Source organism: Neltuma alba, unplaced genomic scaffold (genome assembly GCF_004799145.2).
Source record: "Neltuma alba isolate B1F8T4 unplaced genomic scaffold, ASM479914v2 tig00001204_pilon, whole genome shotgun sequence".
In the NCBI taxonomy this organism is placed as follows: domain Eukaryota; kingdom Viridiplantae; phylum Streptophyta; class Magnoliopsida; order Fabales; family Fabaceae; genus Neltuma; species Neltuma alba.
This window is the reverse complement of record NW_021632376.1, coordinates 10,743-82,831: the sequence shown is the minus strand read 5'-3', so window position 1 is coordinate 82,831 and position 72,089 is coordinate 10,743. Positions and strand designations below refer to the sequence as shown.

General features: G+C 30.0%; 3 protein-coding genes across 3 annotated transcripts; all 3 read right to left on the bottom strand.

Moving 5' to 3' along the window:
- Positions 1–39,578: 39,578 nt before the first annotated feature.
- LOC114753115 (probable inositol transporter 2) lies at positions 39,579–42,085 on the bottom strand. Its single transcript, XM_028941782.1, has 6 exons — positions 41,953–42,085; positions 41,588–41,658; positions 41,019–41,354; positions 40,814–40,921; positions 40,124–40,723; positions 39,579–40,049 (listed from the first exon to the last, which is right to left on the bottom strand). The coding sequence occupies exons 1-6, from the start codon at positions 42,083–42,085 to the stop codon at positions 39,579–39,581; spliced, it is 1,719 nt and encodes a 572-aa protein (XP_028797615.1).
- Positions 42,086–44,308: 2,223 nt separating this feature from the next.
- On the bottom strand, positions 44,309–46,093 carry LOC114753105 (chalcone synthase-like). The gene is made up of 2 exons (XM_028941775.1): positions 45,919–46,093; positions 44,309–45,309 (listed from the first exon to the last, which is right to left on the bottom strand). Exons 1-2 carry the CDS (start codon positions 46,091–46,093, stop codon positions 44,309–44,311), a joined length of 1,176 nt encoding a protein of 391 aa, XP_028797608.1.
- Positions 46,094–51,789: 5,696 nt separating this feature from the next.
- On the bottom strand, positions 51,790–58,681 carry LOC114753097 (subtilisin-like protease Glyma18g48580). The gene is made up of 11 exons (XM_028941764.1): positions 58,592–58,681; positions 58,363–58,472; positions 58,183–58,280; positions 57,850–58,014; positions 57,357–57,483; positions 53,622–54,171; positions 53,357–53,451; positions 52,980–53,246; positions 52,749–52,863; positions 52,446–52,659; positions 51,790–52,349 (listed from the first exon to the last, which is right to left on the bottom strand). Exons 1-11 carry the CDS (start codon positions 58,679–58,681, stop codon positions 51,790–51,792), a joined length of 2,391 nt encoding a protein of 796 aa, XP_028797597.1.
- Between the last annotated feature and the right edge of the window lie 13,408 nt (positions 58,682–72,089).

Here is a 72,089-nt window from a genome sequence, read left to right as displayed (position 1 = left end):
TTAAAAAATCAAAAAAATTTATTAAGCTAGTTATTTGTAACAAATATGTGTTGACTTTTCTAAACTGACATATTTCATAATATGCATTAGAACAATCAATAAGAATATTTAAAAAGAAAAATTACAAATTTAAGAAACAAAATAAATTAAAATCTTATATTTAATATTAAATTTATTTTTGATTAGCTCTTGTTAACTTAGTTAATAGATGTAATCTTTGCAATCGGAGGAAGTAAAGTGATTAGTTCAAATAATTGAAAAAGATGATTTGGTCAAATAGTGGAATAATATGCGTGGTGATTCATGAAAAAGAAAGGTGTTTTGAAACACCTCATAGTGAGACGCGAAAGGTCGCTTTGTTTCTGATCCATCTTCGCCGTTTCGAACTCGTGTCTTAACTGGAGACTGTGATTCGCCAACCATTAAGCCGGGAGTTCGAGCGGCGTCGGGGGGTTACCTCTAAGTTACTTACACAAACACACACACACACACAAACGAATTACTTATTTTTCTTTTTCCTCCTCTCATAAGTTACGACCAAATTTTGCTGCACGTCAGTTAACACAACGGGCATTTGTGCATTCTTCTCCCTTTCTTATTTTCTTTTTCTTATGATACTTTTAAAATACTCATCAGATTATTTTTAATGTAGAAGCTATTAAGAGCCTGTTTGGTTCAGCGTTTGCTGGCCTAAACATGGTTTAAAATAGAGAGAAGCCTGATTCAAAATGAAAGTATTGTTTGGAAGAACTTACATTGTATTGGGTCTATGAAAAAATAAACTATCTCACTGTGCGTTCAGAATAAGGCAGAGAAGGGAGCTGATTTTTCAAATATGAAAAGCTTGTTACTGTTTTGAGGTGTTAGAAATTTTTTTATTCCCTCTTTCTCTCCCTTTTGGCAATTATTTTCCCCTGAGTTCTTCACTTGTTTTCTTTATACAGAGCAGTCACCCATGAGCCGCGAGTCCTCATGCCATTGTGACCATATTGACCCTTACTCTGAAGCCTCTTTGAAGATTTTCAAGCATTCAGAAAATGACAAAATGTGACATAAAACTGAAAAACAAGTTGGTATATTCATGGAGTACTTAAGGTAGTATTCGAAATATTTAAAATATTTTTTTATCTCAATTTTTTTTATTTAAAATTTTTTTTATGATTTCTTTAAAATTTTAAAATTTAATTCACTCATTAAATTTGACTTCTTCATATTAAATTATTTTAATTTCATTGTATTATGTGAAATGATTTCTTTTTATCATGTTTTATTATTGATTAAAACTCATATCCATTTTGATCATTTTATAATCAAACTACTTTTACTCAACCATAATCCAAACAACCTTTTACTAATCTTACTTTTGTAAACTATCTTTTCTGAACTCCAATCCAAACACAATTTAGCTTATCCAATTTAGCTTTTACTCAATTTCATTTTTTCATAAGCTACTTTTTTAATAAGCTACTTTTCCAATCGCTGATCTAAACAAACCCTAAATGTAGATAGATTAATAAAGCCAGTTAGATTACTTCTGAAAAATATGACATAGTCTCTTTAAAATACATCTATGTATCTTTAAATTTCATATTTAAAATCAAAACTAACTTCCTAATTGACTCATATATTTAGAACAGAATGAGTATTGTAAAAACATATGAACAAAAGGTAAAATTGCGTCTAAAATATTAGAAATGAATTTCTCTAAATTGTTATATTACAATAAAACAGGACCCTATAGCATTTAGAGTTGAAGTGGATTTAATGTTCAATGGCATATGCTTTTAAATATTTTGCAATTAATTTTAAATATTGAATGGGGCCGAGGTGCAAATAAAATGCTATATGAATGAAAATGTAAATAAATCATATAGGTATTTGATACTTTTTCAGTCCTTAATATATGATCTAATTGTTGAGTTGATTTTTGTTCTAAATATAAGATCTATTTCTCATGTTTATTAATTTTTTCTAAATCATCCTTATAAATACTCCCTCAACCATAATTAAGTAGAAGAGGAAGGGACGATATTAAAAAAGATCATTAGGGTATTTTAGGAAAAACATATCATATTTCTTATAATTAACTAACTTATCTAATTTTTTTAATTTAATCAAATTAGTTAAATAAGTCTAATAAATACGAGAGGAGTATGTTTTATTCGCTCAGAATTTGTATAAAAAGAGAGGTGCTTTGGAACACCTCGTTGTGTTGGAGACAGAGAACAAGCAGGCAGCATCTGAGGATGCCTGGCTCGAACGCACGACTCCAAGTCAAGAAAATTTGACTTGACCAGCAAGCCATGAGTTCGAGGGCGTCGCTCGTTTTAATTTTATTTATCTAACAACTTTTGCTTGCCTTTTTTCCATCTACCTAAAAGCACAGATATTAGCAACTTAATACTACAAACAGAATCAAACATGACCTCCTACTTAGAAAGAAGTTAGGAAGTGCATGAAATCAACTGAGAATTGAAGTATTGCTGCGGACACTTTTTTTTCATAGTTAAGCATGATATTACTTCACTGGTTCTAAATATAAAATTTATTTTGTACTATAAAATGGGTCTTATATTTAGAATCAGAAGAATATCATGCTATAATACTAGGCTTTGGTTTGCTTTTGCTTCTTGAATTTGCTTTCTTGCACTATAATTGGATGAGGAGTACAAGATTTCAAGACAGGAAAGACATTTTATTTTCCTATATCACATGAACTGAACATATAATTTGCAAAATCTCCACTTCAATAAAAAAAAATTTTTAGCACAGGGAAATTTAAAAAACACATAAGAGTGGCTTTAAAAAAAAGCAAAAAAAAAAACACATGAGAGTGGAAAATGAGAGGTATTTTGAAATACCTCATGAATTTGTGATAATAATAATAATAATAATCACTTCCTCCGGTCCTTCTCAATGCCAGTTCGAACACACGACTTATTAGCTAAAGAGTGAAACACCCCAACCAACAAGCCGCAAGTCGAAAGGCGAAACCTCCCTCCTAAGTCTTTGCTAGTTATCAAAGGCCCGTCTCTCTTTATTTGTTGTTTAGTTTTTGCAATTAGTTGAATATACTTTCATACCAATTTGCAATTAATAACGTATTAAGTAATTGTTTATGCACCTTAATTAAATAGAATTGGGTCAAAGTTAAATAGAACATAATGAGTTGAAACAAATAAAAATATTTGTTCTATAATTGTGATTATAATTAAAACATTATAATTAGTCTTCTAAACATACTCAATTCATTTTGTCCTTAGCTTTTGTTCCAGCTCGAGAGTTGCTTAACAGTGCCTAGCTATTTTTAAAATACTAAAAAGTGTAATTGTGTGTGTATACTATATATTGCTACAATTATATATAACTTGTTTTATAATACTACTTACGGTTCTTAATATAAGTTTATTTGACTTTATTTTGGTCTTAATTATAAGACCCCAATCCACTTGGTTTCCTATATTTATGCCTTTTTCAAGGTAGTCCTTTTAATAATGATAATTCTAGCCAATACACTTGAATAGTAAGGATATTTAGGAAAAACAATACATATTTATTGTAAATAACTAATTTAACTTATTTTCTAAATCTTCTCAAATTAGTCAACTAGCTATTATAATTAAAACCGGAAGTAGTATTATGACTAATTTAGAGTTTGTGAAAATGAGGGGCGTTTTGAAACACCTCGTATTATTAGAGATTCCAAGGCCAACAAGTTCTGAGTAATTATTTCAATGAGCAAACGAAGGTTTGGTTTCAAACTTGTTAACATTCATCTTCCTGGGTAACGGGAAAACAAAGGGGAAAAACAATTTTAAAAATGAAGATATTGCTTTTGTTAAGTGTTTTTAATATACTTTATCTATGATCTCATAGATATGTTTTTCCCCAATAATATGGGACGTGGGGGAGATCATAAATTAAAATTTTCATGAAAAATTACTCATCTTTTTAACATTTAATACTTGTTAATATGTGCAGAGAAATATTGAATGAAAAGCAAAATCTTACGTAGCTTAATAAAAATATACTTCTCTAATCCTTAATATAAGATGTAATTTACTAATTTGAGTATATTAAAAATATTGGTTAAATTAGTTAATATAATATGTTTTTTTAAAATGCCCTAACTATTTTCCTTAATTCTCTCTCTCACCCTCCTACTTGATTATTATCGGGAGAATATTAATAGCGTTAATTTGAAAAAAAAATTAATAAACACGTGAAATAAGTCTTATATATAAGACCAATATTAACTCTCTAATTAATTCATATATTAAAGACCAGAAGACTATTAAGTTAAAAATGTTTAAGATTTAAAACGAATTAATTGCTTTTATATGCAAACACGCGCATGTAGACAATTTGCGAGTAATTAGGCCACCTAAAACTAATATGGTGACTCAAAGTTCAGATTTTCATTTAAGAGATGTTCACATTTAGTACTGAACAGTGCCTTGAACACGATAGATTGCAATAAGAGAATACGTATGCTTAAACAAAAAATAGCTCACATGGAAAAAAAAAAAAAGTTAAAAAAAAACAAACAAAATACAATATCATATATGAGGAGATTTTAAAAATGACCCCACAAAGAGTAAATTTTTTAATCACAATTTATAAAATATGAGTATGCGACGGGCGGTGGTTATATTGACCATCTCCGTGATTAGTGGCTGTGAAAAAGAGAGGTATTTTGCAATACCTCATTACTGCTGAATGATTGTTGTTGTGTGTGTGATTGCTTGCTGCCGGGTTCGAACTCGTGGTTGAAGGGTGAAAGCAAAATGCATGAACCACCACGCCATGAGTTCGATAGGCGACGCGCGGGGCAATTATAACTATATTGATTTCTTTTCTTCTGTAGGCCCCCTTACAAACATCAACCAATTCATTGATCCGTTTCTTTTATATCATAGGAAAACTGAATTTTTAACCCCCAACATTTAACATCAATTTGCAGTTGAGTCCTCATATTTTCAAAATTTTTAATCAATTAGTCCCCATAAATTTTCGTAGTCATCAATCCATACCATGGACATGCCACATCATCAGCCTACTTTAGCGAATTAAAATTTGTAGCCTTAGAAGATCGATTATGTATTCTCCAAGTTTGAATCGAACTTGGAATATTTAGCCCAAACATTGCCATAATTTTATTCTCTCTCTGTTTTGTGGGTTGCCTTCTTAGATCTGTTGTTGTCATCTTTTAAATGTTGAGATATTACCTCCGGTATTAATTATAAGACTTTATTTCTAAACTATAAATGAAGTTTTATAATCAGGTTTGAAGGTAGTATAGTTTATTGAGTATGGAAAAGGCAAGTTGGCCCTGTATTGACAGGCTTGGATTGGCATGGACGTGGGCTTTTTCAGCCCATCTTGCTGGACCCGTAGCCCATGAGTTGTCCTCATTAGCAGACCTATGCAGAGGGGATATAAGTTACTATATACCCATAGGAGGTTAGAGTCTAATACAAGAAGTTAATCTTGCAACATAATAAACCAATATTTGAATCCAGGTGTTCATATTTGATGCCCAATAATGCTTTAAACATAATTGCTTCCAATAAAAAGATGCCTATACCTTAAAAAAAAAAACAGCATCGAGTCTAGTAGAAGGTTAATCGCTCATAATTTCACAAATCAATGTTTGAGTATCCATTGAAAAATATACCCGTATTTAATATTCAATAGTACTTTAAATATGATTAATTTTAATAAAAGAATGCATGTGTCTAACGAAAAAAAATTTTGATATCAAAAAAAGGTAAAAGAAAATTCTGTGTAGAGTCTTTAAAAGTTTTTTTTTTTTTTAATCAGAACTTTAAGAGTTAGATTTTACAATTTTTTTTTTCCTTCAGAAGAGTAGTATTTCGAATTCTGACTTGATGGGGGCAACAAAAATGCCATCACGATCAAGCCAAGACCTCAAAGGACATGGGATGAGAATTTTTAGTATACAAAAATAATGTTTAATGTATAATTTGCTACGTATCACAAATTTAAAATTGGCCTTCTAAAATCATATTTAAATATAATAATCAATTATAACATGGTGGTGAAACTACATAAAATAAATTCATTTTCATAAGTTTTAGAATTTCGCAAATATTGAGCGCAAAATTATGGGAAAACTTATAACAATAATAATACAAGTAATATGAATTTCTCTATATCAATGTATTATAATAAAGCAGGATCCTTTTTCATATAAAATTAATGTAAATTGATTGTTCATTCCCACACGCTTTCAAAATATTTTGCAATTGGTTTTCAATAGTATCTGGATAATATGCTACACGCATATATACTCCCTCCGGTTTTTAATTTGCACTATAAAACAAACCTTATATTAAGAATTGGAGAAATATATTACAAACGTATAGATAACATATATAAAAACAAACTATACCCTATGGTTCTAAATATAAAAATTATAAGCTAATTGACATATATTAAGAAATTAGTTATTTGTAAAAAAAAAAATGGATTGATTTTTCTATAATACTCCATTTAATTATTTGTATTGGAAACTACTTCAATACATGTATAATAAATAGGAATAGTTTAACAAGAAATTATAAATTTTGAATATAAAGTGAATTAAAGTTTTATATTTAATTACAGCTAAAGTATATATTTGGTTCTTTAGTTTTTACAAGATTTCAATTTAGTCCTTTAACTTTAAAAAACATACGTTTGGTCTTTTAACCCTAAAATCATTTAATGATGATTTTTTGTAACAATCATGGATGTTTTGAAAGTTAAATTTAATATGTTAATATTTAAAAATATTTTATCAACATTTAAGATCTTAATTTCATTATTTTTTAAAAAAATTTAGGGTTAAAAGATTAAAAGTATACTTTTTAAAATTAAAAAACCACGTTAAAACCTTATACAAAATTAAAAGACTAAGTATATAATTTAACCTTTAATTACAAAACAAACTTTTTAACTAAATTCTTTTTTTTTTTTTGGGCCAAACAACTAAATTCTATATTTAGAATAAGACGAAGTGATAAATATTGTAAGACAATTTGTTTTGATGCAATTCACTTAGAATTTGCAAAAGGAGAGGTGTTTTAAAGCACCTCATTGGGTGATGAATCATCATCATCATTCAGAGTGATCGCTTTGCGTTGCATGCTGAATCGAACCCAAGCCTTGCAAGTCGAAGCCAACATGCTCCGACCAACAAGCCAAAAGTTCGATTAGCGCAACGAGAGCCTTTTCTTCTTTATATATATAAAGAAGGCTAGTTTATACCAGTTTGCTTCGGAAAAATCCTATAAAAGACGCTAGACAATATTACTAGATTGAGATTGTTTCTAACGTTTTTCCAGGTTTTGACTCAATAACAATATATTTTTGTATAAATTATCAATTTGAGATTTAATAATTTCCAGGTTTCTTTTATAAACCATATGTCTTTTCATACCACATGATGGGTGAAAAAGTAAGACAAGATAATTAGAAAATACAAACTGAAGAGGAGGGATTTTTTTGTTCGAATTGTTTTTAAGTTTATGCAGGTTAGAGTCATCGATCAGTTGAACATATTTTTCTTAATATTAAGTTGTAATTAATAATTATTTGTGTGCCTACTTTAATCAAGGAATTGTATGTTGTGGTTGGCTCATGACAAATAATTTGATATCATTAATTAAGTAGAAAAAAAGAGAGAAACCCACAGAAAATGAGAGGTATTTGGAAATACCTCATAGAAATTATCACAGAAAATAAGTTGTAATTAATAATTATTTGTGTGCCTACTTTAATTAAAGAGGTGTTTGGATTCTTTTTCAAACCACGATTTTGAAGAGAAAACCATCTAAACACTATATGTTTTCTCAAAATTACTTCTGAATTTAAAACTATAGTTTGAAGAGTAGCCAAACATCATAATTTTTTGCAAAATCACTTTTGATTTGAAAACCATGGTTTAAAACCATGATTTCTTGATAAAGTGAATTTTTGTTTTGTTTTTGAAAGTATAAAACTATAGTTTGGGATATAAAAATATATACACATATCAATTACTACTTTTCATTCTTAATATATGAGTTGAATAACTAATTTATCAATATTAAGAAAACTAATTAAATTATTTATTCATAATAAATAGGTATTATATTCTCTAAAATATTTGTTAATAATGTGCATTAGGATTACTAATTAATGAAATCTTTAAAATGGATCAGTGTCTTATATTCAAAATCAAATTGAAAACCCAATTAGCTCTTATACTAAGAATCTCAGATAATATTAATTAATTATATTTTTTTATATCATTTATTATTACAAACAAAAATATAAATTAAAATCTATCTTTTATCTAATTATCATATTAATTTACATCTTTCTTAGTAATTTGCATATGAAAACAAAGATTCTAATAACAACCATTTTAACATTATGACTTTATCACAGAAACTATTTTTCAAATTATAGTTTGATTATCATCTAAAAAACTTAATTATTTGCAAAACTACAAAAAAAAAATTGCTGTAAATGAATTGTATGTTGTGGTTGGCTCATGACAAATAATTTGATATCATTAATTAAGTAGGAAAAAAAAAGAGAGAAACCCACAAAAAATGAGAGGTATTTGGAAATACCTCATAGAAATCATCAATCTTTCTTCTTCTTTGCCTTTCCTGCCGGTTCGATCCCGCAACGCTTTGGTTAGGAGCAAATAATCACCCCCACCAAAACGCCGAAGGCGATCCTGGCGGGCGAGTGTCCTGCTTTCTTTGTTAACTTTTTTCATCTTGTTTTAGATAGACAGGGCAAATCGAATTAGTTGATCCTTTTTTCCTGACTCATGAATTAATTTTTTTGACCAGTGACCAATCAATTAATTGGCCCCCGTCTCCTTGTTTATTCTCATAGGAAAAACGCATGTTTGACCCCAATAATTATCATCGATTTTTGCTCCACTTCATATGATTCCAAAATTTTTAATCCCTTACACGTGCCACGTATCTCAGCTCTAACTCTTGTTTCACAACGCCCCATATTACTAGCTCTAATCCTTGATATAAAATTTAATTGAATAATTTGAAAAAATTAAGAGAATTAGTTAAATTAGTTATTTGTAATAAATAAGTATTATCTTTCATAAAATATTCTTATTAATCATATCTATTAATTAAAACTACTATTTGATGAAACTTTTAACATGTGTAACTATTAAAAGGATTGCTTTAAAAAAATAATGAATATGAAATATAATGTGGGTTGGGATCTTATATCTATAATCAAATTAAAAGTCAAATAAGCTCTTATTTTAAAAACTAAAGATAGTATTAGATATTATGGGGATAATCATGCTGAATCAAACTCATGACCAACAAAGTGAAGCTAATGTACCTAACGGTCCTTGATCTAGCGGTGGATCTGTCAGATTACAAAGTGGATGAAGTGAATTTGAATCCGCCTTATTAAAAAAGACCTTCGGAAAAAGGGTACCCTGATCACAAAGTCTCAATACAAATTAATCATTAATCATTTATCCAAATGCATGGTAAATTAGCAATAAGATCCAGAAAAAATCAAACATAGAGTGGCCCAAAAAAATTATTTAAAAAAAAAAAAGTGAAGCCAATATGCTGTAACTTGCAAGCCATGAGCTTGATGAGCAAACAATGATTTGTTTTAAAATTGTTAACATATATTCATTCTTCTGCTTTTCGTGGTGAGAAAGGTAGGGGAGGAAGAAATTTGAAAAAAAAAAGAAAAAAAAAAAGTGACCTGAAGCCTTTGCACTCAAAATTATTTTAAAAACAATTGGAGAAGATAATACATATTTTCTAAAACTATTTTAAATGAGGGCCAAAGAGGCATGGAGTTACGTATTTTCATATGAATATTTTTATTATAAAGTTAGTTACTTGTGTTCTGTTTATTGTCCTTTATTCATGCTGCTCACACTAATGTAAATTAGTAAATTATTTTTGTTGGCAAAACAATTAATAACTTTCTTTTATTTAAAAAAAATCAAAATTATCACAAAAATATCAAAATTAGATTATTTGGCGGCAAGGTTAAGATAAACTAGTGAGGTATGGGTAAAGGTGTCAAGAGTTCGAACATTTCTAATATCTAAAAATAGAATATTATGGTAATATATTTTTCAACAATTGCTCACTTATTATTAAGATTTTTTAGTAATTATGTTCCTTACTTAGGACTTCATTGCAATTCTCCTAATAATACATATAGCATGTAACATAAATTATAAGCATTAAATAAAAGAATTTATTTCTCATACGTATGCATTACTAAGCCCACTTACTGCTATCAAAATTAAAAGACAACAAAGTGACGTTCTTTTAAATATCAGGAAACAATATTTCCAAAGCCCCACTTTATAATAAAGCAATTAAAAATAAAAGCAGCAAATTAAGTGTCTTGAAAAAAAAAAAGCAGAAAATATATATATTTTGAAATACCTCATAGCATTTGTTTATTAGTTCTTCTCATTCTTTATGGGAATTTTACCTATTCAAACTCACAACTTGTGATTTTAGTGCAAATCATGTTAACCAATAACCTATGAGTCTTTAAGGCTATATTTATCAGTTAGTTTAATAAATGCTCACTACTTTTTTTATTAGTTACAATTTCCTGAATGCACATGGTTTCTTTTTTTAAATTTTTCAGTCTCGTGAAACAATATTTCAAAAGCCCACTTTATAATAAGGGCAATTAGATGGGAGCAGCAAATCAAGTGTCTTTGAAGAGGGAAAAAAACAAAGAGAAAGGGCGAAAAATGAGAGGTATTTTGAACCACCTCGTTGCATTAGTCTTTGTTGGCATTCTATCTATTTGAACTCACAACTTGTGAAATAGTGCAAAGCACGTTAACTAACAAGTTACTATTCTTTAACGTTGTACTCCTCCGGTCCTAATTATAAGACCCAATTGACTTATTTGAGGAGATTAAGGAAGTAAGTTAAGTTGGTTATTTATAATAAATAAGTGTTGTCATTCTTAAAATATCCTTGCTAATTAAGTATATTGGCTAAAACTATCATTATTAGAAGGATTATCTTGGAAAAAAATGCATAAATATAAGAGACAAAATGGATTGGGTCTTATAATTAGGACCAAATAAAAAGTCAAATTGGGTCTTATAATTAAGACCGGAGGAGTATTAATAGTTTAATAATTACTCACTATTTTCTTTTCTTATAAATTGCAATTTTTGAACGGTTTTTTTTTTCATGTTTCAATCTCATGAAATAATATTTCAAAATCCCATTTTATAATAAATAAAAGCAATTAAAATGGAAGCAGCGAAGTGAGTGTCTTGGAAGGGGGGAAAAAAGAAAAAAGGACAAAAAATGGGAGGTATTTTGAAATACCTCGTCGCATTGGTCTTTTTTTAGGACTCTACCTAAACTCTTGTGAAATAGTGCAAAGCATATTAATCAACAAGCTATGAATCTTTAAGATTGTGTAAATTAGATTGCTTCATAGTTAATAATTCTACGCTACTTTCTTTTCTATGAATTACGATTTCTTGAATGTGTATGTCTCTTTTTCATTTTTCAATCTTACAAAACAATATTTCAAAATCCCACTTTATAATAAGAGAAACTAAAATTGAAACATCAAATTGAATGTCTCCGGAGGGAAAAAAAAAAGAGGTATTTTGAAATACCTCATTGTATTGGTTTTTGTTGGGATCCTACTTATTCGAATTCGTAACTTGTGGAATAGCACAAAACATGTTAAGCATGATATTACTTCTTTGATCCTAAATATAAAGTTTATTTTTCATTATAAAATAGATCTTATATTTAGAATCGGAAGAATATCAGGCTATGAGGCCTTGGTTTACTTTTGCTTCTTGGATTTGCTTTCTTGCACTATAATTGGATGAGGAGTACAAAATTTCAAGACAGGAAAGATATTTTATTTTCTTATATTACATAGACTGGACACATAATTCCCAAAATCTCCACTTTAATAAAAAGAAATTTTTAGCACAGGGAAATTTAAGAAACACATAAGAGTGGCTTTAAGAAAAAGCAAAGGAAAAAAAAAACATATGAGAGTAGAAAATGAGAGGTATTTTGAAATACCTCATGAATTTGTGATAATAATAATAATCACTTCCTCCGGTCCTTCTCAATGCCAGTTCGAACGCGCGACTTACTAGCTAAAGAGTGAAACACCCCAACCAACAAGCCGCAAGTCGAAAGGCGCAGAATTCCTCCTATGTGAATTCTTTGCTAGTAATCAAACGCCTGTCACCCTATATTTGTTTGTTTATTTTTCGCAATTAGTTGAATATACTTTCATACCAATTTGCAATTAGTAACGTATTAAGTAATTGTTTATGCACCTTAATTAAATAGAATTGGGTCAAAGTTAAATAGAACATAATGAGTTGAAACAAATAAAAATAGTTGTTCTATAACTGTGATTATAATTAAAATATTATAATTAGTCTTCTAAACATTCTCAATTATGATTCATTTTTCATTTTGTCCTTAGCTTTTGTTCAAGCTCTTGAGAGTTACTTAACAGTGCCTAGCTATTTTTTAAATACTAAAAAATGCAATTGTGTGTGTGTGAGTGTGGATAATGTATATTGCTACAATTATATATGACTTGTTTAGAGTTGGTGACAATGAGGGGCTTTTTGAAACACCTCGTATTATTAGAAATTCCCAAGGCTGACAAGTTCTGAGTAATCATTTCAATGAGCAACCGACGGTTTGGTTCAAACTTGTTAACATTCATCTTCTTGGGTAACAGGAAGACAAAGGGAAAAAACAATTTTAAAAAGGAAGATATTACTTTTGTTAAGTGTTTTTAATATACTTTATCTATCATCTCATAGATATGTTTTTCCCCCAATAATATGGGACGTGGGGGAGATCATAAATTAAAATTTTTATGAAAAATTACTCATCTTTTTAATATTTAATACTTGTTAATATGTCAACAGAAATATTGAATGAAAAGCAAAATGTTATGTAGCTTAATAAAAATATACTTCTCAAATTCTCGATATAAGATCTAATTAACTAATTTGAATATATTAAAAATATTGGTTAAATTAGTTAATCTAGTATTTTTTTCCCTAAAATACTCCAAACATCTTCCTTAATTTCCTCCCTCATCCTCTTATTTGACTATTGTTGGAAGGATATCAATAGGGTTAATTTGAAAAAAAAATTGATAAATACATGAAATAAGTTTTATATATAAGACTAATATTAACTCTCTAATTAATTTATATATTAAGAACCAGGAGAGTATTAAGCTAAAAAATGTTTAAGAGTTAAAACGAACTAATTGTTTTTATATGCAAGCACAAGCATATAGACAATTTGCAAGTAATTAGGCCACCTAAAACTAATATGGTGACTCAAAGTTCGGATTTTCATTTAAGAGATACTCACATTTAGTACTAAACAGTGTCTTGAATATAATAGATTGTAATAAAAGAATATGTATGTTTAACCGAAAAATAGCTCACACAGAAAAAAAAGAAGTTAAAAAAAAACAAAATACAATATAATTATATGAGGAGATTTTAAAAATGACCCCACAAAGAGTAAATTTTTTAATCTCAATTTATAAAATATGAGTATGCGACGGGCGGTGGTTATATTGACCATCTCCGCGATTAGTGGCTGTGAAAAAGAGAGGTATTTGGCAATACCTCATTACTGCTAAATGATTGTTGTTGTGCGCGTGATGCTTGCTGCCGGGTTCGAACTCGTGGTTGAAGGGTGAAAGCAAAATGCTTGAACCACCACGCCATGAGTTCGATAGGCGACGCGCGGGGCAATTATAACTATATTGATTTCTTTTCTTCTGTAGGCCCCCTTACAAACATCAACCAATTCATTGATCCGTTTCTTTTATATCATAGGAAAACTGAATTTTTAACCCCCAACATTTAACATCAATTTGCAGTTGAGTCCTCATATTTTCAAAATTTTTAATCAATTAGTCCCCATAAATTTTCGTAGTCATCAATCCACACCACAGACATGCCACATCATCAGCCTACGTTAGCGAATTAAAGTTTGAATCGAACTTGGAATTTTTAGCCCAAACATTGGCATAATTTTATTCTCCCTCTGTTTTGTGGGTTGCCTTCTAAGATCTGTTGTTGTCTTCTCTTACTTGTAGAGATATAGTTTATTGAGTATGGAAAATCGGAAAAGGGCAGGTTGGCCCTGCATTGACAGGCTGGGCTTCTTCAGCCCATCTTGCCGGACCGTAACCCATGAATTGGTCCTGATTAACAGACCCATGTGGAGGGAACATAAGTTATTATATACCAACAGGTTAGGACGTAACATCAATGTTTTAAAAGCCGAACCGGAAGTCGAACTGGAAAGATCAACGGGTCATGGTTCAATCGGTCGGATCGGTCGGACCGTTTGGTTAGACCGGTGACGCAATAATTAATTTAAAATAATATTATATACATATAATTAGTATATATGAAAAATATCAAATTATTAAATAATTTAGAAATGCATTTAAATAATCTAAAATTATAATGAAATCATTGAAAATGGACTAAAACCTTATATATTTAAATTTATGTATGTTTAAAATATTTAATGATATTACAAATTATCAATTCATTCAAATCAAAATATTTTTTTAAAAGATAGACCAAATATCGAAACAAAAAGACTGGCGACTCACGATTTTAACACCACAATATATGAAATTTTCAATGAAATAATACTATATGGTTATAAATAGTCTAAAAGTATATTAGGATATTTAAGGGGATCAATTTTTTTATTTTTCTTCTATTTTTTAAAATTTTTTAGTATTTTTCAGTCAGGTTAAAAAACCGTCCGGTTTTCTGAAAACCGTTCCGGTTCCCGGTCCAACTCCGGTTTCCGGCTTAATAACGGCTCAACTCCGATCCAATCCGGCTCAACTATGTGAACGGTTTTTTGGTCCAAACCGAGCCGTTAACGAGTCCGGGCAACGGTTCAACCGGTCCGACCGTCCGGTCTGACCGTCCGGTCCGGTCCGGTTCTTTAATCATTGCGTAACATAAAGGGTTAATCCTACAACACGATGAACTAATATTTGAATTCTCACAGAAAAAAATATTCATATTTTAGTATCCAATAATGCCAATTGTTTCTAATAAAATGATACTTATGCCTTCAAAAAAAAATTGAATCTAATAGAAAGGGTTAATCCATCATAATGTGATAAATCAATGTTTGAATTCCCATTGAAAAATATAACAACATTTAATACTCAATATTACTTCAAACAAGATTATTTCTAATAAGATAATGCTTATGTTTGACGGAAAAAAATTATGATATAAAAAAAAGGTAAAAGAAAATTATGTGTAGAGTCTTTAAAAATTTTTTTTAACCAGAACTTTCAAAGTTAGATTTTACATTTTTTTTCCCCTTCAAAAAAGTATTATTTTGAATTCTGACTTGATGGGGGCAACAAAATTGCCATCACGATCAAGCCAAGACCTCAAAGGACACGGGATGAGAACTTTTAGTATACCAAAATAATGTTTAATGTATAATTTGCTACGTATCACAAATTAAAAATTGGCCTTCTAAAATCTCTCTATCAAGTGTAGTTTTTTTTTCCCCCATTTAGTCCCCAGCATTTGGCTATCGTAAACCCTCAAAATATAATCATAAAAATATAATCATCAATTATAAGGTGGTGGTGAAAGTAGATAAGGTTTCTTTTGATGATGCATTCATTTCAATAAGTTTTACAATTTTGTAAATATTGAGCGCAAAATTATGAAGAAACTTATAACAATAATAATACAAGTACTATGAATTTCTCTATATCAATGTATTATAATAAAGCGGGATCCTTTTTCATATAAAATTAATGTAAATTGATTGTTCATTTCCACAGGCTTTCAAAATATTTTGCAATTGGTTTTCAATATTATCTGGATAATATGCTGCACGTATATATACTCCCTCTCGTTTTTAATTTGCACTATAAAATGAATCTTATATTAAGAATTGGATAAATGTATTTCAAACGTATAGATAACATATATAAAAACAAACTACACCCCATGGTTCTAAATATAAAAATTATAAGCTAATTTACATTTTTATATAATACTCTATTTAATTATTTGTATTGGAAATTACTTCAATGCATGTATAATAAATAGGAATAGTTTAACAAAAAATTATAAATTTTGAATACAAAGTGAATTAAAATTCTATATTTAATTGCAAAACAAACTTCTTGACTGAATTCAAAACAAACTTCTTGACTGAATTCTATATACAGAATAGGACGACGTGATAAATATTGTAAGAAAATTTGTTTTGATGCACTTCACTTAGAATTTGCAAAAGGAGAGGTGTTTTAAAACACCTCATCGCGTGATGAACATTTTCATCATCAATCAGAGTGATCGCTTTGCATAGCATGCTGAATCGAACCCAGGCCTTGCAAGTTGAAGCCAAGATGCTCCAACCAGCAAGCCAAAAGTTCGATGGGCGCAGCGGGAGCTCTTTTTCAGTGCTTTTAAAGAAGGCTAGTTTATACGAGTTTTCTTCTGAAAAATCCTATAAAAGAAGCCAAAGAATTACTATAACACGGTTATTGGATAGATATAAAATCATAATTTTAAAAATATTTTTATAATATACGAAATAAATATGTGAAGAAGTTTGTTTTGATTTGTGAAAAAGTACTTTTCAAAAACACTTTTGGAGTCAGGCAAATACCCCTACATTCTAGTTTTCTTATGTTTTACCACATTTTGACTAAATAACAACATATTTTTGTATAAATTATTAGCTTGAAATTTAATAATTTTCAGGTTTCTTTTATGAATCATATTTCTTTTCATACTATATGATGGGTGAAAAAGTAAGATAAGATAACTAGAAAAAACAAACTGGAGAAGAGGGATTTTTTGTTAGAATTGTTTTTAAGTTTATGCAGGTTAGAGTCATCGATCAGTTGAACATATTTTTCTTAATATTAAGTTGTAATTAACAATATATTAAGTAATTATTTATGTGCCTACTTTAATTTAAGGGATGTCTGGATACTTTTTCAAACCATGATTTTGAAGACAAAACCATCCAAATACCATATGTTTTCTCAAAATCACTTTAGACTTGAAGAGTAACCAAACATCATAATTTTTTGTGAAATTACTTTTGATTTAAAAACCATGGTTTTGGATATGTAAAAAATGGTTTTTTGATAAAGTGAATTTTTTTTATTTTTTTAAAAATATAAAACCATGGTTTGGGATATAAAAATATATACACATATCAATTACTACCTTGGATCCTTAATATAAGAGTTGGATAACTAATTTGTCAATATTAAGAAAACTAGTTAAATTATTTGTTCATAATAAATAGGTATTGCATTCTCTAAAATACTAATTAATGATGTGTATTAAGACTACTATTTGATGAAACATTTAACATGTGCAAATTATCATGAAGACTATTTTGAAAAAAAATAGATAAATGCGTGAGACAAGATAAATTGGTGTTTTATATTCAAAATCAAATTGAAAACCCAATTTAAGATCAAATTAAAAACTCAATTAGCTCTTATACTTAAGATTGCAGATAATATTAATTAATTATATTTTTGTTTCATATATCATTGAATATCAAACAAAAATATAAATTAAAACCTATCTTTTATCTAATTATCATATTAACTTACATCAAGCAAAAATATAAATTAAAATCTATGTTTTATCTAATTATCATATTAACTTACATTTTTATTAGTAATTTGCATATAAAAACAAAAATTCTAATAACAACTATTTAAACATTCTGACTTTATCAAAATCACTTTTTTAAAAATCTATTTTTCAGGAACTATTCTTCAAATCATGGTTTAATTCTAATGCACACACTCTTTAGTCCCATAAGCTTAGCTGCAAAATTAAAAAAGAAAAAAAATTCTATAAATGAATTGTATGTTGTGGTTGGCTTATGACAAATAATTTGATATCATTAATTAACTGGGAAAAAAAAGAAGGGAAAACCCACAGAAAACGAGAGGTATTTAGGAATACCTCATGGAAATTATCAACCTTTCTTCTTCCTTGCCTTCCCTGCTGGTTCGATCCTTCAACGTTTGAGGTGGAAGCAAATAATCACCCCAACCAAAACGCCAAAGGTGGCCCCGGCATCGTCTGCACTATTTCTTCGTTAATATTAAATTGAACTTGTTTCATTTATTTCACGTAAATAAGCAATTGTTTCATTTTTCACAAGAACGATGAAAACTAAGGCAAATCGAATTAGGTGATCCTTTTTTCCTGACTCCTGAATTAATTTTTTTTGACCAGTGACCAATCAATTAATTGGTCCCTGTCTCCCTGTTTATTCTCATAGGAAAAACGCGTGTTTAACCCCCCGTAATATATCATCGATTTTTGCTCCAGTTCATATGATTCGGAAACGGCTCATATTACTATTTTTGGTTCTTAATATAATATAAAATATAGTTAACTAATTTAAAAAAATTAAAAAAAATAGTTAATTTAATTATTTGTAATAATTAAGTGTTGTGTTTCATAAAATATTTTTACTAATTATAACCTTCAATATGTACAACTACTAAAAGAATTGCTTTAAAAAAGTAAATATAAAAGATAACGTGAGTTGAGATCTTATATCTGTGGCTAAATTAAAAATCAAATCAGTTCTTATCTTAAAAACTAGAGGTAGTATTAGATATTATGCGGATAATCATGCTGAATCAAACTCATGACCAACAAAGTGAAGCTAATGTACCTAGCGGTACTTGATCAGCGGTGGATCTGTTAGATTACAAAGTAGATGAAAGGAGTGTTTGGATGGAGTCAAAATTATGATTTTAAAAGTGTTTACACAATATACAATGTAAATATGTGAAAAAATTTATCTTGATTTGTGAAAAAGTATTTTTTAAAAAATACTTTTCAAGGAAGCCAAACACCCTCTAAGTGAATTTGAATTCCCCTTATTAAAAAAGACTTTTGAAAAAAGGTACCCTGATCACAAAGTCTCAATACAAATTAATCATTTATCCAAATACATGGTAAATTAGTGATAAGATCCAGAAAAAATCAAACATAGAGTGGCCCAAAAAAATTATTTAAAAAAAAGTGAAGCCAATATGCTGTAACTTGCAAGCCATGAGCTAGATGAGCAAACAATGATTTGTTTTAAACTTGTTAACATATATTCATTCTTCTGCTTTTTGTGGTGAGAAAGGTAGGGGCGGAAGAAATTTGAAAAAATATGAAAGAAAAAAAAGTGACATAAAGCCTTTGCACTCAAAATTATTTTAAAAACAATTGGAGAAGATAATACAAATTTTCTAAAACTATTTTAAATGAGAGCCAAAGAGGCATGGAGTTACGTATTTTCACATGAATATTATTTTTATTACAAAATTAGTTACTTTTGTTTTGTTTATTGTCCCTTATTCATGCTACTCAAACTAATGTAAATTAGTAACTTATTTTTGTTGGCAAAACAATTAGTAACTTTCTTTTATTTAAAAAAAAATCACAAAATCACAAAAACATCAAAATTAGATTATTAAGTGGCAAGGTTAAAATAAACTGGTGAGGTATGGGTAAAGGTGTCAAGAGTTCGAACATTTCTAATATCTAAAAATAGAATATTATGGTTCTATATTTTTCAGAATAGTAAATGACAATTGCTTACTTATTATTAATATTTTTTAACAATTATTTTTGATATCATTGCAATTCTCCCAATAATACATATAGCATGTAACATAAATTATAAGTATTAAATAATACTACCTCCAGTCCTAATTATAAGAGCTAGTTGACTAATTTGAGGAGATTAGGAAAAGAAGTTAAATTAGTTATTTGTAATAAATAGGTGGTGTCTTTCCTAAAATATCCTTATTAATCAAGTGTATTGACTAGAACTATCATTATTAGAAGAACTATCTTGAAAAAAAAATATAAATATGAGAGACAAAGTAGATTATGGTCTTATATTTATGATCAAAATAAAAGTCAAATAAGGTCTTGTATTAATAACCGGGGGTAGTAGAATTTATTTCTTATACGTATGCATTACAAAGCCCACTTATTGTTATCAAAATAAAAAGGCAAACTGACGTTTTTTCCAATATCAGGAAACAATATTTCCATAGCCCCACTTTACAATAAAAACAATCAAAAATAAAAGCAGCAAATTAAATGTCTTTGAAAAAAATAGCAGAAAATATATGTATTTTGAAATAACTCATAGCATTGGTTTATTAGTTCTTCTCATTCTTTATGGAAATTTCACCTACTCAAACTCACAACTTGTGATCTAGTGCAAAGCATATTAACCAATAAGATATGAGTCTTTAAGGCTGTATTTATGGGTTAGTTTAATTTTTCAATCTCGTGAAACAATATTTCAAAAGCCCACTTTATTATAAGAGCAATTAAATGGAAGCAGCAAATTAAGCGTCTTTGAAGAGGAAAAAAACAAATAGAAAGGGCGAAAAATGAGAGGTATTTTGAACTACCTCGTTGCATTAGTCTTTGTTGGAATTCTACCTATTCCAACTCACAACTCGTGAAATAGTGCAAAGCACGTTAATCAACAAGTTACTATTCTTTCACGCTGTATTAATCGTTTAATAATTACTCACGACTTTCTTTTCTTATAAATTACAATTTCTTGAATATGTATGTTTCTTTTCATTTTTCAATCTCATGAAATAATATTTCAAAATCCCATTTTATAATAAATAAAAGCAATTAAAATGGGTGCAGCAAATTGAGCGTCTTTTTTTGGGAGGAGGGGAGGGACAAAAATAGGAGGTCTTTTGAAATACCTCGTCACATTGGCCTTTTGTTAGGACCCCACCTATTCCAACTCAACTTGTGAAATAGTGTAAAGCACATTAATCAAGAAGTTACGAAGCTTTAAGATTGCGTTAATTGACTTGCTCCTTAGTTAATAATTTCTCACTACTTTCTTTTCTATAAATTACAGTTTCTTGAATGTGTATGTCTCTTTTTCATTTTTCAATTTCACAAAACAATATTTCAAAATCCTACTTTATAATAAGAGTAACTAAAATTGAAATATGAAATTGAGTGTCTTGAAAAGCCGAAAAAAAGGTTAAAAAAAAAAGATAAAGAAAGAGGTATTTTCAAATACCTAATTGTACTGGTTGTTGTTGGGACTCTACCTATTTAAATTCGCAACTTGTGGAATAGTGCGAAGCATGTTAACCAACAAGCTATGAGTCCTTAAGGTTACATTAATCCGCTTGTTTAATAATTACTCATTGCCAAAAAAGTAGAAAATGAGAGGTATTGTCAAATAACTCATTGCATTGGTCTACTAATTCTTTTGTGCGTATATAATAGATGGCATAAAATCAATCACATAAATCATTGTAAGGTTTACAGATAATCAACGAAATATAAATATTGAAAGAATGATTTGCTAATAAAATAAAGTAAAATGAAAAAGGAGAGGTGTTTTGAAACACCTCATAATTGGGTGAAGATCGCCAATGTTTTGGTTTCAACCAAGCAGTGCCAGAATCGATCACGTGACTTGATGGGAGAAATTACACTGCTTCACCATCAAGCCAAAATTTCGATCGGCGGGCAACATCTCGTTTTAAAAATTAAGATAACAAGTTTCACACTGTCTTTGCCTTCCTCCATTGAAAGGTATCCGAATATGCCACTCTCTATTTTTAGAGTGTGTTATAGGAAAATCTCAAAAAAAAAAAATTTATTTACTACACTTGAAAAGCAAATAATAGTATATTTTTGTAGTAATTTTTGATTTGGGATGTTGAAATTCAAGAGGTATTTTTTGAAAATTTTCTTTGTATTAACTATTAAATAAGGATATAATGATATTGAGCTAAATAGCTTTGTTTATCTTTTTTAAATTGATGTACATCAGAATATGTTTATTTAATTGTTTCCTTGAGAGAATAATCCCTCAAGAGTGCAGGCTATCTAGGTAATTATTAATATTCATAACGTATATCTAAGAGAAGGACGTAAATAATTTCCAGCAAGGAATGACCATATATAAATAATTTTTAATTTATAAATTTCTCTTTTACATTTGAAACACATTATTATTATAATTGGCATTTTGAAAGTCTTTTATGTTGAGACATTTAGTTAAGCTCTTGAGCTATGGACAGTCAAAAACATACATAACTAATTCATACAATTTAAAAAATTAGTTAAAATTAATTAAAGACAATAAATATATAAAATAATATAATTTATTTTCTCAAAACATCTTTATTCATAGCGAGCCTAAGTAGAAAAGAGACTGAATAAGGAAAAAAAGACGTATAATTAATTAATGATAAAAACGAAAAACAATCCATGTATTAAATGATCTGATAAATCGAGAGGGATGTTTATGAAAATAAGATCAAATCCCTTCACACTTTCATTTTGATTTTGAATAAAGAGGGTAACTAGGATTCGTAAAAAGAAAGGTGTTTTGAAACACCTCATTTTGCGTTTCAATTGCGCAGTTTGAAAGAGATCAGAGATGGATGCCACATTCGAACCCGTGACTTACAACGTGAAGCCAACAATACAATAATTAACCAGTAAGGCCCGAGTTCAATGGCTGCGCTTTTTCTATTTTTAATATTTTATCTGAGTCCTCCATTTTCTTCATCAGAACTGGATGAAAAAGGACAAACTGAAAAGAAAATATAGTATTTTTTTTCTGTTTGAATAAAAATATAGAAAAAAGGATCAAAAACACAAATACGGGGTTCATATGTTTTTTCCTCAAAGGTTTTCTTTCCAAAAACAAAAAAAATTTTGAGAGAAAATATGTTTCTAAAATTACATGCGACGGGGAGAGAAAAGGGCACGAAATCCACATATTTTTCATATATGTATTATTTTTTCAATATTTGAATGGACAAGATAATAAAAGATATTAGTTCTGTAAAAAAATACGAGTTATTTTGAAATAAAGAAAGAAGAAGAAGAAAAAAAAGAGAGGTATTTTGAAATACCTCATATGATGTTAATAATTCTGTTGCCTTTCATTCATTCCGCCTATTCGAACTTGCATTTTGCTGGAAAGTGCAGCATGCACAAGCCAGCAAGCCGCAAGCCTTCAAGGCCCCATTTGTGACCTTATTTAATTATTTGCTTGTTTATGAGGGTTCAACTTTCTATCTCTTTTCACATTTTATATTTGCGCATTTATGCACAATGTCTAGTTTTATTATTATTTTGTGAACAAAGGCTGTTAATATCAAATCAGTGTAATTTCTTTTAAGGAGGATTTTTCAAGGAAAATCTGGTGAAAAATCAGAATTTATTGGGCAAAAAATCTGAATTTAAGCAGGTGTAATTATTTTAATTTAAATGTATATAGCATATATTATGTGCAATTGACTCTCATTTTTTAAACTTTTGCACATAGTTAAATATATATTACATATTATATTCGATACTTGATATAAGAGGTAGATAATTGATTTGTAGATATCAAGAAAATTGGTTAAGTTAACTATTTGTAACAAATATATGTTGACTTCCTTAAATTATCTTCATTCAATCATGTATATTGGAACTATACTTGGGTGAAAATATTTAATAATCAATAAGGATATTTTTGAGGATACATTATAAATTTGAAAAACAAAATAAATTAAAGTCTTATATTTGTAACAACTAACTAGTTTTTATATTTAGAACCAAAAGTAGTATACTTGAAGAAGAGTTGCACCACTAAACATGAATGCTATTAGGCTTCTTTGGTTAATAAATTATCCAAATAGGGACTTTTGACCACACTTTTCATCTTTTTAAAACCATAAATTAATGAAAATTTATGAATCTAATTCCTTGCATAGTTTAATTTTATTAAGTTCTTGAATAATAGCATGGGAGAGGTATGCGGAGAAATATATTGAAGAAAAAAAGAAACATCGAGAATAATAAAACATATTAAAAATTTTAAAAATTGTAGAGTCCAAGAGGATGGCTTTATTCACAAGTTATTCGTGAGTTTTTATGAACAGTGTGGATCCTTAAATATTTTATAATTTAAGATTAACTATAATAATATATATTGCGTATATTAAATTATGTTCTTTTGTTGCTATTAAGAACCCACTTGGCACAAACTCTAATAAAAAAGAAAACAAGGTTAAGCATATTGAAACGTAATTAGGAGTGCTAAATGTAATAAAAGGAAAAAGATAAGGTGAATCTAATACCCTAAAATATTTAGTGATACATTCAATACATTGAAATATTTTTTCATGTAAGTACTCTGAAATATTTTCAAGTGCAATCTTACGTTTAATAATTTAAAGTATTAAATATACTAAAAAGTAATTTGGGATTTTAAAATAAGTTAAAAAAATATTTAAAAACGGTGAATGTAACAAAATATAATTTAAAGTATTAAAAATACTTAAAAAAATATTTTAAAATATTAGCTACTTTAAATATAAAAAGATACGCAACATGGAAAAGTAGAAAAGGTGAGGTATTTTGAAATACCTCATGAAATGACAATTATTATTATATACTCCTTTTGATCCCATGCCTATTCGAACTCGTGACTTTAAGGATAAGAGCATAGCACTCTTACCAACGAGCCTCAAGTTCGCACGGCTCCAGTCGTCGGTCGGTTTAATGAATACTCATAACTGTTTTTATTTTTATTTTTATTTAAAGTTACAATTTCCTTCCTTTTTTAATTTTAAACTTTTCGATCTCGTGAAACAATATTTCAAAAGCCCACTTTATAATAAGAGCAATTAAATGGAACCATAGAGAAAAAACGCAAAAAATGAGAGGTATTTTGGACTATCTCGTTGCATTGGTCTTTGTTGAAATTCTACCCATTCCAACTCACAACTTGTGACATAGTGCAGAGCACATTAATCAACAAGCTGCTATTCTTTAACGTTGTATTAATCGTTTAATAATTACTCACTACTTTCTTTTCTTATAAATTACAATTTCTTGAATGTGTATGTTTCTTTTCATTTTTCAACCTCATGAAATGATATTTCAAAATCCCATTTTATAATAAATAAAAGCAATTAAAATGGAAGTAGCAAATTGAGTGTCTTGGAAGGGGGAAAAAAGAAAAAAAGACAAAAAATCAGAGGTATTTTGAAATACCTCTGTCGCATTGGTCTTTTGTTAGGACTCCACCTATTCAAACTCACAACTTATGAAATAGTGTAAAGCGCATTAATTAGCAAGCTACGAATCTTTAAGATTGCGTTAATGTGCTTGCTTAATAGTTAATAATTCCTCACTACTTTCTTTTTTATAAATTACAATTTATTGAATTTGTATGTCTCTTTTTCATTTTTCAATCTCAGAAAACAATATTTTAAAATCCTACTTTATAATAAGAGCAACTAAAATTGAAATATCAAATTGAGTGTCTCCGAAAAGAAAAAAAAGTTAAAAAAAAAAGAGGTATTTCACTGTATTGGTTTTTGTTGGGATCCTACCTATTCAAATTCGCAACTTATGGAATAGTGCAAAGCATGCTAACCAACACGCTATGAGTTTTTAAAGTTACATTAATCCGTTTGCTTAATACTCCTCTAATTCTAAATATAAGATAAGTGTCTTATATTTAGGACCGAAAGTAATAATTATTAGTCATTATTAAAAAGGTAGAAAATGAGAGGTATTGTCGAATAACTTAGGGAAAATCCTAATTAAATCCAGTTAAAACACTAAAATTCAAAATCAGGTCTTCATTTTATACAAATTCCTAATAAAGCGAAGAGACCTAATTAGAGATTTATGAATGTTGTTTAAAGTCCAAAAAGCCCCTCTACAATTAAAATGAGTTGTTAGTTCTATATTTTTCTCCTCCATAAATCGTTTTCCTAAAGTACGGAAGTTCTCGATCCATAGTAGATGACATGAAATTATAACACTGTTCTCAATTCAGATTAATAATTATTCCAACACCCTGATCAATGCGCTGGTCTGAATAAGGGATCAAATAGTCCATGATCCTATTTATTCATGACAATCGTATGCCTTTTCCTTTAACTATTTCAGAACAAATTAATTATACATTATGATCCTCCGTATACACTATTTTCCCCATTTTCCAAGTGTACATGTGTGTATATATTATTAAGTATATATTAATTCTTTTGAGCGTATATAATAGATGGAATAGAATCAATCACATAAATCATTGTAAGGTTAATTTACAGATAATTAACGAAATTTAAATATCAAAAGAATGATTTGCTAATAAAATAAAGTAAAATGAAAAACGAAAGGTGTTTTGAAACACCTCATAATTGGGTGAAGGTCGCCAATGTTTTGGTTTCAACCAAGAAGTGCCAGAATCGATCATGTGACTTGATGGAAGCCGCTATATTGCTTCAGCATCAAGCCAAAATTTCGATAGGCAGGCAGCGTCTCCTTTTAAAACTTACTAAAAAGTGTTTGAATAAAATCAAAACCATAGTTTAAAAGTGTTTTTACGATATATAAGATAAATATGTGGAGGGATTTGTCTTGATTTACAAAAAATTGCTTCTAAAAAGTGCTTATCAGGTTATCCAAACACCTCCTAAGTTACACAATATCTTTGCTTCACTCCATTGAAGGGTATACAAATTTGTGACTCTGTTTTTGGAGTGTATTATATAAGAAAATCTATAAAAAAAATTCTTTATTAATTTTATTCACTACACTTTAATAATAATTAATTATAATTGAAAATTAAATAACAATACATTTTTGTAGTAATTTTTTAAAATAATAAATATATAAAGTAGTATAATTTATTTTCTTAAAGTGCCCTTAGTCATAGTGAGCGTAAGTATGAAGGGATTTGATTTTAGGGAAAATTGAGGAGAAGGACCTAAAAAAATTAGTATTTATGGAGAGGGATCTTAAAAATTGTAATTAATTTGAAGGACTAAAAATTAAAATATGAATTTACAATTACGAAATTATCCCTGGTCAAATCCCTACATTATCTCCAAGACCCATCTCAATATTTGACTATCAGTTATCAATTGAAATATAAATTTATAATTACTAAATTGCCCCTCATTAAAATAAAAAACTAAATACAGCAATTAACGAAAAATAGAGTCCTATTTTTCAGTCATTCATATCTGCATCTACTAGCCTTTCATTCCAATATGGCTGGAAAAATTTCCAGCTTACGCAATTGTGATTTTGCCCCTCATTCCGATGTGGTTGGAAAAATTATTAGTAAAGCTTAGGTTACAAAGGGGTACTATTTACTTGATTTTCATATTTTGATTAACACAAAGAACTATATTTATATTCATCTAAGAAGCTTTGTATAGGTAGTGTGATTGTGTTCATATGTATGTATAGTTGGGATTGAATGAAGGTACAAATATATACTTTTATATTCATCCAAAAAGTCTTTATATAGAGGCCATAAGAAAATTAGAAAACATTCGGTACAAATAAACTAAAGGAGAGAAAATAATATTCAGAATATACATACCGTCCAATAAATAATCTGCTAGTTGATTCCTTTTAATTTGTCTTTTTTGTTTTGGATTTACAAGAAGATAATTGCTATTAGTAAAAACTTTAGGTGCATCAAAAAGAGATACAGAGAGAGAGAGATAGAAAAATCAAGTTCAATTAATAATTAACTGTTAAATTGAGATAGAAGGGTGTTGGAGATAATGTAGGGATTTGATAAGGGATAATTTGGTAATTGTAAAATTTTATTTTAATTTTTGGTCTTTCAAATTAATTACAATTTTTAAGATCCCTCTTAATAAATACTAATTTTTTTAGGTCCTTCTCCCTAATTTTCCCTTGATTTTATTGTGATAAATATCCTTTTGGACTTATCAGATCATTTAATACGTGGATTGTTTTTCATTTTTATCATTAAGATTTTATTTTTATAAACCCCATATGATGTTGAATAGAAAGAGTAATTAGGATTTGTGAAAAGAAAGGTGTTTTGAAACACCTCATTTTGAGATCAGAGATGTTCATCTTAAAAAAAAAAAAAAAAGAAAGGGATCAGGGATGCCAAATTCGAACCCGTGACTTACAACGTGAAGCCAACAATACTCTGATTAACCAGTAAGCCCCGAGTTGTTCGTTATTAATTTTTAATCTTTTGTCTAAGTTTTGCCACACCCGAGGGGAAAAACAAACTGAAAAGAAAAAAAATATTTTTTCTGTTTGAATAAAAATATAGAAAAAAGGATGAGAAACACAAATATGGGGTTCATATTTTTTTTCTGAAAGGTTTTATTTTCAAAAAAAAATATTTTTGAGAGAAAATATGTTTTCTAAAATTACCTTTGAGAGAGAGAGGGGCATGAAATCCACATATTTTTCATATATGTATTATTTTTTCAATGTTTGAATGGACAAGATAAAATAAGATATTAGTTCTGCAGAAAAATAGGAGTTATTTTGAGATTGAAGAAGAAAAAAAAAAGAGAGGTATTTTGCAATACCTCATATGAGGTTAATAATTCTCTTGCCTTTCCTTCTGCCTATTCGAACTTGCATTTTGCTGAAAAGTGCAACATACACAAACCAGCAAGCCGCAAGCCTTCAAGGCCCCACTTGTGGCCTTGTTTAATTATTTGCTTGTTTATGAGGGTTCAACTTTCTCTCTATTTTCACATTTTATATTTGTGCATTTATGCACAATTTCTAGTTTTATTATTATTTGGTGAACAAATTAAAGGCTGTTAATATCAAATCAGTGTAATTTCTTTTAAGGAGGATTTTTCAAGGAAAATCTGGTGAAAAATCAGAATTTATTGGGCAAAAAAACTGAATTTAAGTGGGTGTAATTATTTTAATTTAAATGTATATAGCATATATTATGTGCAATTGACTTTCATGTTTAAGACTTTTGTGCATAGGTCAATATATATTACCTCCTACATTCGATCCTTAATATAAGAGTTAGATAACTAATTTGTTGAGATTAAGAAAATTAGTTAAGTTAGTTATTTGTAACAAATATATATTGACTTTCTTAAATTATTTTTATTTAAACATGTACGTTGGAACTATATTTAGGTAAAAATACTTAATAATCAATAAGGATATTTTTTAGGATACATTATAAATTTAAAAAACAAAATAAATTAGGATATTATATTTATGACAGCTAACTAATTTCTATATTTAGGACCGGAGGTAATACATTTTGAAGAAGAGTTGCACCATTACACATGAATTCTATTAGGTTTCTTTGGTTAATAAATTATCCAAATAGGGACTTTTCACCACACTTTGGTTAATAAATTAATGCAAATTTATGAATATAATTTCTTGCATATTTTAATTTTATTAATTTCTTGAATAATCGCATGGGAGATGTACGTGGAGAAATATATTGAAGAAAAAAGAAAGCAACATCGAGATTAATAAAGCATATGTGGATCCCTAAATATTTTATAATTTAAGATTAATTATAATAATATATATTGTGTATATTAAATTATTTTCTTTTGTTGCTATTAAGGACCCATTTGGCACAAACTCTGATAAAAAAGGAAACAAAGTTGAGCGTATTGAAACGTAATTAGGAAAGCTAAATGTAATAAAAAAAAAAAGGATAAAATAAATCTAGTATCCTAAAAATATTTAGTGATATATTTTTTTCAGGTGAGTAGTCGAAAATATTTTTAAGTGTAATTTTACATTTAATAATTTAGAGTGTTAGATATACTAAAAAGTAATTTGGGATTTTAAAACAATTTAAAAAATATTTAAAAGCACTGAATGCAACAAAATATAATTTAAAGTATTAAAAAATACTTTAAAATATTAGATCCACATTAAATGTAAAAGAATACTCTCCTCTGGTCCTATAGGCAGAGAGAGAAGATATTTTTTGATCCTATTTATAGGACACTGAGAGAAATTTTTTGTATGAATGTATAATTTTACCCATCATTTATTATTGTGTTGATTTTGTTTACATAAGATATAATATATATTAAATAGAGATAAAGTTAAAAAGTTATTAAAATTTCAATGAGAATTAATAAAGTTTAAAATTTTTTTTAATCTATATAAAATATACTGAAAATACTTTATAAATAAGATCAGAAGAGTACACAGTATGAAAAAGTAGAAAAAGAGAGGTATTTTGAAATACCTCATGGAATGATAATTATTATTATATACTACCTCCGGTCCTTTGCCCGTTCGAACTCGTGACTTTATAGACAAGAGCATAAGACCCTCACCTGCAAGCCACAAGTCCGGAAGGCGCAACGGTCTCCCATTTTATTTATTCTTTCCCTATACTGACCTATCTTCCTCTATCAACTTGCGCTAAAGGTAATAAAACTTCAATATTTTTTGTGGAGGGTATACCTAAATCTCTAGAGACACACATAAAATATTACAGAATTAAATGTTCAAAATTTTGTACATTAGAAAAAATTTGATCACGATCTGTAAGAAGTAATCTTCCTATTCAAATTATTTGAGTTTAGTTTTAATGTCATGAGTTGAAGGTTATATATTGGCCTTAGTTAGTAAGATGTCATGGCATTTGAAACTAAGTCTTAGAGCTTATTTGCAAATTACATTAGTAATGCTCAACTGCAGACCACACTTTGGACCCCATCCACATGTTTGTACAAAGAAAGTTTTTTACGGGTTATATGTACCTTTTAACTTTTATAAAAAACAAAGCGTCATGGTTGTTTTGTTTTTAAGTCATGTCGTTTTACTTTGTGTTTAGTCAACTTTAATTTTTGCAAAAGACATGTATAAACTGATATTTTCTGTCAAAACTCAAATTACTCTTTAACTTAGTTACTTTGACTACCATATTTCATATGATGTTGTGTCTTTCTTTTATGGCATTATTCTCGAAGAAATGAAGAATTTAAAAAAATTATTTTGCTTTTTTAAAATTTATAATTTATTTATTAAAATATTCTTATTAATTTTACATGTTAAAGAATTTTTATGAAGAGTAGCTTTTAGTATTGTAGGAAAATTGACACACATTTATTATAAATAATCAACTTAACTAATTTATTTAATATCCGTAAATTAATTATCTAACTCATATATTAAAAATCAGGAGTAATATAATCAAATTTATAATTTTTTATTTTCAAAATATTTTTATCAAATAGGATCAATACAAATGGTACATGTAGTTTTTAATACAAATAATTAAAAAAATATTTAAAAAATTACTACATACTTTTTAAATAATTAATTTGACTAAATCTCATAGTCCATTGATCTCTCCCTCTGCTTTTAAAGTATTTTGTATTTTATATATCACTATGACATATGTACATGTATCTATGTAATTGTATTTGTACTAACAAATTTAATACGGTTCACTTAATTAGAATATATGCAAAAGGAGAGGTGTTTTTTTTTTTTGGGCCAAAAAAGGAGAGGTGTTTTGAAACACCTCATTTATAGGTCTGAAGAACTCAGAATCAAAGCGAAGCAGAAGCATGCCGATGCCGAATCGAACGCATGGCATGTGCTTGCAACATAAAGTTGACAGCCAGCAAGCCGCGAGTTCGAGGGGCACCGAGTGGTTTATCTAAAATTCATTAACTTGCATCTCTTTGCTTTTCTTCTTTTAGGCACAAATAATGGCAGTAAATTTATTCTCTCCCTTAAGAAGCCATTTAAATACGTACGCATCAAAATCTTTAAAGAAAACAGAATTAAGAGCATATAATCCATTATGTAAATATTGATAAAAATGATTAAAAAAATATTAAAAGTCAACAAAAATCAGTTCGGTTTAGTTAATTTGAAGTGGATGTGATTGACATCTTGCAAGTTGTATAATTTTCAAATTATAAATAACATTAGTTATTTCTTTGACTTCATATACCCCAATAAAAGCTTATTTTTTCCTCCTTAATGAGAAGCACAGAATATTAGTTACTATATTTGGTGACTCATATTTCAACAAAGTGAATTAGAAGAAAACAAGTCATGATAACCTTCTTTCAAAAACACAGTCTAATCCTGCCATTCCAACAGTTTTTCCCATTGTATAGCCATTGCCATATATTTTACAATTGGCGAAGCTTGGATTTATACTACATCTGGTCTTAATTATAAGAGATAATTGACTAATTTGAGAAAATTAAGGAAAGAAGTTAAGTTAGTTATTTGTAATAAATAAATGTTGTCTTTCCTAAAATATCTTTACTAATCAAATATATTAGTTAGAACTACTATTGTTAAAAGGATTATATTGGGAAAAAATACATAAATATGAGAGACAAAATGGATTGGGTTTTATATTTAGAATCAAAATAAAAGTCAAACAAAGTCTTATATTAAGGACCGGAGGTAGTATATCTCAAGCTTTAGATACAGACAATATGACAACTCGTACACCATTACAACTCATAACGCAAGACATCAAATTCGAATTCCCGCTGGGAAAGATGCCCACATTTAGTGCCGCCAGTGCCTCGAATAGGATTGTCTCAAATAGGAGGATACATATACTTAGCAAAAAAAAAACTCACAATAATAATACAAGCACTCTTTTATAAAAAAACTAACTCAAAGCGTGAAATAAAAGGCAACTCAAAACACAATAGTGCAAGCACTCTTTTATAAAAATTGACTCAAAGCATCAAGTAAACTATGCTTTTTAACCGAATAAAAGCACATCATTTCAAAAAGTCCATTTTAGAAAAGCAATAAAAGTAACACAGCATGAAAAAGAATAAAAGGAGAGGTATTTTGAAATACCTCATTAGTTTGTCATTACTGATATATGTTCCCCCAATTCAGTCCTTTGCCTACTCGAACTCGTGGCTTCCTAAGCAAAAGCGAAGCACCCTCACCAACAAGCCACGAGTTGAAAAGGCAAGCGGTGGTCTTTTTTAATGTTTATATATTTCTTGTTTTTGGTAAATTACTTAGGCCTCTACCAATGGCTAGCCCTATACTCCCTCCTCTTCAGTAGAAATTTGTTGATAAATTTATTTGTTTTCCTAAATATAATATTATCTCAAATTATTCTATTTTTTTAAATTTATAACTCTATTAAATAATCTCTATTAATTGTACGCATTGAAAAATTCTTATTAATAAGATAATTTTCAATCTCCATTAAAGAGATATTTTCAGAAAAGTATTAATATCTATATATTAATTATCTATTTAAGCATGTTATTACATAGTTGCATTTCAAATTCATATAAAATAAAAATAGATAACAAAAATAGCTCGATTTATCTCATTTTTATGTGTAATTTATTTTTTAAAATATTTATTGAAATGGTTTTTTTTTTTGAGTAAATGGGTAGATTTTTTAACTATTAAGCTGTATGTCAATAATAAATTTCATTGTTAAATATTAATAAGGAAATAATAAAATAGAATCTAATATCATGTTGAATTATTGCAGATTTACAACCCACCGCCATATTGGCCTCATGTAGCACCTCATATATTTTAACTAATTTTTAATACATAAAGTATTATAAAATATTTTTTAATAAAATTCAATATCTTAAAATAATTTGTAGTATATTCGAACATTCTCAAACATTTTTCTACTAGCATCTGGTATCCTAAGTTTAAGGTGCGCAAAAAATCAGTTTATGATGATTAATGTTATCAAAAGAATATTTCAGAGTTTTGAATACATCAAATTTAATAGGGTCCACTTAAGTAGAATATGTAGAAGAGCTGAAAGGTGACTCTTTTTTTTTTTGGTCAAAGAGCTGAAAGGTGACTTGAAACACCTCATTTTGCAGAGAAGGGTTAACACCTCATTTTTTGCAGGTGTCTCCTGGGTCACATATCTGCTTCCGTGCATCTTTGAATTGTAAGTGCCGTGCACGTGTTTTCTAATTTTTATTTTTGAGTTAATATATAAAGGGTTAATACAATAATAGGCCCTTATATTTTACACTCATTTTTGTCTTAGTCTTTGAAATTCGAAACCCTTGATTTTGATCATTTAAGTTTGTTCCATTAAAAATATTAGACCTCTTATTTTTAAAAGGAATTGAGACTAGATTTAACATGCTTAGCTGTCATAACACTATTTAAGTGCTGATCTGGAAGCTGACAGGATGAGATAAGGTGGCTTTTCAAAATGATTTACCTTTCAACTAACTGAAATCCTAAGAAGATACACCTTTCAACTAAAAAGATCCTTCTCTCACATTCGCTGAAAATTATCCCTACAACCTCAAGCGACTAAAACGAAGCTTTGGTACACAGCTATGGTGCGAAGCTTTGATGGGATTTTGCCCTAGCTCCTTTGTTCTCTGCGTTGTCTTTGTGTGAGTTGTGTTCAGTCTTGTCTTTGTGTGCATTTTAGGAGGTGTTTGGATAGAAACCAAACCATGGTTTCAGAAGTGCTTTTACGGTTTACGAAGTAAATATGTGGAGGAGTTTGCCTCGTTTTGCGGAAAAGTGTTTCTGAGAAGCATTTTTGAGGGTTGCCAAACACCTCCTTAATATCTACCCTATTTTTCTTTTCTTTTCTTTTTTTCCTAAAATTATTTAAAGGTCCCGGTCATACATGACATGTGTCAGTTATTTTCCACCTCATCTCGTTCAGTTATCATCCACGTCATCTTTTTAAACACTGTTAGTGATAGCTAAGCATGTTTAACAGTGTTAAATCTAGGTCCAAGTCCTTTTAAAAATAGGAGGACTAACTTGTTAACCATAGTAAACTTAAAGGACCAAAATCAAAAGTTTCAAAATCTGGAGACTAAAACCAAAATGAATATAAAGTATAAGACCGATTATTATATTAACCCATATATAAATTTATTCATGAAGTATTTGCTACAAATGTAACATGAATGTAAAAATACGTATGAAAATTTAAAATGGTGTAAAAATGTCATTGACGTTGATTAATTTTTGCGTGGGGCCTATACTACTGTCTAAGTCTGAAAAGTAATAGACCTCAGGCTATGATAATTTTGTATTATTTTGAAACATTCGTATGTATTTTTATATCTAAAAAAATTTTATGCTGTACAATTTTACTTAAACAATCTAATCATTTAAAAAATTTCACAAGTGATAGCTATGTATTTGTTGTCATTTTCATTTAACCTAATGAAACCGTCAAAAAATTATGGTGTTAAATTTGTTTTCTCCTCTAAGAAGCCATTGACTATGTAGAGCACCAAACCACAAGTTCAATGACAAATTTGGGCACACTTCTTTTTATTTTGCATTAGGCCACTTCTAATTATATCAACATATATCTCCATTTTGTTAAAAGACTCTCTGATCATACTAGATAAATTATACTACCTCCGGTCCTAATTATAAGACTTTATTTGTAGACTACAAACATGATCTTATAATTAGGACCATAAGTAGTATTTTGTATTTCGTGTCGCGTTTTGTAATTTTCAAAGAAAATTTTCTTCTTTTCATTATTTAACAAACAACTGTCTCTTCCCGTCCTCATATTAAAATCACTTAATTAATTTAAATATATTAAATGAGTCGACTAGATTAATTAATTATACTACCTAAACCCTAAACCAAATTTTGCCCACCCCCAATATTTTAAAATATTTTACAATGTAATTTTGGCCCTAAAGCGTTAAGATTTTATTTTTTTCAAGTTTTTTTTAATGAAAAAGAGAGGTATTTGAAAATACCTCGTTAGTTTCTCATTTCATTACATAGGGGATGACAAGTAATTTAAAATTTAGGAGGTTATTTAGTTAATAATATCAAAAGCAAAAAGTATTTAGAAAAAAAATTTATACAACTTCCAATAGATGTTATTATAAATATCATGAAAAATAGTCTGCTATTATCTCCAGTTCTAAATATAAGAGTTAGTTAATGATCATAAATATAAGACTTAAATTTTTTGTCTCTCAAATTAATGACGCATTCTAAAAAAATATTCCTATTGATTATAAGGTATTTTCACCTAAGTATAATTTTAATATATATGATTGAATAAGGGTGATTTAGAAAAGTTAACACACATTTATCATAAATAACCAATTTAATTAATTTTTTTAGCTTCTCTAAGTTAATTATTTAGCTCTTGAAAGTAATAGTAAAAAGTGAAAAGAGTAAAGTTTCTCGTTCTTTCCTTTTCTTGAACTAAAATATATTTCACTATCATGTTTCCATAAGATCTTTTCTTTTTTTGGGAGATATTTCTTATAAGATTTAACTCAATAACAAATTAATTAATTGTTTGAAAATTATCAAGAACACAAGGGTCAGGGTGGAAATTATTCACATATCACAGTCTATACTAATGAAAAAGAACAAACCAATTATTATAAAATTATTTGGGTAAATTTTAAAATTCAAGAGGTTAATTGTCATGTTTTGAAAATTACGAAATTAAAATTTGTGATTCCACAAAAACTGAAAAGAGAGGTATATGGAAATACCTCATGAGAGACAGTTGAAGGACGTGCCCGGTTCATAGTCCCCACTGCCGTCTCGAACTCATGACTTGATTGATGAACCCAAAACTCTTCACCAAGATGTCATGCGCTCGAGAAAGCAGCGCTTTTTCTCGTTTTTAGTTATTAAACATCTTTAAGTTTTTATCAAGCCGGCCATTAACTCTTCTTTCCCTTGAAAAAATTGCAGTGACTTGTTATGATTATATTTAAGGAGAAATTCTTAGGTACTCTGGGAGTACCACCTCACTTGAACACTGTCCAATTAAATCACACCAAATCAGTAGATGGCAGGCTCACATGTCAGTCTACGTGGCACATTTTCCATAGAAAAAATTTTATTAAAAAAATTCTGTTAAAATTGTTTTCTCTCTCCCATTTTTCAACACACCTCTCTTAACTTTTCTCTCTCTTCTGCGTCTTCCCTTCCCCGTTTTTCCGGACTCTCTTTAATCCTCCTTTTTTCTCTTCTTTTCATTATCCTTAGCCAGTTTTCTCTCCTCCTTTCATCATGCTTATCTTACCAATCCATTTGTTTCTTCTTCTTTTTTTTTTTCCTTTTGTAAAACCCTTTTTTCGATTTCTTCCACTCATATTGCATCCTCCCCAATTTCACCACACCTCAGCCGCCACAATGCCCTCCGCCTATGCCGTTATTTTGCTAGCCAAGGTTAGCTTGTGCTCAAGCTCTTTGAAGAGTGTCACCCCGAGCAGGATCTCATCTATAAACACTTGATGAATCTTAAGATTATGAGAGCTATGTTTGCTCGGCCGCACTCCAGCTCCTTCATTCATCTTTCATCCTTCAACAAACTAAGTAGCAACAAAACAAAATGGGGCCAGATGGATTTTAAAAATTTTAAGGAAATGCAAGACGCCAGCACCCAGCTTCTTATATTTCAATAAAAACGTTACTTCTCACTTTACCCCCATTATGCTTCAGGACTTTGGTACGCTGTAATGCAATTCTTCATCTTTGGAAAAAATGGCCAGAGGAAGGACCAAGACTAACGAGAGAGAATGAGAGGGAAACTGGTAAGGATAATGGGAAAGACGAGGCAAAAAAAAATAGAGAGAGAGAAGAAAGACTGTCATGAAAGATGGGGAAAGGAAGACGCAGAAGAGAGAGAAAATTTGAGAGGGTGAGAAGAGAAAAACTGGCCAAGGATAATGAAAAAGAAGTGGGAAAGGAGGAGTATAGAGAGTCCGGAAAAATGAGAAAGGGAAGACGCAGAAGAGAGAGAAAATTTAAGAGAGGTGTGTTGAAAAATGGGAGAGAGAAAAAACAATTTTAGCAGAATTTTTTTAATAAAATTTTTTCTATTGAAAATGTGCCACGTAGACTGACATGTGGGCCTGCCATCTACTGATTTGACGTGATTTAATTTGACAGTGTTCAAGTGAGGCGGTACTCCCAGAGTACTTAAGAATTTCTCATATTTAAGTTCATTCTTGGAGAGTAATATTTCAAGTAAAATCTAGAATATATATATATATATATATATATTCTTATCAAGTGTTTTATGTTAGTACTGAAAATTGGGTTTTATAATTAAATCCTATAAACATAAGATCAGAGTATTTATATTTTTTTAAGGATGAAACCTTCCACTATTTGAAAGTTGTATTGGATTGAAAAATTATTTTATAAATTAAGAGAATAAATTGAAATACCATATAATATTAGAGAATTAAAGGCATAATGTTTTACCTATATACATGTGTGTGTATCATATGACTACAAAACTGAGTCTCCTGGCTTCTTTCTTTCTTTTATCAATTTGCTATATACAGTTGCAAAAAAAAAAAAAACTCTTTCAATTCTTAATATAATATCTATTTAATTAATTTAATTATATTAAAAAAATTAGGTAAGTTAATTAATCATAAGAAATATGATACGTTTTTCTTAAAATAATATAATAATCTTCTTTAATATCTTTCCTCCCTCTCATACTTGATTATAGTTGAGAGAGTATCAATAAGAGTAATTTAAAAAAATAATAAATATAAGAAATAGGTTTTATATTTAAAACTAAATTAAATCAATAATTAAGTCCTACATTAAAGACAGGAGAAGTACTAAAATACCACTTGAACAGTATTTATTAGCATGTTGCACCAAAAATCATTCCCCGTTAGAATGAACTAAGATTTGCACACAAATTGTTAACTCCAAAAATGACTGTCATATAATATATGTGTGTGACTTTAACATATATTTATATTTGATTTCAAATTTAAATGAGACGAGCTCGTATTAATAATTATTAATTTAAAATACTTTGAATTCAAATCGTTGGACTGAAGAGTTTTTTGGCCTGACTTGAACTCAGGATCTAAAAATAACTTGAAACACAATTACGGAACTTAAGTCGTACACTGCTCAAATTGCTATTAATTGTTAAACATACGCATCTAGTCAAGAATTATGTTTTCAACAATAGTAAAACTGAAAAGTAATTTGTATATCTGTTATCTACATTAAAAATTTATGCAATTAAACTCATAGTTAAAGGTACTTTTTCCCCAATAAAATTAGGAAGTACATGTTTATTCCAATTAACGCAAAAACTAATATTTGTTATTAAGGCATTGAGTTTTTTTTTTTAGATTGAAAATCACCATAACTAATTTGATTGAATTTCCCTTATGAGTCCGATTTCAACTTCAATTTTAGCTTATTTCACTTACGAAGCCAATATCCAGGTCACCTAACAAGGCACTCGCCATTGAAGAAAGGTGAAGTCCTAATCAACTTTTTTTTCCTCACCAGAAACAGGTCCTAATTTGAGATTAAAAATAATGATGAAGAACTGGGAAACCATAAACAATTAAATATCATTTAAATTCATAGTTGAACTAGATGAAAGAAACCCTATAAAGTAACCCAAAACGATGAATATATGTATGAGAAACGAAAAGAAAGAAACTAAACGCATAAAATGTCAAGAAATAAAACACCTAAAAATACTTTTCATCAATATATCTATAACATCTTTGTCAAGAGACAATTGAAAAAACTCCTAAACATTAGAAGAAAGAAAAACAGAGAAAACAAGTGTCCACGAAACGAGCTATCCTCCATTAAAGATCTTAATGGCTGGTTGTTGTCCCTGAAGAATTTGTTAAAGAGGCAAAGGCAAGGGATTCTTCTTCCAAAATCTGAACTGCACAGGCCTTTGTTCTAGCATTGTCTCGACCTCTTCTATCGGAAGCCCTTTAGTTTCTGGTACGAAGATGAGTACGAAGAAAATTCCAATAAAAGAAACAAAACCAAAGATCATAAAAGTCCACGCAGTTCCGATACTCTTTGTCATGACTAAGAAAGTTTGTGACACTATCAGATTGGAAACCCAAACTGAGGTGGCCCCCATACCTCCACAAACTCCTCTATATCTGAGCGGATATATCTCAGAGTTCACAACCCAAGGAACAGTACCCATTCCAGGTGAAAACGAGATGATATACAACGAAAGTCCTAAGATGGCAAGCCAACCAAAATTGGAAGGACATCCTTCGGTATACCAAGAACTTTTCTCTGTTTGGCATTGCATTTTTGAGTTGTCATTTAAGACCAAACACACCCCAGGTGCGAGCTGCACAACAACAATCCACCGTTAGAGAGTTTAAAGAGTTATTATAATGAGATAAGAGAGTGACAATAGTATACCTTATTAGATGGGTCAGCACAAAATCCACAAGCCGGAGAAGATTTGAGACACTTGTTACAACCAAATCGAGTACTAGTTTTCATTGCAATGTCATAACTGGGACATGTTCCATTGAAGTGGGAGGTTGCAATTGGACTAATCTCAGGGGAATGAGTTTCTGTAACATAGAACGGGGCAAAAATGATACAGAGAGAGAGTGCACAACCAACTAAACTGATTAATGCAAGCTTTTTTCTCCCAATTTTCTCAATAAAATAGATGCTGATAATGGAACCAAAAGCATTGAGCCCGGATGTAATCAGCGATAGAAGGAGTGCAGTTTGATTTGATGTAATTCCCGCTAGTTGAATTATGGTGGGGCTGTAGTACATTACTGTGTTAATGCCTACAAATTGTTGGAATATTTGAAGTCCCATTCCAGCATATAGAGCTCTTCTCACTGCTGTGTTTTTAAGCATTTTCCATATGCCAACCTTACTTGAAGATTCCGATTCCTTTATTTCTTTCTTAACTGACTCCTCTAAAGCTTGAATCTCAGCTTCAACTTCATTCGCATCATAAATTTTCCTCAGAATCTCTTTTGCTTCTTCATCCCTCCCCTATTCAAAAGAAAGACAAGGTTTGTTTTGTAGGTTATGGCATGAACTAACGATAGATACAAAAACGCATAAAATTGATAATGAAGGCACCTTTCTGTAAAGCCAACGAGGTGATTCAGGAAGCCAAAACATTATAACAAACTGAATCAAACCAGGAACTGCTGCCACTCCTAGCATCCACCTCCATGTTCCAGGTGCCTGAAATACCAAAATATAAAAATAAAAAAAGCAGTTTATATACAAATTTCATAACTATAAAATAATAATAACAATAGTATGAAGTGAAAGATCTTACATTAGCGAAGCCTAAATTGATTACATAAGAGAGGAATTGTGCGCCAGTGATAAGAAAACTGTTAAGACTAACAAGGGCTCCTCTAACTTTAGTTGGAGAAGCTTCAGAGATATAAAGTGGTGCAGTCATGGAAGCAGTTCCAACCCCAAGACCAACCACCAATCTACCAGCTAAGAGGGCTGCTGGGTTAGGGGCAGCACCCATAATTACTGAGCCAGCAAAGAATAGAAAAGCTCCAATTTTTGTGGCTTTTTTCCTTCCATAACGATCATTAAACCATCCTCCCACCAATGATCCAATAACCGCACCAATCAGAGCAAAACTTACCACTGCTCCCTATTTTCAGTTAAAAAAGAGATTAGTTTTTCCTGCTCGCTATATAGTTGAATATAACATTGAAACTATAAACAAATTATTAAAATCAAATATATAAAGTAGTGTTTAAAAAACATGAAACGATATCTGTTATTTATGCAGTGAACAAATCACTTGAATTAAAAAATAAGTTGTCTCCTTTCTCAATTGAATTGATGATGATGCTATTCTTTTAAAGAATGACAATCGAATACCTGCAACCACGCAGAACTTGCCACTGATGGAAAACTATCCCTGATGTATAACAGAGCCCCAGATATTACTCCTGCGCCACAAGATAATTAAAAATAAATATTTTCTCACTCATGAAAACATAAAGAAGCATAAACTCAATCAATAAAAACATAATTTAGTCATAAAAAGCCCCAGATATATGCTTCCCTGTAGTAAAAATTCGAGGAGTTTTTAACATTGGAATTATTAAAGTACATTGCCTTGTAAAAGACTATGGCATGTGTTCCTTAAGAAAGAATTTAACAAGTTATATAACTTGTGAAAACGCAACTAAAGACTATGGTAAATTTGATGGAAATAAGAATAAATAAAGATGGAGACATACCAGTGTCATAGCCAAAGAGGAATCCACCAAGTCCAGCAGAAAAAGCAAGTCTGAGAACATAAGGATTTTTGCTTGAAAGAGACAATAATGCTCTGAAAGCAGACGCATCAGCTTGTGGTATTCCTCCCTCCATGATCGATCAATCAATTAATATTAATATTACACAGCAAAATAATTAGAGACTAGAGAGACCAGTGATCAAGTTCATGTGCATCCAAGAGCTGAAATGAGACAAATATATAGACGTTATAGGCGTTATAGGCGTGGGTTAGAGGATAAATTGGGTTAGATTTAAATTGATTTGAATCTTCGGTTTAAGGGATGCAATCAACATCCTTTTGAAATCTTTTAATGATAATTTACCTTAATATTATCTATGTTATTATCATCTCATGTTATAGGATGAAATAAGTTAGATTTAAATTGATTTGAATCTTCCGTTAAAGGGATGAAATCAATCCTTTTGCGACTTTTTAATGAAGATTTATCTAAATTAACATTATCCATTTCATTATCATCTCATATTATTTTAATTTATATTATTTTAAAAAATGTATATATAAGGCAAAAAGATTCAGATATCTTATATTTTAAATCTGGTTTCATCTTTTAACTGATGATATGAATTTAAATTTTTTAGATAATTGTTTCAGATATTAATTTAATGGAGTATACGAGATATTTTAATTCTATAACTAATTAGTCGTATGCCTATTGAAAATAACTTAATTTTTTTTCTAAAGATAACACATTTTGATTTATTTTATTTTATTAACTTATATAAAACTGTTATAATATTTTTAGATTGATGTAAAATCAATTATTAACGTTGCTATTTTTTTTTAGTGCTTTAATTAGAAAGAGAGGTATTTGGCGATACCTCATTAATAAGCAGGTCCCTGGCACGATATTCTGGCTGCCAAGTCAAACTCATGACCTGACAGGCAAAGGCAAAAACCCTCGCCGACAAGCCACGAGCTGACCGGGCGAAGGTTGAGGCAATTAAAAATACTTATTATTTATTTCTGTTTTTCATTAAAACAATTTTTTATTGTTATTATTATAAATTGAATTTTTAATTTTAACAAATAAAAACTTAAAATAAAAATAAATTTATAATTGAGACTTCTTAAAATAATAAATTTATTAATAAGAATTGTATATTAAATATTTTAAATATGGACTATTTAAATTTCAGATAATTCATATTTTATCAAAATGACGAGCATACCATACTCATTATTGGAATAAGTATTGAATAAGAACCCCAATTTTAAATTGTTCTTCTTGTTTTTTTCCCCTAAAACATAGATATTCTTCTATTGGAGGCATTATCCGGCATTAAATGTGAACACCTCTCTCAATGTGAATTTGAATATTGATTTGCTATGTTATGAGAAACTAACCCTTTCTGTCACACCCAATCCCTATTAGTTCTAATCTCTAGAATTGTCTATATGGTAACACCGCAACACCAGAGTCTCTATGGTCAAGCCTGGACCAAATCCAAATTATAAATTGAATTTTTTATTTTAACATTGAATTGTTTATATATATAGTAATTTATATTATTTTAATATGTGTGTGTATATATATAAAAGGTAAAGGAATTCAGATATCTTATATTTTAAATCTGGTTTCATCTTTCAACTGATTATTTAAATTTAAATTCTTTAGAGAATTGTTTCAGATATTAATTTAATGGAGTATACGCGATATTTCAATTCTATAACTAATTAGTCATGTGCCTATTGAAAATAACTTAAAAATTTTATTGAAATAAATCATTTTAATTAATTTATATAAAACTGCTATTAATTATTTTTTAGATTGATGTAAAAATCAATTATTAACGTTGTTATTTTTTTTAGTGTTTTAATTAAAAAGAGAGGTATTTGGCAATACCTCATTAATGGATTAATGGAAAGGTCCTTCGTACGATATCCTCGCTGCCAATTCGAACTCGTGACCCGATGGGGGAACGCTAAAACCCCCCACCACCAAGCCAAGGGCTGAATTGGCGCAAGTTTGCCCAGTCATAAATATTTATTTGTTTATTTTCTCCTTTCATTAATCCAATTTTTTTGTTGTTATTATTTAACAAAATCTTTGAATGGTCCAATCCAAATTATAAATTTAATTTTTATTTTAAAAAATACAAAAATTAAATAAAAATAATTTTATAACTCAGACTTCTTAAAAAAAATAAATTTATTATTAAAATCTGTATATTAAAAATTTTACATACGGGCCATATAAATTAAATTTTAGATAATTCATATTTCATTAAAATGATGAGCACACCATACCCATTATTGAGATAAGTATTGAACAAGAACCCCAATTTCGAATTGTTCTAATCTCTAGGAATTGTAACACTGTGCAAGACCAGAGTCTCTATGGTCAAGCCTGGACCAAATCCAAAGAGAACACCCCATTGACGTCCTTCTCCGGTAGTGGCTCTTCCTTCCTCCATGGATTTCCTTCTCATTTCATCTAATATAAACAACACACAAGCACTTGACATGTTCCCATATTCTGTCAGTACGTGTTTCGTCGCTCTCAATTTATCTTCCTCCAACCCAACCCTTTCTTCTATCTCTCTCAGTATGGATGCCCCGCCAGGATGCACTATCCAAAACAGCGAGTTCCAATCTTTGATTCCAATCAAACTCATTGCTTCTTCAAGGATTTTCTCTATATTTTCTCCGATCAAGCGAGACAGGTTCTTCTTAAGATGTAGTGTGAATCCCACTTCACGTAAGTGTCCTTCAATGGCGCCTTCAGAGTTAGGCAGGATCGTTTCTGATGCAGAAACAAGATAGAACAATGGTCTTTCAATGGAAATTTCTGGGTTTGATCCAACGATCACAGCAGAAGCTCCGTCCCCGAAGATAGCATGGCTAACCAATGAGTCTAGGTGTGTTTCAGATGGTGGATGGATGTTGACGGAGGATATCTCGGAGCATACTGCAAGAACCCGAGCGCCGGCGTTATTCTCGGCTAGATCTTTGGCTAGGCGGAGCACGGTTGCGCCGGCGAAGCAGCCTTGGAAGTAGAGCATGAAGCGTTTGGTGGATGGGTTGAGACCTAAAAGGTTGACGAGGTGGTAGTCGGCGCTGGGCATGTCGACGCCGGAAGTGGAGCAGAAGATGAGATGGGTGATCTCCGATTTGGGTCTTCCCCATTCTTTAATGGCGTTTGAAGCTGCCTTTTCACCGAGCTTCGGAATCTCCATAATCACCATGTCTTGGCGTGTATCAAGTGAAGGTTCATTTGCAGAGCGTAGATTAGGGTTTTGTTTCAGCATCTCTTCAGTCAGGTATGCATAACGCTTCTTTATCATGGACTTCTCACCTATGACAAGTTATAAAATTTTAATACACACACCTCATTTGCTCCTAAATGTATGAAATACTTGAGGGATTTGTTTTGATCCGATCAGCCTAGTCTTAGAGATAAATTTTCTACATTAGTCCTATTAATTACCAATATTATGTATATAAGGAATAATTTTCAAAATTAATTAAATAATTAAAATGAATATTTTAGAAAGACAAACACATTTTTTTACTAATAACTTATTAACTTAGTTTTCTTAATGAAAATGAACTAATTAATTTAATGCCGGGGGCGATGTAGCCGGAATGATACCAAACACCTCCCTTAAACATAAGGTTACACGCTAAGTTTAGTTATGTTAGAAAAAAAGGTCTTGATAATATTGTTCAAATAATTTAATGTATCATGTGAGTATTGCAAATAAATAAATTAAATAGACACAAATAGGGATTGGATATAACAAAAAAAGTTAGTCCTTCACAACATGACAAACCGAGATTTAAATCCCTACTGGAAGAGATACCTATATTTAGCGCCAGTATAATAGTATCTCGAATAAGATTACTTTTAATAAAATGATACCTATGATTAGCAAAAAAAAAAAAACTAAATAGACACACTTACAAATGCGTTGAAACTTGGGCTTGAGGTGAGTCAAGTGTTGAGTATTGGTGAGTCTGAAGTAGTAATCAGGATCGTCTTGATGGATGCAGGCGGAGGGATTGGCTGTGCCAATGGCCAGGATGGTGGCTGTGCCACGGCCTCTCTGAGCCTCTCTGATCTCTTCCAAATGTTCCATTTTTCTAATATCAGCCTTAGATAGATCCTTGTGGAGGGGCCTTGAGGATTTTATAGAGGTATTATTGTATCAGCCAGAAATGATGTCATGTTGATGACACTATTATTTATAGACCCGGAATGGGTCTACGTACCTTGGGAAACATATCTCCAGTTCAAAATGATGAGATGGTTGAGTTGTCATTTATTTTTCTCCGTGGATCAAATCCCAAGACAAACTGGTTCTAATTACAATTAATATTATAACAATTTTACACAAATTCATCGACATAATTTACATTTGTTATTTCCTTAATATATACTCCGAGTCATATTTATAAAGCAGAAAGAGAAGATATTTTTTGGTCTTATTTATAAGACACTGAGAGAAATTTTTGTATGGACATATAATTTTACCCTTCATTTATTATTGTGTTGACTTTGCTTATATGAGATATGATATATTTAAATAGAGATAAAGTTGGAAAATTGTTAAGTTTTAAATGAGAGTTAACAAAATTTAGGGTTTTTCTTGGTCTGTGTGAAACATATTGAAAGTGACTTGTAAATAGGATCAAACAAGTATATATCAAAATTGGTGGTTAGAGAAGTTTAGCTAATTAGTCATTAGGATATTTTATAATTAATTAGGCATATTAAATAAAAAAATTAATACTTTAAACAAATAACAGTATATTATGAATACGTCCAAGGTCACTCGATAGAGCATTGAGTACTTCTTCCTCTATGCCTATTTAAAAGAGAGTAATTTCATGTACTTTATATTACTTATAATTCTTAACATAACAATTACATAATTACTTTATAGATATTAAAAAAATTAATTAAGTTAGTTATTTATAACAAATATATTTTAATTTTTCTAATCTATTCATTTAATCATGTAGATTGAAATTACTATCAACTCCTTAATTTGGAGTCTCTTTAATATGTGCAATCAATATTAAATATTTTGAGTAAAAATTTATGATTTTGGTAGACAAAGTGGATTTTTTTTTGCATGTTAGATAAAGTATATTACAATTTTATATTTAAAATCAAAATCAATCCTAACTATTATTTATTTTTAATTTCACTTAATATTTTATTATAGGAAATATATATTTTGAAGAAAAGTATCTTGTCATTCGACCCTTTACCCATCCCTCGACTCTCCCCATTTAATTATTCCCCCATCCCTATTAATTGCGGGTGGATAAGAGGAAATGTTATTTTTTCCGCATTTTAAGTGTTTTAAATATAATATAAATAACATAATAGATTAATAGGTAAATGCTTTGAGGTGTGTAGTATAGCCGTTTTCTTTGATGGTCTGTCAATTAGGAATCTAAACTTTTGTTTTATATTTTATATGTATAACACAAATATACTAAATATATTATTTTAATTTGAATATCCTTTAAATTTTTGAAAATTTTATATAATTATAGATAGTTCTCATCTTATATTTTCTTCAGATTATAAAAATATTTTAATGAAAGTATTTATACTCAATAGGGTTAATATAATCTTTGATCCCCCAAGTTTGTCCTTATTTTAGTTTTAGTTTCTCAAGTTTCAAATCATAGGTTTTGGTCCCTCGATAGGCAAAATGGTCCAAATTTTATTGGATTATAGTGACCAATATTTTAAATGAATAAAAACTTGAGGGATCAAAATCAAAATTAGAGTAAATTTAAAGGATCAAAATTTGTATTAACCCTACTCAATATTTAAAATAAAATAAACTATGTTGGGTGCTGTGTTTGCTATCTTGATTGGGTGGTTCCACAACTAATTGCCACTAAGCAACCATGTTAGACGCCACCACTGTGCATCCCGTGAGAATCTATGCGACACACTATCGGATATTAAATTTGGACACTTCTCTCAACAAAAATTTAAATTTTAGTTTATCACATTGTGAGGACTAGTCTTTTAGATTAGACCCTGCCCTCATTGCTTCTCCTGAGGATATTTTATAACAAATGATATTTTGGATTTTATAAGCAAAGCATATTTCTTTGAATTTCAGTTTCTTTTTCCCCTTAGAAGGCAAATCACCCGAACAAATTAGGATGTGTTTGGATCTCCGATCGAAGATCCAAACGTGCATTGGAATGTGCTAAACACGAGTTGATAGTGTGTTTGATGATAAATGCTTGTTTGAATCAGCTTTTTTTAATCTGACTTATAGGAGAAAAGCACGATATCGTGGAAGCCAGGAAATGCAGCGGTGGGTGCTGGATGAAGTCATTCTACCGTTAATGCTCTTCTGAGATTTTCACCAACCCTAATTTACCCCTTCTCTCTCTTTTTTCTCTCACATTTGCCCCGTCATCTCCTTGTATTCTCTCCACCCATTCAGATCGCCTCTTTTCCCTTATCTGTCTAGCAGAGCAAGCCATCTCAAAAATCTTCTTTCTCATTGCCTCTCTATCTGAAACTTGGACCCGTCTCTCTCATATGTCAACCCAAATTGCCCATGGTAGCAGTTGCCGCATGCTCTCTAAGATCCACCATCAAATTCCTATCCAGCTATGGCGACGAAATCCTTCCCTGACAACAATCTCTGCTATCTTGGCAGCCACGCATGTTTTGGAAAAATGATCATATTGAGTGTTTTCTTGCTTCACTATATTTCTACGGATATTTTGATGTTATTGATTTTTCCCTTTAAACATATTTAATTAACTAAAATGCTTTTTAATATTTGTGTTTATCCATTAAATATATTTAACTTGATAAAACGTATTTTCAAATTTTTCCCAATAACAACTAATTTTATTTTTATAATTTTAGTTTTAATAGTTGTCTAATAATTATCACCTTATATACATATCATATAAACATGTATTATTTAATAAAAATTCATGCCCTTTTCTATCATGTCACATCTAAACTTACTTTTAGATTACTCATCTAAACAAGTTTTAACTTTTTCAACTGATTTTTTTTTAATAAATGTCAATACAAACATAAATTATATTACACTAACTGACTGTTATCCTAATTTAAGTTTGCAAAAGTCAGTTAGAATAAAAGTCAATTTTACTACTACTAATTCAAATACACTCTTACTTGGTTATGTTTGTATATCCAGGGAAATGAGTCAAAATGACGAAGTCGAAAATTTTTTTTTGTAAACAATATGATAAAAGAAAATTAAATTTCTTTCTATTTTTAATACATTTAGTAATTACGAGCAATCTTCACTTTTTCATATGAAACTAAATTTATGTGGTGTTTAAATTAGATTTTTAGAAATAATTTTATGATATACGAGTTAAATATATAAAAAAAAAGTTTTATCATAACTTGATATTTCTTTTCCAAGTGCTTTCCAAGACACCCTCAAAGCCATGGGACGCAGCGCATGATAAAAGAGAGGTATTTTCAAATACCTCATACCTATTTGATTCCATCATACCAAACGTGTGGATGGAACTGGGGTCTCTACAGTTAGGCGTCACACGCTGTCACCGTCCAATCCCAAAGCGATCCCCGCGAGCGGCCCTAAGTTTCGTATAAATCAAATATCGAGAGTTCTTTCCCGCCCATAATTAGAACTGTTCAAAGTTGGCTCGTGCTGAAATTTTTCGGGACTGGATGAATAAGGGGATCGGAACAGAACGGGACATGAGATGGGATCGTCCCATATTTTTATTCTTTTTATATTTTATCATACTTATTTAATTATTAAATATTAAAAACAAATAAAATAGTAATATCTCCTAGTTGATACTTGATATATAAAAAGTAAATCTCCCAATCACAAGGCCCACAGTGTTTTTAAACTCATTAGAAGGCTCACAGTGTTTAAAATCTCCCTTATAAAGCCCAAAGCATTTTTCTTAAATAAAAAGAAGAGACCCAAATGGGATGAGAAGCGAGACAGATTCCTTATCTTGTCACTATTTATTGGGACGGGTCGGTTCCGGTCTCATCCTGTCTCGTGAACAGCCTTACCCTTGATATTCTCATGACCATAAGGCATACCGTGGCGTTGACGTGGTGGGCCTGAGCCAGATCCAATTTGATCTCAAGTGTTTCCTTTTTTGACTTTTTTGCCAAAAGATTTCTCGTGAGGTTAAATACTTCAATTTTTCAACCGTAAGTCTGCAACTTCTATATTTTAATTAAAAAAATTAAAATTAAGCGAAATTAGATCATCTTTTTCATGCATGAACAATTTTAAAAAGTTGATTATCTTCTTCTCCTTCCTCCAAATTTTCGACCCGACCGTCAACGCTCCCAATCCCCCGCTGAATCGAGCAATTGCGACATTGCCCGTAAATTACTTCTGTTGAAATTGGTTATGCTTGCTTGGTCCTGAGCTTCCTATTGAACTTTTAATGATCTTGCTATGTTGAATTTCTGAGATTGGTTTCGGCAGCTTAAGTCTTCGAATGCTATTGCATTGAATACTTGAATATTAACTAGCTCTGTTTCGCACGAATATAGTTTAGGGACTGGCATCATTACAGAATTTAACCAGATATATCATTTGGTTTAATCTGCTATCTACTTGCATTTGGATGGTGTAAATTACTATTTCAAATGCCCTGTCATTACCATTCCCATTTGCAAATCAAATGATGATTGCCAAGAATAACGATTTAAGTAGATTAATCAGTCTTGTTTCTATATTGGCACACCAAGTCTTGTGCAGGAGGACGATTGATCTGTTAGCGGCAGCACCTTAATTTTTCAGAAGTCCATTAGATCTTCCAGCTCTTCTGTAATGCTCTAAAAATTCTGTTAACGGTAATACCTATAGAGAAATGATAAATCCGAGTCGTGTCCTACGGACATTGTCCTTAAAAGCTATTCCGCAACTACTGGCAAAGTAAGAAGCGACACTTCCCATGATTAAACGAATTCTTCCTGTAAGAACAGGATGAGTAGAACAACGAAAGATAAAAGAACTCAACAAGGCAGAACACCAGAGGAGGGAAGAAAGTTGCCTGAAAGCTCAAACCTCGATGGTCGTGAACTTCAGTCTCATGCCCCATTTATAGGCCACGGATTACAAGAGAGCATTGGGCACTTAAACACAATTAAGTTTTGGTTTCAATATCATTAACTTACTTAATGAGGATTTAGAATTATTAAAGACGTCAGTTACAACTATTAAAGAGGTATAATGGTGATTAAAGAGGTGAATTAATTAGACAGATATTTTTCATAAAAAGTACCAAGTACCGCATTTGACTCATGCACAGGAGGTGAGGGAAATTGCCGGATTTGTCTCCGGTGGCCCATTGTACTTGCAACCCCACCCCTCCTCTTGGCCCATTTGGTAGCCCAAGAGCACTTATTACTTGGACCCACATGATCCCAAGCAATATAGGGCTCTTCTTTTTACACACCCACACACATTATTTACAACATGATTTATTTCTCAATAAGATTATTTCCAAGCTTGCCTTTTATATTGGCTAATATGAGCTTCAAGTACTTCAAAATAAATGAGACACTACCATTTTTCTGCAGATGAAAGACCTAAACATGATTAAAAAGGGGGGCAAAATAGAAAACCAATAGGATCCAAATGGAAGAAAGTAGAAACCATAGCAGTAAATCAGAAGTTGAAGTTGCTTGGGATGACTTAGAGGGCAGAACTATCACTCATTTTATTCTAACACTGCCTTGCACCATCTGAATAACATACAACACAATGGATTGGTAAGATTGAAATCTACGTAACATTGAAATCTACATGGCCATTTTCTGGTGTTGAGAGATTACTATAGGACTTCTCACTTTGTACTTGCCATCAGTCCATGTCAACTCTCCAAATGAAGGCTCTGAAGTTTTGGCTGAACTTGTTGCTTGAAAGATAACCTGATAGCTCTTCTTTTGGTTTGTCCCCTGAAATGTCAAAGTTGTTGGAAGAACAACAACTTCAACTCCTGCTGGGGCTTCGACATTTACATTGTACGTGGTTGGAGGACCAACATTTGTTACTACACGAGTAACATTTATAGGTTTCACACCTAGAAAGGGCAATGTGATGGAAGGGTAGTTGAAATCTTCTAGCCTGTAAGTATTCGGACATTTGTATGGCTTGTTATCATTAATGGATTTAATTATTCTTTCCTCGTAAGCTGAAGCACATAACAAGTTCAAGTAATCAGAAGCCTCTAGATCATAAACAAGTCCAGGATCCATTGCAAGGTTAGGTTTAATGTGTCCTGAACCATAATGAAATGGAGTTGCTACTTCATCATCATTTTCATCTAGAATTGGCCCGTTGATGTTATCCCGAGTGGTTGCTGGACGGGCATAGATATTAGAAAGGCTCTAGTTAGCAAGCAAACTGAAGAAGAGAACAATAAACTCATGACAATTAGGCTTCATGTCTGTCATACCAGTAGTCATAATTGCAGATTTGATAGCTGCTGGACTCCATTCGGGATGAAGATTTTTTAGAAGACCAGCAATGCCAGCAACATGAGGACATGCCATGGAGGTTCCTGATAGAATGTTATAGTCAAAGCTACCTACATCTAAATCTAGGTTGGTGGGACTTGCCCCTGATGAATAAGCAGCAATTATATCCTGACCTGGTGCAGTTACATCAGGCTAAAATTTAAAAAAAAAAAAAATTGTTAGGAATCACAGAAACTCGAGAACCATGTTAGGGAAAATTAGATGGTTTGAGAATGGATAACCTTGAGGATTGACGGCAGAATCAAGTTGGGTCCCCTGGATGAGAATGCAGAAACTTTTGGAGCTGGCTTTATTGGGATAAATGTTTTTGCGTTATTCAAGAATGCAGCAAGGTTCCTACAATGTACGTATAAATATAGCCTCGTTATCCCAAAAGAAAAAAAAAACAAAGAAAAAAAAAATCAGAACAATTTCAGAAGGACTTGTACAAGAGAAAGATCTATAGTAGTTACTGGACATCAAAAGGATTTTTTTCCTGCTGGGATGTATTGTTAGACTTTGTTGGATGGTGATATGCTGGAACATTGGATGAATCTATGACTTGAGCATCAGCTGTGGCTGTATTCAATTCCCCATCATTTTGCAAAATCATTTGCAGAGCACCTGCACGCTTTGCTTCTTGTCCCTTGTCCACAGGCCTTAGGCTTCTTCCTCTTCGGCACACTAGTATACTGCCTCTTACTTTGTTCGGATCAAGTGTTCCAGGTTTGCAATGATCACTGCAATAGGAGCCAAAATCTTTGTACTTTGTATTCATACTAAAATAAAAACATCTGATAGTTTAACATCCTCAGAAAATCTAATCAAGAATGGGGAATCTTGTTCTTACGCATCATCAAATGTGGCATTAGGAAGCCTGGCATTACCCGCAATTAGCAGAGGAACCAACTGTCGAGTTGTTGAGTTTGTGGCAAGACTGGTCCCCTGATGATTGTCCAATTTATTAGAAACAAATCAAGGAGAAATTATAGTATGACGTTATTGATATTACTGTCTTGTTGAGAAACGAGCTGAACTATTAATAGCTTATTATAGTGAAACTTCTGATAGATCACATATATGCTTATATTGATATTGATGTTATAGGCGAATACCTGCATGAGTTGGCCATTACTGAGAGTAATATTATTACTGAAGTCTCTGTCAATGGAGCCAGAAGAAACAGTGAAGATCCAAGGTGCCGCATTGGACACAGTCTGAAGCTCAGGTCCATCATTACCAGCAGAAGCAACAACTAAAACACCTCTTGAAACTGCATGGAAGGACCCAATGGAGATCCCATTGGTCAACATGTTGTTGACCTCTGGGACGGTGCTCCGGCCGATCGAAACAGAGAGCACATCAACACCATCATGAATTGCTTCATCGAAAGCTTTGATCAAGTCTTCATCAGTGCAATCTTCAGAATCGTCAAGACCCCAACATACTTTGTACACTGCAAGACGAGCTTTTGGAGATCCTCCTTTCGCCGTGCCGTTGCCATTTCGGAGAACGCTGACATCTTTCACAAAGTCGCCACCGGCTGTTGACAGAGTATGGGTTCCGTGGCCAGCGGTGTCACGGGCACTGGTTTGAGTTGACGGGCTAAAGGGTCCGTGTTTTGCTTGGTAGCCTTGAAAGAAGGTTCGTGCTCCAATAATCTTCCTGTTTCATGGTTCGTAACACGTGAGCATGGACATGTATACAGATTTTATTGTAATTATATTTTGGAATATATATGTATTATGCTAAAAAATTTAATGGGTACTATTTTAATAGGGGAAAAATTAAATTGAACAATAGTAAAATGTTTCTTCTGTGTAGGAGGAATGTTTAAATTTTTAAAATAATTTCAGTAAAAATGAAGGAAAATTAATATAATTTAAATAAAAACAATAGAAATCTTAATTTTAATATGATTGGCATACCATATGACATAAGTGTACTTAAATTAAAGTATATAACAATGACAAAAATAATAACGAGTTGGTTTTTTTAACTAAAATATCAAATGCTATTAAAATAACAAAAGTCATTGCAATATACCGGTCCTTATATAAGATTTTATTTGATTTTTATTTTGATCCTAAATATAAGATCCAATCCACTTTGTCTCTCATATTTATACTCTTTTTTTTCAAAAATGTCTTTTAATAATGATAGTTTTAACCAATACATTTGATTAGCAAGAATATTTTAAAAAAAACAACACATATTCATTACAAATAACTAATTTAATTTATTTACTTAATCTCATCAAATTAGTCAACTAGCTCTTATAATTAGGATCCAAGGTAGTAGTTTCTAAAAAAGGACAAAAACTTAAAAAGAAAATAAGTGAAGAAGATAAAGATTTAATGAATCTTATACCAAAGCTAACAAGATAGTTCAAGAATTGCACAAGATCAAAATAATAACTAGTTGTTGAGTCAAGTGAAATAAATTTAATTGAGTTGACCCTAATTTGAATCTCACGTACAATATTTCTATCAAATCAATATTTGATCGATGGTGAAACGTGGCAATTGACTGGCCGTTGACAAATGGTCCATTCTTTTTATCCTCTTTTGTCCTTTTTGCATGGTTTTTAAATTTGAATTGATTGATGTGATCATCCTTGTAATTGGAGTATAAACATCAAATGTGTTTTTGATAATTTTGATTCTTAATAATTTTTTATTTTATCTCATATTTTTCATCTTTTATTTCATTACCAGGATTTTTCTTTCTTATTAAAAGGGGCATCTTTAATATAAAAAATTTAATTTTTACATATTTATTATTTTTAATTAATTTAACCATTTTTTTTAAAACTCTAGGTAGAAAAAGGAAAGAAGGGAGCATATTTTTTGAGATGACGTTGGGGAAAAATTTAAAATAGAACTCAAATTAAAAAGAAAACTAATTTCCCAGTACTTACAATAATTTTCTAAAGTTTTAAATTAGGTCCCTGCACGTTTTTTTCTTTTTTATCGAATATTTTTAAAAAAATTTCCTTAGTTTCGCTAATCCTTCAATTTAAAAGGGCTTAACCGCGTTAAAAATTGGTTAGAAAGCTAAGCATATTTACAAGCAGATCCGACGAGTAAAGCCAAGACTGAAAATCATCTTTAATGTTAAATGGAAGCGTAAAATACTCTTACTGCCCTTCTGCTTTGTTTTAATTATACAAATCTTCTCCTTATTTTGAAAACATACATTTTAATCCAAACCATTGATACCATTAAGGAATATTCTAAAAAAATTCTTTATATACAATTTTTAATTAAAAAAATTACAATAAACCTTATTTCCTACTTTACCACTCATTACATTAAATATGTAGTTTATCTTTCAATATTAATATTTATTAATAATCTATTTAATATTTTTACTAAATTTAATAAATTAAGACTTAACTTTATAATTTTATTGAAAATACATATATACAATTACAAAACATTTTTTACTAATATATATTTAAAAAATTACATCACAAGTAAGTTTAAATGAATAGACAAGATTTATTGTAAAATAAAAATTTGTATTTATAAAATTAATAAAATTTATGATATGGTAATCAATTCAACAATATAAGAAAATATTAAAATATTTTAATAATGATATGTGATAATTATTAAGTAATATTTGTATTAAGAAGGGGTAATTTGATCAAAATAATAAGTCAATCCTATGATTTAATGGTCAATTAACATATTAGTTGATGGGAGTTAAATCTCAAAATTAGAAAGAAGATTTGTGCAATATGTATTTTGATTTTAAGAAACGTTAAGTTTTCAAAATAAAAAGAAAATCTTTGTAATTTAGATTAAATGGGGGGGGGGAGTTGATGGATTTTACCCTAAATGGAATTAGTTGCCGGGTTTAGTCTCATCGATCGGGTGGTCCATCAGCTCATTTGGGTTTTGGGGCTTAGGGTCGGGGTACGCAGTGAAAGGAGAAGGAGAAGGGAAGATTGCCATGGAAGATCAAGACAACCAGTGTTCTGAACGAATTTAGTGTTTGTTTCTCGCCGCTATGATATGATGTCGTAAAAGGGGCCGAGATAGAAAGGAACATGACAGAGATCAATCGAGTCGCAGCAAGAGAAGGAGAGGGGATAGGTTGATGCACTGCAACTACATAGAAGACGGTGGAGATGATAGCTCAAAGGAGAGTGTTAACAATGATGAACTCATATTTTGGCATAGAAATGTGATTACGAAGTTTATAGTTCTGGTTTTTTCGGTTGACATGAACTGGTTTGGGACAAAACTGCATAAATGGAGGCTCGTCTTCAGGGAGAACAAGCACCAAAGCAAAGGGGATGAGCCTCCTCATCTCCGGTTCCGATGCCCAATTTCCTTTTTTCCGCCCCTAACCCGACACCCAATTTCATTTCATATCTGATGTAATTTTATTTATTTATTTATTTTTGCTTAGTCAGACTTACTTATAAAAATATACCTAACTGTCTGCCAACTCATCAGTGCTGCCCAATTTCCTTTAACACCGTCAGCTTTTATTTTACAGCGTTTAGCGTGAAGGACTAAAAAAGTGTTTTGGTGAAAATAAAATTATAATTTTAAAAGCATTTTACAGTGTACAAAATAAATATGTAAAAAAAATTTATCTCAATTTAAAAAGTACTTATTGGTAATTCAAACATCCTATTACTGAGAGGAGAAAACAAACTTAACGGAGCTGATTAATAAAAAAATGTAAGGAACTAATTCAAACATATTTATCCAATCTTAAATATGAGACTCTTTTTATAATATAAATTATATTATAAAAAAATCTTATATTTAGAACCGTAATCGGAACAGCGAATTAGTTTTCCCCAACCTAAATAGTGGTCAAAATGGAACCTGTTGCAAACAGTTTTGTTGGAATCGCCGCCCAAACTGAACAGCTCACATTGTGATCGGCCACGCCACTTGCTTGGTATGGGCTCGTATCCATCGTCTCGGAAGCTTCTGGATTCTGGCCAGACCCCTGTCCAAGAAAATGTTGCTGATTTGTTAACTTCATCTGAAAATTACTTCTATTCGGGTCTTCTTCTAATAAATTACAATAAAAAACATTTTAAAAAAATTAATTAATACTTCACATCATGCCATATATAAGCAATAACTTGCATAAGTCAAAATCTTGGTTAAAACCAATTAAATGTAATAATCATGCAAGATATGTAACTTTTTCTTTCCAGATATACCCTTATTTATAAAGATGATGAGTGAGCTGGAAAAAAAATGAAGATTATGGGTGGAAGAGACCAAATGAGTGGAAAAAAAGATAAGAAAAAACAGGTGAAAACAGAGATAAATGAAATATATAATTAATTGGAAGGAATTATATTACCAGTATCAATGCTGCCAATGATGACATTTTGACCAAAATTGCCCTTCACCCAGGCAGAGTCCAATCTAACTCCTCCATTCCTCTCTTGCTCAAGAAATTCCCATGACCTGGTTGTGTGCAGCTTATGCGATTGGCTCAAAAACACTGACACCACTCTCGGATTTTCTGCACATATATATATATTCCCAACCGTAATTTCTTTATCATCTCCCACAACTCAATCCACATGTTCCAGATCTGCTTTCATAATAAAAACAGATCTGAACCACTCCGTCTGTAAAAGATGATGAGGATGACGATTCATATGAAGTTCAAAAAAAAGAAAAATCTTACTTTTGAGCTCTTGTGCCTCTTCGTCTTCGAGTAATGCAGCAAAGCCATTGATGTGTTTGTTGTAAGAGTAAAACATAGCTTCTCTGGCCTTCTCATGGCTGCCAAACACAAATATATATATATATATATATCAACATTAATCATGAAGACAATGTTGAGATTGAATTGAACAGACAGTACCTTCCCAGAACAGAAGCGAGCAAATCATGATGAGAGTTCGTAGCAGAGTCCATATCAACAGAAGAAGGTCGGGGGCCATGAGAATGTGATCCCAGGTATACAATGTAGGACTGCAAGTGATGGGTGATGAAATTAATGAAGGTTGTTTCGACAATAACCAAACGACGAAGAAAATTATCAAAGAACATTCATTAAGAACTAAGATTGAAACACACACACAAAGACTTGCCTTTTTATTAATGGCATACGCAGGTTGCAGCTGAAGCTCTATAATGAAGGAGGAGCAAAGCAGAAAGGATGAGAGAAGAAGCTGAAACATTGTTGGTGAGAATCACAGTGATGAGCCTACGTACTGCAGAATGGCGAGTCCGCTTCTTCTTCTTCTTCCTCCTAGCTTTATAAATCCCACAACTTATTATATCCCAGTGAAACCCTAGATTATATTATTGCCATACGAACAACGGTGTTGCTTCCATGTAATTTAGAGGTGATGGGTCGAAATTCTATAAACAATTTCTCCACGGCATGTTTTAAAATTTATAACATGCAACGTCGTTTTTTTAAGTCATAAACATGCTGACTCATGTATCAAATTTTATATGTCCATGCAACTTGTTTTTTGACAACATGAAGAAATATGGATGCTTATGAAAACACTACCAAAAAAAAAAAACAGCTTACTACCAACAGAATTAGTGATGAAAAATTATTCTATCACTAGTTTTTGACGAAAGTTTTAGTGACAGAATTTCTATCTGTTACTAATCCGTCAATGAATATTTAGCGATGAAATTTTTTTCCTCAAAAATTTCCCTAGCTAATATAGCAACGAAATTGTGACAGAATGAAATTAACTACGAAATTGGTGTTAATAAAAGTATCATCATGTCATCATTAGATATATATATATATATATATATACTGAGAATACGAAGACAATTCCTTGACAAAATTTTTTATAGTTCATTAATAATAATTGAAAAAATATAATAAGAATATTAATAACTTTCTAATACAAACTGATATAAGAAAGAAATGATTTTATCATATGTACAATATATTAAAAATGTAAATATGATAAAAATTCAAAATCAAAAAATGAATTTATATGAGCACCTCAATTTATGATTATAAATCAAACTAATATTGAAGTGAATTTTGAATTTCAATCGTTAAACAATAAAATTTAATCATAATATAGATTGATTTTGTCTTCAATGCAAAAACAAATACTCCTCCGGTCCTAAATGTAAGACCCTTATACATACTAGTATAAGGGTCTTACATTTAGGACCGAAGGAGTAGTATATACAAAGGATTTTAAGAAAATAAAATATATACGATACATATATAAGTAGGAGAATGTTGTTTATCATAATCTATTCAAACCATTTAATTTTTTATATAAAATAATTTATTAGATTTTATTATAGTAGCTATTTTTTGAATAACAAAATTTTTGTAATAAATATAAATAGTTTTAATCAAATATATAAAACACATAGAGATAATATAAAATAATATATATATGTAATATAATATAATAGATATATAACTAAATTATATATCTTATCAATGTTAATTAAAAATTAAATTAAAAAATATATTTATGAATAAAATTATTTACGATTTAAAATTGAAAATTAGTGTCATTGGAAATTAAAATTATATTAAAAATATTGTTTAAAAAAATAAAGCTTTAAAAAATAAATAATAAAAAAATATTTAAAAATTATTTTTCATTAAAATAGTTATGATTAAAATTATTATATAGTTTATTTTTAGTTTTTAATAATATATAATTTTTGTGTGAAAGAATATTATATATATGTTTAATTTTGAACTGGTAAAGCTGAGCGTGTGTACAAACGAGGTCTCATATTCAAGTCATAGAGAAGTTATTTTGAGAAAGAATTATATGGTGGTGACATGTGACACCACAAAGTGGCATGTGAGATGACGACATGTGGTAGCAGAGATGTGGTGGTAGCAATAAGTGGAGGTGGCTGCAAGGTCATCGCCGATTTTTTCTCAAAAATTAGATTAGTAACAGAACTTGTGATGGAAATTTTATGTCACTAATTAGCAACGAATTAGTAACAAAAATTTTTTATCAGTAATTAGTGATGAAAAAATTTCATTGCTAATCTGTGGCTAATCACTAATCTAATTAGTGATAGAAGAATTGGCAACAAAACAAATTTCATCACTAAATTTCATAGCTAATCACATTTTTTTAGTGAAAATAGAATGGATAAAAGAATTATTAAAGTTTGTTCTTACGTAAAAGTCATCCGTATCTCATTCTTACGAATTAAAAAAAATTAAATTAATCAAAATTTTTCACATATTTCCATATAAAAAAAAGGCTTGATAAAACATATGTTGTAAATTAATCCTCACGTGGTTGTCTTTTTTTCCCCTTTTCCAAACTCACATAGTTCCTAGAAAGCAACACTTATTAGACTAATCCTTCTGAGACCTAGAGATCACTGAAGTGGATTTTACCTTTTCTAATGAAGCTTTTTTCAAGCAACAGCTTGATTCGAACCCAAGACATCATAAGGATCTAGTCATCTACCATTGCATTGAGATTTTATTGGTTTCCAATGTTTCCTTATTCCTTTTTTTTTTTTTTTTGCTCAGAGTATCCTCTCACTCAAATGGTAAAAGACTAATCTCTTAAGATATTATCAAATATCGTAACGATGACCCCTCCTAACATTATTTTTTTCCATACACACTATCCCAATGATTGAACCCAGGACATGATATTTAAAGTGTCCAGGTCTCTTCTACTTAGACTAACACTTGTTAGTAATGTTTCCCTATTTTATTTGTCATCAAAAATTGAATTCCAATATGCTCTGGAAATCAGGATTAGTGGGCCGATCTTTTTTTCCTTTTGGATTGAAGTGGGCTATCGTCGTTTAAATGTGTTTGCAGGTACTATTATATTATTTAAGTAAATTTTTTTTAAAAAGAAAACTTCATAGAGCTATGCAAATTAGTCTTCATGATTCATATAATACATGAAGAAAGTACGTATTTAATTAACAAATGAAGTGGGTATTTAAATTTTTTTTTATTTTGGTGAAATTGAGAATGATAACTTGTATTTGAGATTAAAGAGAGTAATTACTTAAAAAAGCATCATTTTATTCTTTAAATTTAATTAATGAGATGCTTGCAACGTACAAGCGAAGGTTATGGCAGAGCTGGTAAAATGAGTTGGACCAGCGGGTCCAACACGACAGCAAACAAAATTTTTTAACTCGCTCCACATAACCCACAACCTGTCACGTGCTAGCCAGAATTTATTTTTTTGGTATTTTTAAATTTTATTAATTATTATATTTTATATCCTATCCAAAAAAAGTTTAAAAAATACCAATATCATTTATTTGATGTTTTCAATCAATAAAAGAAAAGTAAAAATTTGATTTTATTGTCTTTATATTGTATGAGAAAAAATATTTTAAAATAAAAAAATTAATAAAAAGAAAATAATAGTTGACGGGGTGGCGAGCGAATTCCTCAACCCACCACGGCGCGTTTAGCCAACCTGTCATTACACAGTCTTTTCAACCCATATCGTTTAACCCTAACCCGTCATGAGCTAACCCACAACTTAGTGATTCAAAGGGGGGCCTTCAAGCATTCATTAGCACAAATTCATTCTTGGTTTTACTCAAATCATCTATCTCTTCTACCCAAAAATATCAAATTTGACATGTGACGATCAATGACAAGCTTTGATGCTCATCTTAACGTGGTGTACTGGTCTAAACAAAGTCTCCCCGGTTTAGATTTCAAATCTAGCTAATAATTTTGAAATAAAAAGTCATAAGTTTTAAATTAAATAACCGATTTATTATAACAAAAAATTCAGTTAAAATTAATTAAAAGTAATAAATAGGTAATTAGAAATATAGTTTTGTTCTAATATGAATTAATAATGAATAAGAAGAAAATAAAAGAGACTGTAGGATAACTGTAATGAGAGAGTGTGTAATAAAAAAAGAGGAAAAAAATAACTAGGCATAAACTTTTAAAAAAAATTGATGAGACAAACATAAATTGAAATTTATAAGATGACAGATAATACTCTTTTCTAAATTTGAAACTTATAAATAAGATGAGATAATTATTTACAAAACTAATTAATAAATTATTTTTATTTTTGATTTTATACGAATTAAAACAATTTTGCTGAATAATTTTAAAAAAAAATAAAGCTGGAGGTGCTCATTCAATAAATTTGAGACGTGAGAATATAATGGCAGAGAGTCATCAAAACATGAAACACGGTCTCCAACTTTTCAGAGAGACTTGATGGAATATCTTCCGTGCTCCGGGATGAAAAGGAGTCTAGGATTAAAGGACACTGACAATTTAGTACAATAATTCAATAACAGTGGCTTCATCATTGGATGTGGGAACGGAAAGGACCCACGGCGTAGCTGAAATGACTTTAATGGTTTACCAAACTGTTATTTATAGTAGTTTTTCCAAAATGACTAAAAAAAAATGAAAATTATCATATTCTAAATCATATTCGGCCCTTAACCCATTTTGACTATGAGAATGGTCACAAGAGTATTTAGATGAAATCAAAATTATAATTTTAAAAGTGTTTTTATAACATGTAAAATAAATATGTTGAGAACTTTATCTTAATTTGTAAAAAATAGTTTTTAAAAAATATCTTTTATGCTTGCCAAACGCCTGTGGGATGGAACAACTCCGTTTATTTTTGGATTCAGAGCTGCTTGGGACCTGAAACTTCAGCTCCCAACTCATACGTTACGCTCTTGACATGGGCTAGTTATTAATCAACCCAAGTGTAAATTACCGATCTTAGACAAAACTTCACTCTCTCTCCCTTGACCCATTTTGATTATGAGATTGGCTATTAGGAGTGTTTAGATAGAATCAAAATTATTTTTTAAATATATTTTATGATATATAAAATTTGTAAAAAATTGCTTTTAAAAAATATCTTTTATACTTGCCAATCGCCTCTGGGATGGAACAACTTCGTGTATTCTTGGATTCATAGTTGCTTTCAGCTCCCAACTCATACGTTACAGTACTCTTGACATAGGCTAGTTAATAATCAACCCAACTGTAAATTACCGATCTTAAACAAAACTTCACTCTCTCTCCCTCTGCCATTTACAACGGAGATTATATTTTAGAGACAAATAAATATAATATAAGAAATGCTCATGTTTATTGCTGCCATTAGAGCAAAATGTGGCGAGAGACGGCTTATTTCTGCAAAGCTCATGCTCCACTCGGCGAGTGAAGGTTTCACATAGAACCATCAAAGTGTCCAACCCAATAATGAGGTATTTTTTTTTGAGCAAACAATAATGAGGTATTTAGATGGAATCGAAATCATAATTTTAAAAATATTTTTACGGCATACAAAATAAACATGTTGAGGAGTTTATCTCAATTTATTTTTAAAAAGTATTTTTTGTGATACCCAAACACTCCCAATATGTCTTGAAAGTAGTCATCCATTTGGCACATGGTCGAACACTCCTTGCTCCCAAAATAGTCCCCCTTCTTGCTCTATAGACTCTCGAAATATGTCTTCTACTTCGGCTGCCTCCGTCTTGGCCTCACTTTCTTACTTCGATTCGCTTGCCTTCTGGCCCCAAAAATGGATGCTAACCGGCTGCTGGGGCTTGAAGTCGAAAGAGAGAGAGAGAGCCAATTGGATAGATAGGATCTTAGGATCCTGAGAGATACTAAGAAACATAAAAACGATGAGAGGATCTGTACCCAAAATATAAGATAAATTTTGTTGCAAGGGTTTGGTTTTTATTTATAAGATAATATTTACTTTTGTGAGTTTTTTCTAATTTTACCTTATATATATATATTTTCTTTTACCTTTGATTTATTTATTGTATCATTTAATTATTTGTTTCATTAATAAGGGTATATTTTAAAACAAATACAGAACTTACATATTTATTATTTTAAACTGATTTTAATTAATTTTTTGATAATTATATATAGATAAAGTTTATCGTATATTAGATAGAGGGAGTATTTCTTATTTGCAAGAGTTTTTCATATATCAAGGAGGACATTAAATATATGAAATATTACACTTTTATCCTTAGAGAGCATTAAATACCAGTATATTTTCTCTTTCTTCACCTTTACTATAATTAATAAGAGGAGAATTAGAAATGAAGCTTTAAAATCATGCAAGTGATAAATAAAAAGAATCAAAATCTCTTTCTTATTTTTTTTAGATATCAATTATATAAAATGAGGCTATACAATTAAAATTGGAGTAATATAATACAAAACACGAAAGATTAAGAAAATATCACTTTTATAGAAATAATGACTGAGGAAAGATTGAGGCAGCAACTTGATATCTTTTTGTAAGATGCATTTAAAATCATAATATATGTACGGAGATCATCAATCAAATTCTTCGTGTGGAGATCAGTGATCAAATTCTTCTCATATGTGATGATATTGACATGAGTGGAAGAGGCAAGAAGTGTTAAAATGCAGCCTTAATCTCAAAGATAAAATGAAAAAAAAAAAAAAAGGATCAAAAGATTTTAGTTTCTCCCATCTTTAAGTTTGGTACTTTGAATTTTATCATGATCAAAATAATTCCTATAAAATTCTAAGTAAAAAACATAATTATTAAAAAATTATAGTGATAACAGAACAATATGTAATGATAAGTTATAAGATAATAAATGATAACTACTTAATTGATATTGAGACTTACTCAATTATTATTTTTTTGGACCTCATTCTAATTCTTTGAATAAACTTAATGCAATAGATGCATGCATTTAGGGGTACTTACAATTCAGCACAATAGTTTAATGGCAGTGGTTTTGTCCTTGCTAGTTGGAATTGAATGAAACCATTGGTAGTTGGAATAAGTTAATGATCATGAAAATAGATGGTGCTAACACAACATAATTAATTTAATCAGAGGATAATTATTATAAGGTCTTTAAGAAAAAAAATATGTTGTAAACTAATGAAATTTTTTACATTTGTCTCTATTAAAACAGGTTTGAAAAAAACATGTGTTATAAACTTAGTCCTCTCTTGGTCCAAAAAAAAAAAAATAGTCCTCACATGGTTGTGTTTTTTCCCTTGGCAAACGTGGCTCCTAGAAAGCGACACTTGTTAGAGTAATTTTTCAGAAGCGCAGAGATTATCAAAGTGAGTTTTGCCTATTCTAGCAAAACTTTTTCTATGCATACAACTTGATTTGAACCTAGAACATCATAAGGGATCCAGTAATCTACCAACTCCATTAGTTTTTTTTCCTGGTTCAAGTGATTTTTTTTTGCTAAAGTATTGATATCCTCTAATTAGAGGCAATCCTATTCGAAGTACTGTTGGGTACTAAATGTTAGTACCTCTCTCAACAGGGATTCTAACCTTAGTTCGTTACGTTGTGAGGGATTAGCTCTTTTTGTTAGACCCAATCTCTGATGGTGGTTCAAGTGATTTTGATTCCACTGTTTTATTATTCTATCTGTCATCATAAAATTGAATACCAAACACGTTCTTGAAATCAGGGAGAGTGGGCCTTTCTTCTTTTATTTTTTGGGTTGAAGTGGGCTATGTTCATTTAAATTTGTTTGTAAGTACTATTTTATTATTGAAGTAAAATATCTTTTTTTTTTAAAAAACTTCATAGAGCTATGCAAATCATTCTTCATAGTTCACATAATACATGAAGAAAGTTCATATTTAATTAATAAATAAAGTGGGTATTTAAATATTTTTTTATTTTTGTGAGATTGAGAATGATAACTTATATTTGAGATTAAAGAGAGTAATTACTTAAAAAAGCATCATTTTATTCTTTAAATTTAATTAAGTGAGATGCTTGCAACGTACAAGCGAAGGCTATGGATAATGGGATAGTGATTCAAAAGGGGGCCACAAGCATTTGTTAGCATAAATCCATTCTTGGTTGTACTCAAATCATCTATCTCTTCTTCCCAAAAATATCAAATTTGACATGTCACGATCAATGACAAGACAAGCTTTGATGCTCATCCTAACGTGACGTACTGGTCTAAATAAAGTCTCACCAACTTAGATTTCAAACCTAGCTGATAATTTTGAGATAAATATTACTCATTTTAATTTTTATTAGGGAAAATGACAGACAAAGAAGGTGGAATATCTGAAATTCCAATTTGGGAAGCTAAGCAAATGTAATGACAATGAGGGAAGTACTTCCCAAATTGGAATTTTGAAATTCAGTGAAATGACAAAAATGCCCTTTGTCTTTTTTTTTTCAAAAAAAACACCCAACCTCTCACCGGTGGCCGGCCGCCGGCAACCACCGCCGGCATTTGGCCGCCGTCGGCCGGCGGCCGCCACCGGGCGCCGCCGCCGGCGGCCGGTGTGGTGGCTGCCGGTGGAAGTTTTTTGTAATAGTTTTTTTTGTGTGTGGGAGAATATTACAAGAAGTGGTAGGAGTGAGATTTGATCCCACGACCCCTTGGCCATTTGGGCCAACAAAAGGACAGATGACCATTGGGCCATCAAAGACTTCTTAGCTTTATAATGCAAACAAAAATATAAGTTGACTCTTTTACTGTGACTCCAGCCCGTGACAATAATTTACCTCAGGATGACAAGTCTTAATTGAGAAATAACAAGTCTAAATTTGATATTAACAAAGCGACTTTTCCTGATACATAATAAGAAGTAACAGTATATTAATTAAAAATGACAGTTTATTTGAATATGACACGTCTTTACTGAAAAATGACACGTCTAAACGTAAGATTAATAATACGCCTTTTATATATATATATATATATATAACAAGAAGTAGCATGTACATTAATTAAAAATGACCATAATTTATTTGAAAATGACACATCTTTACTGAAAAATGACAAGTCTAAACTTGAGATTAACAATGTGTCTTCTCCTGATACATAACAAGAAGTAACATTAACAATATGTCTTCTACTGAAAAATGACAAGTCTAAATTTCATATTAACAATGTGTCTTCTCCTGATACATAATAAGAAGTAGCATTAATAATATGTCTTCTCCTGATACATAACAAGACAAGTCTAAACTTGAGATTAACAATGTGTCTTCTCCTAATACATTACAAGAAGTAACATTAACAATATGTCTTATACTGAAAAATGACAAGTTTAAATTTAAGATTAACAATGTGTCTTCTCCTGATACATAACAAAAAGTAGCATTAACAATATGTCTTCTCCTGATACATAACAAGACATGTCATTTTCAAATAAATTATGGTCATTTTTAATTAATGTACATGCTACTTCTTGTTATGTATCAGGAGAAGACACATTGTTAATCTCAAGTTTAGACTTGTCATTTTTCAGTAAAGATGTGTCATTTTCAAATAAATTATGGTCATTTTTAATTAATGTACATGCTACTTCTTGTTATATATATATATATATAAAAGGCATATTGTTAATCTTACGTTTAGACGTGTCATTTTTCAGTAAAGACGTGTCATATTCAAATAAACTGTCATTTTTAATTAATATACTGTTACTTCTTATTATGTATCAGGAAAAGTCGCTTTGTTAATATCAAATTTAGACTTGTTATTTCTCAATTAAGACTTGTCATCCTGAGGTAAATTATTGTCACGGGCTGGAGTCACAGTAAAAGAGTCAACTTATATTTTTGTTTGCATTATAAAGCTAAGAAGTCTTTGATGGCCCAATGGTCATCTGTCCTTTTGTTGGCCCAAATGGCCAAGGGGTCGTGGGATCAAATCCTACCCCTACCACTTCTTGTAATATTCTCCCACACACAAAAAAAACTATTACAAAAAACTTCCACCTGCAGCCACCACACCGGCCGTCGGCAGCGGCGCCCGGTGGCGGCCGCCGGCCGACGGCGGCCAAATGCCGGCGGTGGTTGCCGGCGGCCGGCCACCGGTGAGAGGTTGGGTGTTTTTTTAAAAAAAAAGAAAAGACAAAGGGCATTTTTGTCATTTCACTGAATTTCAAAATTCCAATTTGGGAAGTACTTCCCTCATTGTCATTACATTTGCTTAGCTTCCCAAATTGAAATTTCAGATATTCCACCTTCTTTATCTGTCATTTTCCCTTTTTATTATAAGTTTCAAATTGAATAACTGATTTAGTATAACAAAAAATTCAGTTAAAATTAATTAAAAGTGATAAATAGGTAATTAGAAATATAGTTTTGTTTCTAAATATGTCTTAATAATAAATAAGAAAAAAAATGAAAGAGACTATAGGATAACTGCAATAAGAGTGTGTAATAAAAAAAGAAAAAAATAATTAAGGCTGAAATTAAAATAAATAAATATTGGGACAAACACAATGAAACTCATAAGATGATCCACTATAATCTTTTCTAAATTTGAAGCTTATAAATAAAATGTGAGGGGTTTTAAAATTAATAATTAAAAAATTATTTTTATTTTTGATTTTACAAGCATTAAAATAAGGTATTTTTTAAGATTTTTTCTTAAGATAATTTTGCTGAAAAATTTTTAAAAAAATAAAGCTGGATACCCTTATTCAATAAATTTGAGACATGTGAGAATATAATAGGACAGAGACTTCAAAACATGATCCTTTGTTTTCATCTTTTCAGAGAGAGCTGTTGGAATAAGTTCTGTGCGGCACTTTTATTAAAATACTATAAAGAGTAAACATATTTACCCAAATATTACATTATGCGGATTATTTATTGAGATGCTGCATTTTGTTAAACTTATTCACCCTCTAATAAAGTTCCAATCTGACATTTTTATCTTTTTTAAAATAAAAGGAAGAACTCGTTGGTTCACACTATGAACGAGTTCATCTGTTTTTTTTTTTTTTTGGTGCTGAGAAAGTTACAACTAAATATCCCATCTTATCAGTTTTTGCCGCCCCTTTTGTTTGGAGAAAATTATAATTAATACCCCATTTCCCATCCCTTTATATCTGCTCCTCCCCTCTTGCTTTATTCTAGTTCCCCTTCTAAGTAGACAAAATATGACTAGATTTTGTAGAAAAATTGCTTTTTATCTTAATACTTAAATTTAAAAAATAAATAAATTAAATTCATAAAAAATTTGATAGATCTTTCTTAATATATCTAAATCTACACATATCTAATTATAAAATAATTATATATAGATAAATATCCATTATATATATCACTACTTATTGGGATTTTAGTATTTCAAATAGATTTAATTAGGATTTTCCCATTAAGTTTGTTGCTCAATAATACCCTTATTTAATTATTGTTAAGTAATTATGATAAAGATGAAAATTAATAAGTGTATATTTTGTAATTAAATATGTATAGATTTGAATATATTAGTGAAGATCTATACATATTTTTTTGTGAATTTAATTTATCTATTTTCTTTAAATTTAAGTATTAAGATAAAATGTAATTTCTCTGCAAAATTTACTCATATTTTTACTATTTGCAAGGAGATCTAGAATAAAGAAAGAGGGAAGGAGTATATATAAATATATAAAAGGATTGGAGATGAGATATTAATTATAATTTTCTCTAAACTTCAGAAAGAAAGGGTAGCAGAAACTAATAAGTGGAGTATTTAATCCTTTTTATTTTTTAAAAAATGTCATAATGGAACTTCATCAAAATGTGAATGAGTTCTCCTTTTTATTTAGAAAAAATAAAAATGCTACAGTAGAAATTTAAACGTGAATGAATTCATCAAAATACAGCATCTCGATAAATAATTCTTGGGTAAATATTTTTACTATTTATAATATTTTAATAAAAATGCCCTTCAGTGCTCCAGGGTCGCCTTAATGACGTACCAGGAGTGGTTGAAATGAGTTTAAGGGTTTATGTCTGTATCAAAAAGGCCGTAAAGAAAACTTCTCTGCTCCAGCCCTCGGGTGTCTTTATGACACACACTGCCGTTAGCCCAAAAAATATAGACATGTCCCGCTCATGTCCTTATTACTCTGACCCGTTTATGATGCTCCTCTGGTCTTATTTGTTAATTATTTTTAACATATTTAATATAAATTAAAAAAATCTTAAATGTCATTAATTCTCATTTAAAATTCAAAATTTTTTTAATTTTATCCCTATTTAATATATATTATACCTCATCTAAACAAAGTCAATACAATAATAAATGAAGAGTAAAATTAAACATTCATAAAAAAATTTTCTCAGTACCCTATAAATAGCAGCAAAAAATTTCTTCTCTCTCTGCTCTATAAATAGGACCAAAGGAGTGTAAAATAAATCTTGTTAAAAGGGCTTTATTTTTTTTTTTATAAAGTAACATTTACTTTTGTCTAAACATCTAGTGAATTTTTTCAATTTTGCCCACCATATATTTCATTTCCTCTTTGATTTATTTATTATATTTTTTTACTTATTCTCTTCATTAATAAGGGCATATTTTAAAAAAAACATTTCTTACATATTTCTTGTTTTAAATTGATTTTAATTAATTTTTTAATAAATGTACATGGATAAAGTGTATCTTCTATTTTAAATCAAAGGGAGTATTTCTTACTTGTAAAAGTTTTTTTCATATCAAGGAAAGTATTAAATAGATAAAATCTTACACTTCTGACTTTATCAAGAAGAGCATCAAATAGTTATATTTTCTCTCTCTTTATCTTCGCTATAATTAGTAAGGACAGAATTGAAAATGAAACATTAAAAATAATGCAAATGATAAATAAAAAGAACCAAAATCTCTCTAGACAAGTGACAAATAGTATAAACAAGTGCATACTATTCTTTCGGTTGTAAATATAAGACCATTATATACACTAGTATAAGGGTCTTATATTTAGGAGCGGAGGAGTATTATTTTCAACTTTTTAGAGGTACTTTTTTTTTTAGATATAAATTATATAGAATAAAGTTATACGTAATATAATACAAAACACTAATGATTAATAAAATATCACTTTTATAGAAATAACGACTGAGGAAAGATTGAAGCACCCACTTGACATCCTTTTTTAAGATGCAAGTAAAATCATAATGTACGGAGACCGTTAATCAAATTCTTCTTATGGGGATCATTAATCAAATTCTTCTCATATGTAAAGATATTAATATGAGTGGAAGATACAAGAAGTGTTAAAACAATTTGAGTAATTCAATGCAGCTTTAATCTTGAACATAAAATGAAAAAAAAAATTATCAAAAGATTTTAGTTTCTCCCATCTTTGAGTTTGGTACTTTGAATTTTATCGTGATCAAAAGAATTGCTATAAAACTCCAAACAGAAAACATAATTATTAAAAATTACAGTGATAATAAAGTAACATATAATAATAAGTTCTAATATAATAAATAATAATTACTTACTTATTATTCAGATTTACTCACAATTTTTTTGAGAGCTCGTTACAATTCTTTCAACAAAACTAATGCAATAAAAAATGCATGCATTTAGGGGCACTGACAATTCAGCACAATATTTTAATGGCAGTGGTTTTGTCCTTGCTAGTTGGAATTGAATGTAACCATTGGTAGCTGGAATTAGTTAATGATCATAAAAAATAGCCGGTGCAGGCACAACAAAATTAATTTAATAAAAGTTATTATAAGGTCTTCAAGAAAAAAAAATATGTTGTAAAATAATAAAATTTTTCACATTTGTCTCTATTAAAAAAAGTTTGAAAAAACATACCCTTCTGGTTCTATTTACAAGGCAGAA

Excerpts from the sequence above, each read along its gene's own strand:
- LOC114753105 (XM_028941775.1), bottom strand. The coding sequence starts at position 46,093 with ATGGAACATTTGGAAGAGATCAGAGAGGCTCAGAGAGGCCGTGGCACA. Across the intron at positions 45,310-45,918 it reads GCCCAAGTTTCAACGCATTT|GTGAGAAGTCCATGATAAAG; the intron begins GTAAGTGTGTCT and ends AACTTGTCATAG.
- LOC114753115 (XM_028941782.1), bottom strand. The coding sequence starts at position 42,085 with ATGGAGGGAGGAATACCACAAGCTGATGCGTCTGCTTTCAGAGCATTA. Across the intron at positions 41,659-41,952 it reads CCTCTTTGGCTATGACACTG|GAGTAATATCTGGGGCTCTG; the intron begins GTATGTCTCCAT and ends CTTGTGGCGCAG. Across the intron at positions 41,355-41,587 it reads CAAGTTCTGCGTGGTTGCAG|GGAGCAGTGGTAAGTTTTGC; the intron begins GTATTCGATTGT and ends AACTGAAAATAG.
- LOC114753097 (XM_028941764.1), bottom strand. The coding sequence starts at position 58,681 with ATGTTTCAGCTTCTTCTCTCATCCTTTCTGCTTTGCTCCTCCTTCATT. Across the intron at positions 58,281-58,362 it reads CTCGCTTCTGTTCTGGGAAG|CCATGAGAAGGCCAGAGAAG; the intron begins GTACTGTCTGTT and ends TGTGTTTGGCAG. Across the intron at positions 52,350-52,445 it reads ATCTGCAATTATGACTACTG|CAACCACTCGGGATAACATC; the intron begins GTATGACAGACA and ends ATGCCCGTCCAG.